Source organism: Cannabis sativa, unplaced genomic scaffold (assembly GCF_029168945.1).
Source record: "Cannabis sativa cultivar Pink pepper isolate KNU-18-1 unplaced genomic scaffold, ASM2916894v1 Contig3, whole genome shotgun sequence".
Classification (NCBI taxonomy): domain Eukaryota; kingdom Viridiplantae; phylum Streptophyta; class Magnoliopsida; order Rosales; family Cannabaceae; genus Cannabis; species Cannabis sativa.
The window spans coordinates 6,251,589-6,323,677 of record NW_026870039.1 but is presented as its reverse complement, the minus strand read 5'-3'; the positions used below and the strand labels follow the sequence as shown (position 1 = coordinate 6,323,677).

The following is a 72,089-nucleotide window of genomic DNA, read 5'->3' as shown; positions in this document are numbered from 1 at the left end:
TTTGTGTCTCAAGCCTTAGCATAGATTGAGAACTTGTGTGTAAATCTTGTTGGGTGGTTTGCATGAACTATTGTAGGGTATCCTCTAAAGATGGTTTTCTTTGTTGTTGAGGATATGGCATATAAGGTTGGACATGACTCTGATTGGGTGAGTTGTATTGGTGCCCCTGGTTCATTGGAGGTTGATTCTGTCTCTAAGAAAAATTTGGATGATTTCTCCAATTTGGATTGTAGGATTGAGAAAATGGGCTATCAGATGATTTCCCATAAGTTTGAAGAGCTTTTACTTCTTCAGAAAATGCCTCTTGGTATATAGGCAATGATGGACAGGACTGGGCACTATGACTTGTACTATAGCATAAGGAACAAATTTCATTCCTATGTATAGGAGTATTCATGGATTGACTTAATGACATAGCTTCAACTCTCCTAGTTAGATTTGCTAATGATGTTTTAATATCTACGTCATCTTTGACATCGTAAATTCCACCTCTCTTAGGTGTGTTGGAAGCTTTCGATCTAGGATCTTGGCAATTCCACTGTTGAGAATTTACAGAAAGATTCTCAAGAGACTCCCAAGCCTCATCCCCTCTAAATTGCAAAAATTTTCCAGTGTGCATTGATTGTACCATTTGTCGGTTTGAAGGAGATAATCCATCATAAAAGTATTTTACCAATCTCCATTTCTCAAAACCATGGTGTGGACATTTTAGCAATAAATCTTTAAATCTTTCCCAACATTCATAAAATTCTTCGTGATCTTTTTGATAAAATTCGGAGATTTCTCTCCTAATATTATCCGTTTTAGACATTGGAAAAAATTTGGACAAAAATTTATTAACTAATTCATCCCAAGTAGAAATAGATCGGGCTGAGAGTGAATTTGACCAGGCTTTAGACTTATCTTTTAATGAGAATGGAAAAAGTCTAAGCCTAACAGATTCATCAGAGAAATTTTGAAATCTAAATGTAGAGCAAATTTCTAAAAAATCTTTCACATGCATGTATGGATCCTCTTTACCTAACCCATAAAAAGATGGCAAAAGTTGAATTATGGAAGGTTTCAGCTCAAAATGTGTAGCATTTGTTTCAGGAAAAATAATGCATGATGGTAGATTAGCAGAAATGGGAGAAAAATGATCAATAAGAATTTTTTCTTCCACATTTACTTGATTTGGTTCCATGATGTCAGAATTTTCACTTTTAATTTCAACCCACAATAATTTTCTTTTTACCAAACAATTTTTAGAATTTCGTTCCCAGCGAATCATACACCAAGTATCACAAAAATTAAAATAACAGGAAAAGTTACAAGGCGGTGCCTACCATATAAGTGCGTAAAATAAAGACCGAATTTAAAATATAGCGAGAAATAAATAATATGTATATATAGTGGGAAATAAAAACTAAATTTAAAATATAACGAGAAATAAATAATATGCATATATTTGACAGAAATATAAATATTAATGTTAATTATAATTAATAATATATACTTTATTATATATAATTATAATAATAATATACTTTTCTTAACAGTTAAGTAATGTATATAATAATAAATAATATATAATAATATATTAATATTAAATATAATAATAATAACTTTATATATATTTTACTTCGTTACTAAGAAACGTAATATATAATATATATAATATAATAACTAGTAGAAGAATTATACCAACCTGAATTAAAGTAGTTTTTCTTCTTGCAGATCCCCGGCAACGGCGCCAAAAACTTGTTGTATACCAAAATAGTACGTTTTACATTTATCAACTCGCAAGCGCACGAATCTTTATTGTAGTATGGAGATTGTGAAGAACGAGGTCGAACCCATGGGAATTGCGTGAAATCGAAGAAAATACTAATTTAATCTAAGTTAATAAAACTCTAACCTAATTCCGAAAATGGTGAGGTTTTTGGTAACAAAATAAAATAAAGTGTTTAAATGATAAAAATGACAGTAACAGATATTTTCAGAAATATTTTGGGATATTATTAAGGGTTTAGAATCCACTTAAGTGTATATAAAAATATTTATGTTTATATTGATTCTCATAATTTAATCAGTAATCAAACTAATTATTTTCTAATAAAAAATAGATTTTCCTTCGCCTTAAAATTATAACTTTTAAGCATTAAATGTGAAACAATTTAATGTAAATACAAAAAATCAAAGAATATTATTTTTTAATAAAATATGGAACCAAGCATAAATAATTTTTAACTATCAAAAATACTTGATATTAAAGATGAAAGAAATTATTTTAAGAAGCGAAAATCATAAGCATATATTGTACTGAGAATCAAAATAAAAATAAATACTTAATTAAATACACTAGGTTTCATCGTCCTCCTTAATAATAAGGGAACTTAGAAACCCATCAGAAAATTAACTAAGAAAGCGGTAAACTAACACTGAGCGCTCTGAGCGTTTTCTCTGGATTTTTCTGTCTGAAACTGAAACTGTATCTGAATTCTAAAAACCTAAGCTTCTATTTATAGAAGGGTAAAAGGACTAATGCGCAATTAAACTTATTACAAATTGCATGTGGGTAAAAATATAAATTCAAAAAAGTTAATTCGGAGTGACACGTGGCACTGTCGGATTGGCTACCTTTGATGAGTCGGTGCCACGTGTCGGCTGCAGAATAAAGGAGAAAAATTGCATTTTGTGGCTGAAGGAGACGGACCGAACGATGCCCATTCGCGGCGCACACACGGCTAGGGTGAGGCCGTGTGCCTCACACGCGCGTGAAGAGGGAGAGAGGGCCAAATGGAGCTGCTGCTCCTGTTGCTTTTGCCGAGCCAATGGGCGATCGCCACGTGGCGCTGATGTCGGCAGGGGAAGAAGAAGAGGGCCAATAGGGCTTTTGTCCTTTTGTGCTCTCTTTTGGGCTTCAAAAATACCAATTTTATAGCTTTGGCCTTTATTTTTGTCATTTTTTTATTTCTTTTCTTTTCTTTTAATAATGCTATTTTTTTTTTCAATCAAACACAAACAACATTAAATCCAAACAAAATATTTTCAACATGAAATATATCATAATAATTTTAATGAAAATATTTATTTAAAATCTAATTAATTTGTATTTCTTTAAATAAAAACAATGCATTTTCTTAACTTTTTATTTCTTTTTCTCTATTATGCCATAAATACTAATTATTATTTATAAACAAAGATAAAATTAATCTTTAATAAATTATTTTCAATATAAAAATATATTGTATTAATTTCATGAAAATATTATAAAGAATTAATTTTATTTTGTATTTTTACACTATAAAATATGTAGTATTTTAGCATTTAACATCTAACGCCCCTCGCCGCTCGATACAGCGCACTAGTACCGAGACCCAACACCCACTATTCCAAACATCGTCATGATCCTCATCAGTTGGCTGCTGATGATCAGTCGGGGCGGAGACGAGCATTTCAGATAGGAGATTAGGGATAACTTGTGGGAGAGAGAGAAGAGACAACACACCTTCAAATCAAATACAATATAGCTAAAAGAAAATACAATTCAACAATAAAAGAAATTTCCATAAATACCCCTAACTATATACATAATTTCGTAAAAAAAAAAACTAAATTTTTATATTTTTTCACCCTACAAAATGGTGTAGTTTTAGGATTTAGAATAAGTTATATACAAGTATGTAACCTAAATAACCGGTACTTTTTTCTTTGTCTTACATGAGGTATGCCAAACCTCAAACCTCAAGTGAGGTTTTATATAAAATGTTATATTATTTTATAATAAGTGTAGATTAAAATGTAGTAATATATATTATTATGTGAATAATATGTGTTAAGTGTTTGGTAAATAAATTGTGTAATATATAATTTATTTAACCTAAAATTGTAACATACACTTTATAACATGGAGAGGAGTTACAAAATTAATTGCTTTTGTAACTTCTTTTGGTTGATCATAATATTGTGTAATAAAAGAGATGTTACACAGATTGATGATAGGATTCAAATATTATAAAATATAGTTGTTACAATTATATTAATGCTCATTATATGAGAGAAATGAGATGGTGAGTTTGAATTCTAAATGTGATCACCTAAACACTATATAAAAGAGTCTAATGTGCTCATTTGGAAGAGATGAAGTTTTCTATCAAGAAAGCACTTTGCTAGCAAACCCTAAAAGGCTTGATAATTCCCAAAGCTATTTCCTAGAGAGTTCCCTTAGTGCTTAGAGATAGGGAGAAATAAGCTTTTGGACAAAGGTGTAATACCTTGTTCAAGTCATGGTGATCCCCACTAATCTACACTCAAGGTTGTGAGTGAGTGTATATATATATTATTCTTTTGTTATATATATACATATTTTATATTACATGTGTTCTTATCTTCTTCTACATTTCTTATATATAATATATATGTATTATATATTATGTTATTGTAACATTTATTTAATCTCTTTGTTGGTCCTTGTATTGTATTACAATAGAGTTGTAATATCTTAATTTTCTTCCATTGTTATAAAATCTCTAACAATCAAAAGCTTATCCCTTTTCAATGGAAGAGGTGATAAATCAAGATTTTGAGAATACAAGGATAAGAGATTTTATGTGAAAACCATTCATGGGTGAGCATGGTGGTGTATAATGTAATTTACTATTCTATGTGATAGTAATATATATGATATATATAATATATATGTTACATATATATGTGATCATGAGTTTATATCATATAATATATAGTGATATATAATATGATATTTGAATTTATAACATGTTTGTATGTGTATATATATGAGATATATAATATATAACATGTATATGAGTTATGTGTATTACATATATGATGAGATATGACATAATATATATATATTGTGAGATTAAACATGTAAAAATACTTATTTTCTATGTATTTATATGAGACATGTATATATAATATATATCATGTATATTAAATTGTATATATTATGTTATATATGTGTGAGGTATGTAACATATATAGTTGTGTAATTAATGTATATATTATATACATATGATATATATATGTATATTATAGTATATATGTTATAAATATGAGATATGTAACATATGTATTTATTAATTTAATATTGATATTATGTGTATGTTACATATGAGATGTTAATTAGTAAAATACATATTATATTAATATATGAGTTATATATAGTATGATAATAATATTAATAGTAATAAAATAGTGTTTATTATTATTGTGAGAATTATTATCATTTATTTTGTGAATGAAGAATATTTTGAATTCTTATTAAATATGGTGGTGAACATCTCCCTTTATGAGATAATAAAAGATGGCTTTTGAGAAGTTACATCTTTTATTGGATTATAAGAGATAATCATCTCATATTATGAGATAAGAAAAGTGAACTATATGAGAGTTACACTTATGAGAATTGTCTTGTCATAGCAAGAACAAATGGATTAAAAGTGGATCCAAACTTGTGAAATGAGCCATAAATTGGAAGAGCAATTTTGGACTCAAAAGTAAATGAATCAATGTGGATTCAAAAAATAGTGAAGCAATTTTGAATCTTAAATAATCAAAGTTGTAAACAAAATTGATGAGAATTTTGTTAACTTTGGTATAATTTTGAGCTAATCTCAATGAGGAGATAACTTTAAAATCATGGTAAAAATAATCACATTATTTTATGAGTAGTAATGTGAGTTTGACATTTTAGTTTTGTTGAGAAAACTAAAAATGTCAAATGATATTTTTTAAGGTGACCTTAAAAAGTCATTTCAAGAGAAATACACACAAAAGTGATATTTTATATACACTTTATGCTAGAAATGTGGGGATGAGCCACAAATTTAATCAAAATGTGTTGAGACATTATTGATTAATTTATTTGATTTTGAATTCAAATTCTAAATCAAGTTTGGCTATGTGCATATGTAAAATTTTGACATATTTTGGTGTCAAATTTTGGTAAAAATAATTTCAAGAAAGAAATTAAATTTAAGAGAAATTATAGAGACAAGGTGGTCTTCTATATTTTAAAATTAAGTTATTGTCTTGATAATAAAATGTGAAAGTGTGGGGGTACATACTCCAATATGAGAAAGTTTAGACATACTTAGTGTCTAAAATTAAAATATGAGAATTTAGAAATGTTTGGTGTCTAAATTAATGTTTAATTTTGATATGTTTGGTATCAAAATTATTGAGAATTGAGTAAGTGTGAAAATTAATCTTTTATGATTAAGTTTTCAAAGCTTAAATATACTTAAGGACAAAAGTGACCATGTAATAATAGACACTAATTTTGGCTAGCATGATTCGCTTGGAATCGAAAAGTGTGTGGTTATAACAAATCGCTTAATCTACGTACAAGATTAAAGCATGAATTTTCGAGGGATGGGACCTAAACTCCCTTAGTGTTTTGCTCATTGATGGTAACCTATCTTAATACTAGTAAAAATCTAGTCTTAAGTTCAATAGGTAATAACAAGTCAATAGAGTGAATATGGTACTCAATTGTCCCATCTATGGATGAGTACATGTTGTGAAAATTGAGGGTTAAAATCGAAAGATTTTTTAATGGAGCTTAGGCTTAAGAAAACTCACTTAAGCTTAAGAAGTGTCTAAAGAGTGGTGAGACACTAAACTTCCACCTATATGGACTAGAGGTGGTTCCGCCTCTTAGAAGAATTGGGAGTATTCTCTAGAGAGTCAATGAATTGGAATTTTGCACATGGCCATTAACGGTGCAAGAGCGAGACATACGGTCTCAAGTGAGCATTAGCAAGGGTGTGTGTGTTATCACTGGTTTGTACTAAAGGAATAGTGGTTCAATGCTACGGCAACCAAAATTTCATCAAATTTTGTGGTAACTACACTAAGGTAAAATTCAAGTCGAAAGACATTTTACCTAATGCACCTAAGCAAGACTTCTTTGAAAGTGTGTATTTATTCAATCAAAGTGGGGGGGATGTTATATTTTGATATAATATTTTGATTGATTAAATAAATGTTACAAGTGTGTCACACATTTTAATCTAATGGGGGATTGTTATATTATTTTATAATATAATAAGTGTAGATTAAAATGTAGTAATATATATTATTATGTGAATAATATGTATTAAGTGTTTGGTAAATAAATCGTGTAACATATAATTTATTTAACCTAAAATTGTAACATACACTTTATAACATGGAGAGGAGTTACAAAGTTAATTGCTTTTGTAACTTCTTTTGGTTGATCATAATATTGTGTAATAAAAGAGATGTTACACAAATTGATGATAGGATTCAAATATTATAATGTTGCCCCTGATTTTGCCCAATATACGTGGACCAACCAGATAAGGACACGTGGATCAAGCAATTTACAATATTTTCTTGATCTTTATGCCATAATGTAGCGTCCAGGACGTAGCTCCCAGAGAAGGCATATGGAACCCCATATGCTCCCGGAAGCTCGAGTAACGCTAAGGCATCTCCGCGAGGTGTCAGGTTTCTCCTGAGCAATCAAGTCGCATTAAATGACGCATGGGAGGAAGCGTGTTGGGACTGCTACACGCAATAAATTCTGACGGCACAACCTCCAACCAACAGCTGCACAGTAATGATCATTTAAGTCTAGCGACGGCTACACTGTGAAGAGTCACATCAGTCAAAAGGCAATAAGGACATTCCACATAAAAACCCTACAACACCTAGGGATTTGACCATGCATTACCCATGGTATATTCATTGGGAATGCCCAACTTTATGGATACTTACAGATACACTTGTAAGGATAATTCTGGGGATCACCCCCCAAAAACACTATAAATACCCCCCTCAAAGCTCATTAAAGGGGATCGAGAATCTGGGGCTGCCTATGAGCAAGTAGAGAAAATACTCACCAAGAACATTCTCTGTATTTATAAGAGTGAAACACTCCCCAAATACATTCTCTGTATTAAAGACATCCATAAATAACAAAGACTCGTGGACTAAGGCTCATTAACGCCCCAACCACGTAAAAATCCTTCTCTCAATTTCTTACAGCTCACTAACTTTATAATATTTTATTAGTTGCCGAAAATCTCGGTCAACATTTTGGTGCTTTCATTGAGAGCTGAAGAAAGCTACTGTAAACGAACACTTGACTTCACAAACATGGTGGAGACTAGAAGTACTCGTCAGCCTCGCCCTCTAGAAGATGCTCAAGACCCGAATGAGGAAGATGTAGCCTCAAGAGCAGCAGAGGGTTTCGAGGAAGAAGAAGGAATTCCAGATGATGACTACGAGGGAAACCTCAATGAGTATGCCTACGACGAAGGTAGTTACTCGGAGTTGGTGCTTCTCAGACAAAAAGCTATCAATCACGAAGCCGAGATCGAAGCTCAGAAAGCGCAAAACCAGAAAATGCAAGAAGTGATGCTGGCCATGCAAAAAGCCATGGAGGCGGCTGGCATTCACGTGCACCCCAAGGCAATGACCGCTGGACTTCGCAAGGAACCAGCGACGTCCTCGCCTAGTTCCCAACAGCAGAAATCTAGGGAGCCTAGCCCTATAAGGTACCCTGCTGAAGGGAACCAAACGAAAAACCCTACTTCTACCCCAGGGCGAAAGAAAAAGGCGCAGGATTCGCGAAAGGTCCGCTCAGATTTCCCTAAAGGGAAAGGTCCGCAGAGGGGCAAGCCCCAAAAAGGGAGCTTTGGCCCTCAGGATCGAGAGGACCGAAAAAGCGTTTCCGTGCACCAAGAGCCCGGAGGTAGAGGGAGAAGAGGATACAGGTGTCCCCCCGTTGATCTGAGAAATCAAATCAATGGGAACCAAGGTGATCTCCGAGATCACCTTGACCAAAAAAGATACGGACCCGCGGTCTCCACGGGTACGTTAAATGAAGGAATTATGGCGGAACTCGCCATACTTCGAAAAGACATTGCCCGAGTCTCCCGGAGACAGAAAGGAAACGACTCCGACTCAGACAGCGAGGATCGGGAGCCATGTGCTAAGCACATCTTAGAGGCGGAACTCCCTAAGAACTTCAAGATGCCCGAAATGGCAGCTTATACCGAGAACTCCGATCCTAGCGACCACTTGTCACGGTTCAACCGTGTCATGACGGTCATGAGGGTCAGCAATGACGCCAAATGTCAGTGCTTCCCGCTTACTTTAAGTGGGTCCGCGGAGGAATGGTTCAAAAAATTGGAACCGGGATCCGTGGCCTGTTGGAACAAGCTACAGACCAACTTCCGGAGACAGTTTGTCGCCGCAAGAAAGGTCAACCTGGAGGTCAGTGCCTTAACTAATATCAAGCAACTGTCCACCGAGACCTTGAAGAATTATATAAAGAGGTTCCGAGAGGAAGCCTCGAAAACCAAGAAAGTTGACGACGGACAACAGCTTGCGCTACTCCAAACAGGCATCCGCACTAGGACTCCTTTCTGGAATGAATTACAGCAAGAAGGAGCCGCTAGCCTTCAGGACTTCCAGAAGAGAGTCCAAAAATATATCAACCTCGAAGAAGCCCAAATTGTGGCTTACGGAGGATACTATCCCACCAGGATAGCAGGGTATACGCCCGGAGTATCGCCCTCGGGTATTACCCCGACCGCAACTCCACAAGCAAGTGGCATACAATTCTCTGCTACCCCCGGATATAGTCAGGGCCAGGCCTTGGCACCAGCATCATCCCATTTCGGCAACCCGTCCGGAATAAATGGACAAACTCCTTCACACTCTGCTCCGGCTGCTAGCCTGGCAGGCCCTTCCCAGGGCTTGAGGAGTAAAAGGTCCTCCAAGGGTAGCACCCGGACGGGGGAGAAGCGCCAAAAAAGGGGGTACACCCCCCAGTATACTCAATACACGGAGCTGTCGGACTCCCAAGAGCGTGTGTACTTTGCTACTAGGCAAAATACACTCTACCGGAGGCCACAACCGCTGTACAAGGATAGCTCCCGGAGAGATCCGAGCAAAAGATGCGAGTACCACAACGACATCGGTCATAGCACCAATGAATGCAAGAATCTCAAGGACGAGATTGAAAACCTAATCCGGTTAGGCCACCTCTACGAGTGGATCAAAAATAGGTTGCCCCACCTCAATCCGGGCCAGGCGACTGTGGGTATGCCTCAGGGAACACCGGGGGGTACAGCAGGGGCATTAGCTCCAGCTGCTCCCACGGGCGACGCCCAGCACATCCTCGGTCTGCCGCCCAGGCCTAATGGGAGGGTAGCCATGATCTCCGGAGGTCCCCATATCGGAGGAACTACTCGCAAGGAGCTTAAACGATACGCAGGGGCCGTGAAACACAATGAGGTTTGGGAGGTTACTCAACTCCCAACTCAAAGGCCCCGGCTGATGGACCAACCCATCACGTTCACGGAAGAAGACGCCAAGACAGTGCGCTTCCCTCATCATGACCCATTGGTCATAGAGACCCCCATCGCGAATAAAGTGGTGGCCAGAGTCTTAATTGACAATGGAAGTTCCGTGAACCTACTCTTCAAGGAAGCCTTCACCGCAATAGGCTTGACGGACCGAGACCTCTCGTCCAGTGGGTCCCAACTCACAGGGTTTAACGGGACGACACTTATCCCAATGGGAAAAGTAAGACTCCCAGTCACCTTGTGCCCGGACACCCCACAGAGCACATTTAAATACTGCACTTTCGTAGTGGTGGACTGTCCGACTGCTTACAACGCGATCCTCGGCCGACCGGCCTTGGTAGACTTTGGCGCAGTCACATTGATTCGGCACCTGTACCTGAAGTTCCCCACCCGGGAAGCCAAGATCAGAACGGTGAGGGGAAACCAGGGGGAAGCAAGACAATGTTACAATGTCGCAACCCACCTGCCCGTACTAATGGTCCGGGAATCAGTTGAGCCAGAAGTGGCTGAAGAAGATGAGTTAGACCCCCGTGTGTGGTCCGAAAGAATTGTGGAATCGATGGAGGATGTCGAGGAATTATCAATGTGCGACCTCGACTCCACCAAAGTACTCCGGCTGGGGAAGAACCTAGATCCGGATGAAAAAGAAAAAATAATAAAAACACTGAAGAGCGCCATCGACATCTTTGCATGGCGCCAAGAAGACATGACTGGCATAAGCCCTCATGTCATCACCCACGTACTCAACGTCAATCCGGACATGCCCCCCGTCCAACAAAAGCGACGCCCGCTCGACTCGGTGAAAGCCGAGGCTCTGGAGAAAGAGGTGGACAAACTTTTGACTAACGGCATGATCCGCGACGTATACTATCCGGAGTGGCTAGCCAATCCGGTCCTGGTGCCCAAGCCGAACGGAACTTGGCGAGTTTGTATAGATTTCACTGATCTAAACAAAGCTTGTCCGAAGGACTGCTTCCCGCTGCCCAGGATCGACCAGATGGTAGACGCCACTTCTGGGTTCAAACTACTATCCTTCATGGACGCCTCTACTGGGTACAATCAAATAAAGATGCATACGGCAGACCAGGAGTGCACTAGCTTCAGGACCGATAAGGGGGTATACTGTTACTTAGTCATGCCCTTCGGACTGAAAAACGCCGGAGCAACCTACCAGAGAATGGTCAACCGGATGTTCAAAGGCCTCCTGGGGCGAAATATGGAGGTTTATGTAGATGACATGCTCGTGAAGTCCAAAGCATGCAATAGCCATGCAAGCGACTTAGAGGAATGCTTCGAAGTGGTCCGGAGATACGACATGAAGCTCAACCCAAAGAAATGCACCTTTGGGGTCAAGTCAGGAAAGTTTCTGGGCTTCATCGTCAGTCAAAGGGGGATTGAGGCAAATCCGGAAAAAATCCAGGCCCTCCTGAGCATGCCATCCCCCAAAAAGCATAAAGATGTGCAGAGCCTGACTGGAAAGGTAGCTGCCTTAAGCCGCTTCATCTCACGGTCCACGGACAAGTGCATACCCTTCTTCAACATATTGAAGAAGTGTCAAAAGTTTGAATGGTCGGACGAGTGCGAGGAGGCATTCAAAAAACTAAAAGAGCACATGGCCAAGCCTCCTATCCTATCAAAACCCGTTCTCGGAGAAGACCTATTTCTATATTTGGCTGTCTCCGAACACGCGGTCAGTGCTGCCCTAGTCCGGGAAGAAGAGAAAACTCAGCATCCTGTGTACTATGTCAGTAAGCGCATGATAGGAGCCGAAGCAAGGTACCCAATCATTGAAAAGCTGGTTTTTTGCCTCCTGATGGCATCAAGGAAATTGAGGCCATATTTCCAAGCACATCCGATCAAGATACTGACCAACCACCCACTCCGGCAAGTCCTCCAAAAACCTGAAGCATCCGGAAGGCTCCTCAAGTGGGCGATGGAGCTAAGTCAATTTGACTTGCACTACATACCCCGAATTTCTATAAAAGGCCAAGCCTTGGCGGACTTCATTACTGAATGCAACGAAGCCGAGGCGACCGCAAATATGCCGGTACCGCCAATCCCCACATGGAGAGTATTTGTGGACGGAGCCTCCAATGAAAATGGTTCCGGGGCCGGAGTGGCGATGATATCACCAACCGGACTGCGGCTCCAAGCGGCCCTACGGTTCAACTTCGCAGCTTCAAACAATGAGGCCGAATATGAAGCCCTAATAGCAGGGCTGAAATTAGCAAAAGCTGTAGGAGCCAAAAGAGTGGAAGTCTACAGTGATTCCCAACTGGTCGTAAACCAGATATCGGGAGAATACCAAACACGGGGCGAGCGAATGGCCGCGTACGTAACAATAGTCCGGGAGCTACTCCACGAGTTCACGGACTACAAAATAGAAAGAATCCCCCGGGAAAAGAACGCTCACGCGGACTGTCTGGCTAAGTTAACATCAGATAGCGAAATCGAAGAGTTGGGGGTAGTACCAGTGGAACGCTTGGCAGAGCCAAGCATCAAAATAAAAGAGACATCAATAACGGTTGGGCAACAACCCAGCTGGATGGTCCCCATCATAAAATACATAACAAAAGGTGAGTTGCCCCAAGAAAGGGCACTGTCTCGGAAGATACAGTATCAGGCTCATCGTTATGTAATGATGGATCAAATTCTCTACCGAAGAGGACTCAGCATGCCTTATTTAAGGTGTGTATCAGACCCTGAAGCTAGACAAATCATGCTAGAGGTCCACGAAGGGTTCTGTGGAGATCATACGGGAGGACCCAGTCTCTCAAAGAAAATATTGAGACAGGGGTACTTCTGGCCAACAATGAAAAAAGATTGCATAGACTACGTCCAAAAGTGTGATTCGTGTCAAAGGTTCGCGAACGTACCGAGAGCTCCTCCAAATGAAATCACCCTGATGACTAGTCCCTGGCCCTTCGCGGTATGGGGAATAGATCTTATTGGGTCCCTGCCAACAGGAAAAGGAGGAGTAAAGTATGCAATAGTAGCAGTAGACTACTTCACCAAATGGACGGAGGCTGAGCCCATGAAGACCATAACTGCTAAAAAAGCACTAGACTTTGTTATCAAAAACATAGTGTGTCGATATGGCTTGCCTCACAAAATAGTCTCTGACAATGGAAAGCAATTCGATTGCGAAGAATTTACTGACTTCTGCAACCAACACGGAGTAGTGAAAAGCTTCTCCGCGGTGGCCAGACCTCAAACAAACGGTCAAGCGGAAGCAGTCAACAAAATCCTAAAGGTCACCTTGAAGAAAAAGCTGCTGGCCTGCAAAAACAACTGGCCTGAAGAGTTGCCTAGAGTGTTATGGGCCTACCGGACGACCCCCAAAACCACGACCGGTCACTCGCCTTTTTCAATGGCGTACGGTTGTGAAGCGATGGTCTCGGTAGAAACATTATTCCCGTCCCACAAGAGAACGACTTACGATCCAGCCACGAATCAGGCTTTGCTTCAAGAAGCCTTGGATCAAGTTGAAGAACTCCGGGACGAGTCTCAAATACGGATGGCAGCTTATCAAAAGATGGTGACCAAGTATTTTAACTCTAAAGTTAAAAACATAAAATTTGCTATTGGGGATATGGTCTTAAGAAGAGTCTTCCCAGCCACCCAGGAACCCGGAGTGGGGGTACTTGGGCCAAATTGGGAAGGACCATATGAAATCGAGGACGAAATCGGCTCAGGCACTTACAAGCTAAAAAGAATGGATGGAACCATTGTGCCAAGAGCCTGGAATGCCGATCACCTCAGAAAATATTACCAATAGCCAAAAATGTAACTTAGACTTTGTTTAAAGAGTTGGTACCGTCTAAATGTATACATCTTCCACATGTTGAATAAAACTGAGTGCCTTAAAAACAAAGTTTTTATGCCACTCAGGGGGGTACTAGGGTATACCGCACAGACAGACAGAAAACAAACTAAGTAAAATATCCTGACCCAATGGGCAGGTCAAAAAAAAGTATGCACAAAAATAAAAAAAGCATAAGTATAAAAAGCCTGATCCAAAGGACAGGTCAAAAAGAGAAATATGTGCATAAAAAAAGATCATGTATAAATATCCTAGCCCTAAAGGGCAGGTCAAAATATATACAAATGGCCCAGGGACAGACCTTAGAAATTGTCTCCCCTCTAAATAAAAACAGCTATATAAATATTGTCTCAAAATAGATGTATATAAACAAATATATATAAAGGAAAAAAAAGAGAAGTGGGTGAAATCTTGGTTGTACTGGGTTAATCTCGAGCGGCCTAATCAATGCGCGGAGGGAGACGAGGTCCGATGCGTGCCTCCACCATGGCATCAAGCTTTTTCTTCTTCTCCCGAAATTTGGCGATCATCTCCTCAGGTTTGGGGTAGAAGGTAAGCTTGATATTCTGGTCATTGGTAGACCAAGCCATGAAGACGCCATCGTCAAAGCGCTTAGTGCACCGGCTGCAGGAAACGGGAGAAAGAAGCTCAACCCTTTTTGCCTTCTTTGAGGCTTGTTCCTTGAAGTCCCTGAGCTCCTTCAACTCCGCGGCCAGAGTGGCCCTGGATTCTAAGTTTGCCTGGTGAGTTTCCTCTAAGGATCTCACCTTGGCAGCCATCTCATCCAAGGCTTCCCTGGCCTCCCGAAGCTCCCGCCTGGCCTTTGCAGTGGCCTCGTCTTCCGCCCTCAGCTCCTCTTGGTGCCTGGCCTCCAGCCTGTCTCTCTGCAGGGCCTCCTCCTGGATCATCGCCTCCGCCTGGGCTTCCCTCCGCTTAGCCTCTTCCTCATTAGCTTTGGCAGCGGCCTCCCGGCGCTTAGCAGCCTCTTGGTAAAGCTGCCTCTCAGCAGTAAGATCCTGAAGAATCTTCCTGACTTCGTCCATGTCCCCAAAATCAGACAGGACGAAGCCATGGTTGATTATGTTCTTGGAGAGACAGCCGGCTTCAGCAGCAAGCTAAAAAACAATACAAGAATAAGAAAGAATCTCCAAAAAAAAGAAAACAATAAGGGGAAAAGCAAATTACAAAACACTTACCACAGTGAGGGAGTGGCTGAGATCCTGGACTTGGAAGATGGAGTTCAAGGATGCACAAGCAGCGAACCGCTTAGGTGCGCACCGGGTAAGCTGAGACGCAAACTCGCCAGTCATCTCCGCAGCAAAGGGAGCTAAGGTGGGCCCAAGGAAGCGACCGAACCAGCCCGACAGGGGGTCCAAATTTAGGTCCCACGGATTCTGGTATTCCGGGTTGTTGATGGTGTTTTGCATCTCAACCCGCAAAATCCTCCTAAGGGCTTCCACCTCAGCATACCCTCGGGAGTATTCATCCATGGCGTAGTTGTGTTTAGCTATCCGGAGCTCCTGTCTCGCCTCATCTCCAGGAACCGGAGTCAGCACAATGTTGGGAGGGGCAGTATGTTCTTCCATGGGAGAGACCCCACCATCAAGACCGTGGGCCGGAGTATCAGCCCTCCGAGGCCGCTTGGGCTCCTCCTGGGCAATCATTTTGCCTTTACGTTTGCGAATCAGAGCAATTTCTTGCTCTTCTTCACCTTCTTCAGCTTCCTCAGGAAGAGCCCGGAGCCCTCCTGCACCTTCTTCAACTTCCTCAGAAAAGCCCCATTGCTTTTCTTGACCTTCTCCCGGCAGCACCTCCTCGTCATCCACTAAATCAATAGTGTCTGGAGGAGCACTGGAAGAAATCTTTAAAGCGGGGGCCATCGGGGAAGAAGTAAAGGGAGGAGGAGCCTCAGGAGTGTGAACCCCGGCAAGTTCGGCCATAATGGCGTCCATAGAAGCACCTGCTACAACAAAAGAAAGCAAGTGTTAGAACATCCGTGGGAAACCACCAACACAAGATATGACAAGCAAGCTAGTCCTACCCTGACTCTCTAATTCGGCCCTAGCAAAGTTCCGAATTTTGATGCTGGCAGCATCATCTCCGAGATAGCTGTCCGAAGGCCGGAACCAGCTGGATGTAATGTAAGCTGAAGGGCCTAAGGGAACGGGCTCCGGAGGACCAGAACCCATCCGGGACCGACCTAGGAAATCTCCTAAGTTTGAAAAATAAAATTCCTTCAAATGGTCTCCCCACCGGGTCGAGGGCATCCTAAACCTATAAAGACGCTCGTCGAACCCTACGGGCCTAAGACTGGCATACTCGCCAACAGAAGGGACATAATGAACTACTAAAGGAGACTTACCGCCGGCGCCGGAAGTGCTGGCACCAGGAGCCCCAGTGTTCGGCTCTTGAGCTGAAGGCTGCGGCCTGGGAGCCCTTCTCTCCGCCGAGTCCCCAATATGACAGGGCTTCCCGGCGATCGCCTGACTTCTTCCCTCAACCGGGCTCCCCACGCGAAGTGACCTCCCGGAAGCCGCCTGGGCCTTAGAGTACGCCTTCTCCTGAGCCTTCCGGTAGAGATACTCCTGGTACTTCTTCTCTGCAGTGGCAATGATCTCGTCCCGGAAGGTCTTCTCCGCGACCGGCGCCCTCACGTTGGGACAGATAACCCGGGAAAGGTTAGAGTCCTCCACGGATTGGTGCGGAAGGATGAGTTTTGCCTTCCTGCAGTTCTCCGTAGTGACCAGGCCCCCGACGTCAAGATCAGCCCGGTCGTAAGAGGCAAAGGCCTGGGCTCTCCGAAGAAAGACCTGAGTAGGTGCAGTCCGTTCATAGGGAGGAATCCTGACCCACTCAGTAAGGAGCTCCGGATGGTCCACTGCCCGGAACCCGGAGGAGAAGAAAAAATGATGGCGATACTCCTTAACGTGAGTTTGCCTATTATACGGGACCACCCCTTCATTAGCAGGGTGGGCCCGGAACCCGTAAAAACCATCCTTAAGTTTGTCCCCCTTCTTGGGGACGGAAACAAGTTCGTAAAAATACAATATTTCCGCCGGGCGGGGAGATCCCCATCCCCGGGCGGAATAAAAAATAAATAAGCCTGAAAGCAGGCGGTATGCTTGGGGAATAAGTTGGTATGGCGCAAGGCCGACAAAAACTAAAAAATTAACAAAATAATCTTGAAGAGGAAGCATGGCCCCAGCCATCAGATGCGTCTGGCTCCAGGCCCCGAAGCCGCCGTAATTGTGATTGGGCGTCTCCGCGTCGCGAGGTGGCCGATGGTAGGTCCCTGATGTGGAAGGCTTGATTCCAGCTACCTTCACGATGTTCTCCAACTGATGGGGACAGGTCAGAGTGGAGTGAAGCTCGGCTGCCTCCCATCCGGTCGCCCGAGACTTGTACCCCTCCTGGGCAACGGGACCCAGGGAGACCTCCTCGACGGTAGCCAGGCGCTTGCCGCTCTTCTTCGATGATTTTGAACCAGAAGCAGACATTTTTTGATTCTGTAAAAAGAGTAAGATTCCAGCAGCAGCGGTCCCCTAACCGCTGGAAAGATGCCCCCTCCGGACACCTGTCATACAGGAAACCCTAGGAGGATTCCCTGGACAAGAGTCGGGTGCAATAAATTCACAGAAGACGGCCTTACACGCTAAAGAAAAAGAAAAGGTAGAAAACAGAAAGAAAAAAGTCTGTCCTGTGCCCTAAGCAACCATTATACGAAGAACGTATGGTCTTCTACAGAAAACAACAATAGATGCGTGACAATAGTAATCCTATCACTAGAGCAGTAAACTCAAACCGATTATATGAAGGATTTAAACACTTGCATGCCCAGAAACTTCAAATGCAAACCCAGAAAAGAACAAACAGATAAGTAACAGCATGTCATTCAATAATAAAGCAAAGGGTGCAAAGAACTTACGATGAAGTGTTGAAACTGGGGGTCCTGCTGTGAATCGAATAGAGACAAGAAGGGCTGATAGTAACAAACGAAGAGGAACTGGAGAAAATTGCAAAGTGTTTAAAGGCGTTGTTTTGGGTCTGAGAATTTTCTCTCTGGGAAATTTGAGCAAAGTTGGCAAGAAATGGGAAGTAACCGAAATGAAGAAAAGGTGGTGGCTTTTATAGGCAAAGCTGCATGAGGAACAGGCGTCATCACCTACCAATAAAACGGTGGGGGAAGAGCACGATTCGAATGCTCAAAGATCAACAGACCAGATTGATTTGCAATAAAGGCGGTGGAAACGTTTGAGTATCCGTCTGACACCATTAATGCGCCGTATCAATCAATGGGCGTTGCATTAAAAGCCATCATTAAATACACCCTCACGCGCTCAAAGCTCGTGCCAGGAAACTGAGGAGTCAACCGGAAGTACTTGAACAAGCCTTGTTTTATTTTTCAAATAAACAAGGCTTGAGGGGTAAATGTTGCCCCTGATTTTGCCCAATATACGTGGACCAACCAGATAAGGACACGTGGATCAAGCAATTTACAATATTTGCTTGATCTTTATGCCATAAGGTAGCGTCCAGGACGTAGCTCCCGGAGAAGGCATATGGAACCCCATATGCTCCCGGAAGCTCGAGTAACGCTAAGGCATCTCCGCGAGATGTCAGGTTTCTCCTGAGCAATCAAGTCGCATTAAATGACGCATGGGAGGAAGCGTGTTGGGACTGCTACACGCAATAAAGTCTGACGGCACAACCTCCAACCAACAGCTGCACAGTAATGATCATTTAAGTCTAGCGACGGCTACACTGTGAAGAGTCACATCAGTCAAAAGGCAATAAGGACATTCCACATAAAAACCCTACAACACCTAGGGATTTGACCATGCATTACCCATGGTATATTCATTGGGAATGCCCAACTTTATGGATACTTACAGATACACTTGTAAGGATAATTCTGGGGATCACCCCACCAAAAACACTATAAATACCCCCCTCAAAGCTCATTAAAGGGGATCGAGAATCTGGGGCTGCCTATGAGCAAGTAGAGAAAATACTCACCAAGAACATTCTCTGTATTTATAAGAGTGAAACACTCCCCAAATATATTCTCTGTATTAAAGACATCCATAAATAACAAAGACTCGTGGACTAAGGCTCATTAACGCCCCAACCACGTAAAAATCCTTCTCTCAATTTCTTACAGTTCACTAACTTTATAATATTTTATTAGTTGCCGAAAATCTCGGTCAACATATAAAATATAGTTGTTACAATTGTATTAATGCTCATTATATGAGAGAAATGAGATGGTGAGTTTGAATTCTAAATGTGATCACCTAAACACTATATAAAGGAGTCTAATGTGCTCATTTGGAAGAGATGAAGTTTTCTATCAAGAAAGCACTTTGCTAGAAAACCCTAAAAGGCTTGATAATTTCCAAAGCTATTTCCTAGAGAGTTCCCTTAGTGCTTAGAGATAGGGGGAAATAAGCTTTTGGACAAAGGGTAATACCTTGTTCAAGTCATGGTGATCCCCACTAATCTACACTCAAGGTTGTCAGTGAGTGTATATATATTATTCTCTTGTTATATATATACATATTTTATATTACATGTGTTCTTATCTTCTTCTACATTTCTTATATATAGTGTATATATATATTGTATATTATGTTGTTGTTACATTTATTTAATCTCTTTGTTGGTCCTTGTATTGTATTACAATAGAGTTGTAATATCTTGATTTTCTTCCATTGTTATAAATCTCTAACATAAAAGCCCAATATTTATTGGCTAATTATTTAATACTTCACTTTATTTTGTGGTGTGTGATTCCTCTATGTATTTTCAACCATTAATTATTTTTGAAAAAGCAAAAAGTTAGATCTAATGGTTGAGAATGTTTTAAGGGTAAGACTTTTGTATAAGATAGGCAACCTATTGAAAATTTTGGAGAATATGTACTTTTTTTTTTATTAAAATATTAAATAGTATTAATATTTGTCATTTTTAAGCATGGATTAATTGTTTAGACACAAATTTCTTCTGAATTTATATCTTCCTTTCTCATATATAATTTTACATAGTAGTAAATACTTAATAATTTGGTGATATTATTAAATAAAAAAATTGCTGTTTTTTTTTAGCAAAATAAACATAAATTAATATTAAAATAAATGTAATTAACTTTAATTAACCTTAACTTTTTATTAAAAAAAAAAACAGAAACTTTAATTTTATTTGTTTGTTGAATATTTAACTTTAATTTTGTAATGTGTTTGTTTTGTCTCACCTTGCTCATACTTGAGTAATTCATTGAATTTGTACCACACTCATAATTACTAAGCCCTAATTTTGTGATAGAATTTTGGCTTACGAGCAGTTGATTTCCTGCTTCATGACAATAACTTGAAGTCCTGCAGTCTTCTCGGCAAAGATCAATGCACCATGGCTATAAGGACCCCAAGTACTTTACATGGTAGCAAGTTCCAGTGCCCGAGGATGAAGAGGACCACGGCTACATCGCTTGCATCTATTATTTAAATAATGTAACCACTCGGGAAGTCACCGTGGTTGAAGAAGGGGCTCCCCGAGGTAATACTTCTTGCTTTTATGGATGGTCTCCTTGTTGGAAATATTTTATCAGGGTCTAGATTTACTAACATGCATGTTGATTAACACTCTAAATATGAATTCTCTAAAACAATAGAATTAAACACATTTAAAGTTAAGGAAACCTTACATTGGTTGTAGCGAAATAATATGTCTCCTTCCACTCAGATCTCTAACCCTTGTTCCAATCTGTCGTAGAGTATTATCAAGATCTGAGCTCGATTCTCCTTCAAATGTTGGATATTTCATAGTCTTACACACTATGATTGAGTACTTGAATTGCTATGGGTGGGCATGTACTCTTTCATTATAAGGCTCGAAAATAAAGAAGAAGGAGAGAGAGGGAGATTCGAATTCTATAGAAGGAGACTCTGAAGTCTCTAGTTGTCTCACAAAGTTAAAAAATTAGAATAATAGGTTGGATGAGAATGAGAGCCATCTTATTCCTTATATAGGATTTCTCATAGGGTTAGATTTAATTATATGGCATTAAAAAATGATAAAAATTGGCCAAAAATTCTCCTTAAGTGGTCGACCATATAATGGGCCCCACTAGTGAGAATTTTGCCATTTTGTTCAATAATTTATCGTTTCTTTCACAAATACCATATTTTCTAATTTCAATTTTTTAAATGTCAAAACTATTTATTTAATAATTAAAATTAATTATCAAATAAAATTTCTATTTAACTTATTTATTAATTAGACTTAATAAAGTCTTTTAATTAATAAATCATGGAGAGGCCTCGCGAATCCAGAATAAATTAAGGCCAAAGGATACACAGAGATTTACCTAGCCTCAGCATGCCATCCTACGCATGGAAGGCTTACCCCTACTCCAAGTTTTGGAGTGCCCATGATCGAATTTGGCCTAAAGTGATACCCAGAAGGTTACTCGAAAGGCCTATCACGGACGTTGATCGCCCAAAAGAGATGCGGACATCTACCTTGAGGATATACCCGAATCGCCGAGTGACGGTGATGCTTTTTCTGACACGGTCAGATCTTGTTCCCTGTGTCAGACCATGGTAGTGCGCACACCCCCTACACCTTTTTTAGACAGTTATTCCAGGAATTTATTTTTCAAGGTTAAATCTTTTGGCAACACGTGTCCTGTACGAATGGTGGTCCTCTATTGTCCAACTACTTTAATGCACGAGCATAATACCTTTTAAGGAACCCAATAGTCAGCTCTTTGCATATATTGGTTACTTATATTTAGTGAGTTACTTACAATGTCCATTGATATAATCAATACCAGTAGTTCGCCCTTCTTGTATTGGTTCATAATTGGAATTGGTCAAATCACTATTTCACCCTTCTAATTACCTCTTTATCATTTAGTACCATTAACTGACTAGTAAAATCTACTTTACGATCTAAATTTGTGCATAGCTTTTCAGTCCCAGAATTAACACTTAAAGATAACAAATCAAGTTCCTAGCCATCTACATTATTAGACTCCCAAAATAAAAGTTATGAATCTTGTCTCTGAAGGATTTTAACAAGTGAATCAAAAAATCTAATAACATGAACAAGAGTTCATGATTTCTGAGAATTTACGCTAACTTAAGTTGGTCCTTATAGTAAAGAGAGGCTAATTGCATGTTGGTCATGTTATATATAATCTTTCTTATATACAATACTTTTACCGAGATCCAAACTACATCAACAATCTAAATCAAAATTTCTTGCACCGAGTGACGTGCATCAGTAAAACGTATTAGCAACTGTTTATTATAGTTCCTGACCATTTTATTCACAACGTATTATCTTAGAAATCTTGTACCGTTACAATGTACGAATATGAATTTCAATCTTTTTTCAAATCTTGTTTATTGCTTTCATTTTTCAATTTTTGTTATTTCTTTGTTAGTTTAAAATCTAATTTTTGATTGCCAAATAGAAATAAGAATTTAATTAATTGGTACTTAGCTACAAATCTCGTGAAAACAATCACACTTTATTCGAGTTATTTGTAAAAATAATACGTGCACTTGCGTGTTATATCAATATTTTTCATATTGTTAGACAAATATTTAGGATATTTATAAATTTTCTTAAATTTCTGTTGATATTGAAAATACCTCTGATATATCCATGAAATTCTAGTACTAATATTTCCATATATTTTTCTCATTGCTTAATATTTTTTATTTATAAAATATTGATATGTGGGAACAATTTTAAACTATATATTGATATTGGCTTAATATTATTTTGAAGATATATTTTTATTGCTAATATTTATGTATTATAAATTTTAAAAATAAAAAATTTAGTAAGAAAAAGAATAATTACTTAAAAAATAAGAGCAATTACGAACTACAAAAATGGTTTCAAACTAAATCAATTTGTTTTTAAGTTGATTTAGTTTTATTTGAACATTTAATTGGTCTGGTTTGATTTTGAGATTTTTAAAATAGAATACTAGGTTCGAGAAAAATAAATATCCAACTAAACTAATTTGTGAACATATCCAATTATCAATTAAAAATTAAATTTCTTAGTCTCTTCAATTATGAGATATATATTGTTGCTTCAATATATCCGTAATATTAGATATCATTTTGTTTTCCTTCTTAGCAAAATATATTTATTTTTTATATATATCTTTATATATTAAAAGTGCCTATCTAACGGCATTTATTGGTTTAACAGAATATACTTTAAAAATAAAAGAATATTCTGTTAAATCTAACAAAAGATTAACATTTAAAGTTCACTTCTCTAATTTTATACGACCATCCTTCGGTAACCTTACGATTAGTTTCAAAAGCCCTAACCTAACTAGGATCTCTCACTCCCACTCTCACTCCCACTCCCACTCCCAATCGATTGTAAGCCCTCCACACCTGAAATTCAAGTTCGATTCGTTGGTGGATGCCCATGAAGCCAATCGTATTATCGAAGCCAATCCTAATATCATGACCCCAAATTCTAAGCAGCCTGGGCTCATCTCCATCAAATGTGGTATGACGATTCCCCAACACTAGAACCCACCTCCACCCTCTTTTGATTCTTGTGAGTCTACAAATTTGACTTTTTTTTTTTTAGGGTTAGGGTTAGGGAATTTTTGGATAGGTATGTATGTCTTGTTGTTGATCGATCAAATGTTTATTATTGAAAATTTGACCAACTTTTCTATTTTCTTTGTTTTCTAAATTTGCAGTTGGATTGGGTATACGTGTAAGTGTAACTATAAAGATGGAGTATCGGATCACACCTCCTGTAAGATCCGACTTCTTTTTTTTTTTTTTAATAGGTTATGAAGCTTTATTAGCCATAGTAACGATCGTGTACTTTGTTTGATTATTCTACTTTATTAACTTCACGATTAAACCCTGCGTATTTTGGGAGATAACAAACAACAACGAATTTTGCTTTACTGGGCGATAGTGAGCTTTTGTGATGTTATTTTTGTCCACAGTCGATATATTGTTGGAGTTACCAATTTGATTACTCATAATTTGGGAAAACAGTAATGAAGATTGTAATAGAAATACAAAATTCTTAGGAGCATAAATGTGTCTCCCTGTTATGTTTGGTGAAGAAATTCTACTTTTATAGTATTGGTTTCTTTGTCAAATACATGGTTGGTATATCTTTGCTTATTTTAGATCTGTGGTATTGCACTATTGCCTCAAAGGTATATGATCTATGTGATGGTTGCACCACTGACAATATGTTTATATATAATATACATCTTTTTGTGGTTTTAATTATGAAATTCGAGCTGGGTAACTGGATGTTTCATCTGTCATGTTACATCTATCAATGTAGCCCTTGTTCATGCTATTAGACATCTTCCTACCAGTGAATTTTTTTGGCTTTACAACTATGTCCATACTAGAACAAGATTAAAGAAACTTCAGATTAGAGTTCCACCATCACAGGAACATATGCATGGAGTTATGTTATAAAATTAGATTGTATAATTCATTTTTCATTAATAATTGATCCTCTAAAAGCTAGAAAGTTCTTATAATAAAAGTTTTTTCGCATTTCCCTTTTTGATAACATGTTTTTCTTAAAAAAATAGACCTTTCTATTTTGACCCCTCGATCTGGTTGTAGCACCCAGTTTAATAGTTGCACTCATTGAAGGCTCTGTTAGGACTAGAAGGCTCATTATTGCTTCTGTATGATATTTTATGAATTTTATTATTTTATATATTTGAGATAATTCCTTTTGCTCTTGTCCCACTTCTCAAGTTTACGGACAGCAAGACCATAATGGAATATATGTAAACTATGTTGGGGTCAACCTCAATTACTAAACACATGCTAAAACTTTTTAAATTATGTAACAATGTCATAGCTTTTATGTTCTTATACAAGTCATTGATCCATTTTATACAAATTATGTAACAATGTCATAGCTTTTGTGGAGATTCATGTGTTGTTAAACTTATGGAGTAAGCAAGTTAATCCACATTAGCTTTAATCTTCCAAATTTATTTTGTGATTAAATCTCTTCTGCTTAATACTGTTCTTTAGATGGGAAGCAAATATTTGTTAATGACTTCATAGTAAAGGTATTGAATTTTTCCTTTTTTTTTTTCGTTGTAACATGAATTTTTTTTCACATAGCTTGAAGCCAATTAATGCGTAAATGAGTTAAGTGATAATAAAACAAAACTAATGCTTGCTGGTTGACTCATGTTATCTTTCCACTACTAAACTATTGATAAACTATTTATTTGAATAACAAACAATGACATACTTGTACTTTGAGATTGAGGGTAAAACATTTTTGGTCAAAACTGATTCTCCTTTTATTTCAAGCATAATTTTTTTGAAATTGTACGCAGATCAGCTATGCTGCCTACAAGACCTTTTAATGTTTTGTTTTCTTTTTCATTGCTAGCTAAGTAATGAATTTTCAATGATAGATACTTTGGTATATGTATATCAAATATCTTTTTTTATTCTTCTGATTAACTCATTTTAACTATTGTTGCAGGCTAAGTGAGCCTTTCGTAATGTTCCTCAAAACCTTATAGTTCATGAACTGACAATGACAAATATATTCCGCCAAATAAGCATCCAATTACTTGAAAATGTACGCGTCCAATGTTGAGTTTCAACATAATCATATTCCTTCTTCTAGGTTTGATAATGTTGACTTTTAGGTTTCTTTTACACATCCAATGTTGTGCAAGCTCAAATAGATAGAAATGGCATGTACTTTACAAATTCTATTATTTTTATCTATAATACTTTATTGTTGAATCAATTTTTTTTTTCTCTTTTCCATCTTATAATATTCCTTATTATAAAGGGCAATAATAACATTTCAAAAAAATTAGACTTTATTGTACTAATTTGCTGTCCACTAAGAGCTTTATCATTGCTCTCTTCCTTGCCATTTTTTACTCATTATTGTCTTTTGGGTTACGGTTGAAAATACATTCCCTGAGTGACTCTACTGATATGACAACTATTTCTAATATTTGCGCTACATTTTTTTTTTTTGAATAATATTGTATATTATAATAATTAAAAGTTATAATAATAAAAAAAAATAAAAATGTAACTAAGTATACGTGCAATGCACGTAACTTCAATCTAGTATATATATATATATTTGCAATAGAAATTAATAATACAAATTTCTTTTTTCAAGATACATTTCTCCTTATTATCCATACAATTCTCCAAACAATAGAAAAAACGAAATTGGCAATTTTATCCCTCAAAATTAAATGTCATTTAAAAACAAAAAAAATAAATCAATATAAAAATAATTCATTTCTCAATATAACTATTGAAAACAGTCACCAAACTTATTATAAACGGTCAAAAATAAAAAATTAACGTGAAACTATAGTAAATAAAATTTGTCTTTATGTGAGGGATCTCACACTTCAAATGAAAAGTGAGGGATTACATAAATCCCCATGTTTATTATTATTATTATTATTATTTGTATAGATTGAAACGACGTCGTGAGAGAAGGATGACTGAATTCCAAAATTTGAGCCCTATTATGAGGCAATGTACTATGTAATCTTCTACGCTGCAAATGTAGAGTTGTGGACTGGTTTCCCTCTTCTTCTTAATATCTCTTCTTCTGTCTGTTTAAGCAGTGAGCGCAACCACCACCCGCCACCGCCATGAAAGAAGACCAAGGGGAGCATGCCCAACAAGATTCTTCTCCCATAGACAGCAGTACCAAGCGAAAGCTCGACGACAACATCCTCCTCGCCAAGCAGAAAGCTCAAGAAATCGCCGCCCGACTCGTCAGTAATGCTGAGTCAAAGCGCCCTCGACTCGACACAGATGATTCCAACTCCTCTGAACCTCTCCCATACTCTGACTCTCTATCCTCCAACCCTCCCTTTCCTGGTAATATATTTCTAGGGATTCTTTTTAAATCTCTTTTACTCTAATTTATTTGCACGTTAAAAATTTAGCCTTATATTAGATTGAGCTTCATATATTTTTCTTAATTACTTTAACTTTACCCGTTCATTCAAAATAATTTTTGTGGATTTTGTTTTTGGGTTCCATGTTTGGTCGTTTGAAATCATTTCACTCTGGGATTTACCACTAAATTATTGAAGTTTATGTATGCCAAATATGATTGAAGAATATCTTTAGGGGAAAAGACAAAAAAGAAAAAAAAAATATATAGATTTCATTCATATTTATTTTATAATTTAGGAAGGTAATACTGTTGAAGCAATAAAGCTTTTAATGATTTCAGTTTGTTAAACCGACCTAAGCTGACCTTTCACAACTTTGGTTCAGTTCCTTTTGTTGCTCAAACAGGACAATATCAGGCTTCTCAAGGACCGGGCAAGAAAATAAGTATTCCAAATGGCAAGGTAATTTGTCACCATCTAGTTGCTCTGCTAACTCATTATTATCATGATATTGCTTAGAGTTTGATTCTGTGGAATTCTGTTACGCAGGTGGGGCTCATTATTGGGAAAGGAGGAGAAACAATTAAATATCTGCAAAGTCAGTCAGGAGCAAAGATTCAGATTACTAGGGACTCGGAGGCTGATCCTTATTCTCTCTCAAGAGACGTGGAATTGACGGGGACATCCGAACAGATTAGTAGAGCAGAACAACTTATTAATGATGTGATATCACAGGTATAGTAATGCTTTCTGCATTGATGTTATTGTTTGATGATCAAAATGGTCTGCTCGCTACAATTTGGTTCGCAACATTGTTGGAACAGACAGATACAGGGAACTCTGCTCCATCAGCAAATCAGGGAGGGAACCCAGTTCAGCCTGGAGCAGGACAGTTTATCATGAAAGTTCCTAACAACAAGGTACAAAGAACCTCCCATGGCTTATAAGCTACTAATACTTTTTTTTTTTTCCGAAAGATAGTTCATCGCCATTTGTCACAGCACCATCTGCTAAAATCTGGTGTGTCTTTTATTGAAGAAGTTTAGAGTAGTAATCTTAAATTACATTGCTGATTGTTGTAGGTTGCGTTGCTCATTGGCAAGGGTGGCGAGACTATAAGGAATATGCAAAGCAAGTCAGGAGCTCGTATTCAGGTTTTGAAATTTTGAGGCAATAAACAATTGCATAGATTCTTAGACCTTTTAGCTTCATTTGTTGTTGTGGTTATTTTTTTCCGTTAAGATTGTCAGTTTTCTATGTTGAGAAAAAGTTAAGCAGTAGTTATGTCACTGGAATGCCTCAATATAGTTGGCGAAAGTGTCACTGTCAAAATGGATATGTTAATCACTTCAAATTCACTTTGTTGGCACTTATGCACACATTTTGGAAATTGAATTGTCTATTGGGGAAGGCTATGTGTGTCAATGTTTCTATATTACACAATGTGGTGGTTGTTGATCATTTGTAATCCTTTCAGATTGTACCATTGCATCTTCCTCCTGGGGATACCTCAACAGAGAGAAATGTGTATATAGATGGATCAGAAGAACAAATTGATTCAGCTAAAGAATTGGTCAATGAAGTAATTAGTGGGGTGAGTCCACAAATGATCCATTGGATACTTTTATGATATACAACACTATTTATTTCAAATAATATTTTATATTTCAGTCTTTTTCAGTATTCTGTGACATTGAGAAAAATTATTTGTGATATGGTTAAAGATTTATATGCTAATATCAGCAGATTATGTTACTCTTGGTTTAGCTGTTTTTAGTCAAATTGCTCAGCATATGGCAAGCGTTTCCATTTTTGTTTGCATTGATGGACGGAAAAGCATAAAATTAATATAAAAATTTCTTTTCACTAAAGCAAATTATATTTACTTATTATACCTACGCTATATATAGTTGATTTTGTATTATAATATTACTGTTTCCAATACAAATGAAAGAGTGCATGAAGCAGATACATCACACGCTCACAAAAAAAAAACCTTTAGATGCGCCATTAAGTTGGTTTCAATGTTTTTAATTACATATCTCACGTTAGTGATAATTCCTGCAGAAACGCTTGGTGAATCCTCCTGGAGCAAATAACTACATGCAGCCAGCTTACCCTGCTGGTGGAAATTGGGGTGCACCTCCAGTGCAGCAACAACCTCAGTATGGGTATGCACAGTCTGGAAGCTATGTACAACCTCCTGCACCTGCCTCGTACTACAGTAACTATGCTACCTCAGCGCCGGGTTGGGATCAGTCAAACCAGTCAACTCAACAACCTCAGCAGAGCAGTGGATATGACTATTATGGACAACAAGCTCAGGTTGGCTCTGCTCCATCAAATCCTAGTTACAGCTACAATCAGAATCCACACGGGAGCCATGGTTATGACCAGAGCTACTCACAGCAGCCGTCAAACTATGACCAAAATGTCTCAAGTCAGGTCCCGATTTCTGATCAGCCTAATCCATATGTGAGCTCAGCATATGGACCACCTCCTGTGGCATCAAACTATGATGGAACATCTTCTTCTCAAACTGCTCACCCAGGACCAACATATAATCCTCAGACTGGTTACTGGTCTTACCCAGGCAACACAAGCCAACAGCCAGTTTATGATCAAAGTTATTACCAGGCTTACGGAGGTCAGCTAGTTTCTGATGCTGGCCACCCAGGCTATGGCGAGGCAGGATATACTCAATTAGCCCCAACACAAGCAAGTTATGTGCAACCAACTAATTCCCCTGGTCAGGGAGGACAGAAACTTGAGCAACAATCCCAGGAACAGCTAGCAACAAATGGATTTGCACACTCATCAATCCATGGAGCTCAAAGAGAAGGTGATGGAAATTCAGATGGAGTTGGCTCAGCTCCTACTGCACAGGAAAGTACCGATGCTCAAACATAGTTGGTGGTGGTTAAGAATGTTCTCTAATGTAGTGCTTCATTTGTGATTTACTTTTGGTAATACTCTCATATACCTTGCGTAAATTGATTGCCTTGGCCATTATCCCAAATCAGGCAGAAGAGGTAATGGATGATTTTTAACCGATCAAACCATCTTTGGAGGTAGTACTCTGAAGATTGAATTTGATACTTCTTTTGAGCTTTCATCCACTTTTTCTCTTATTTTTAACAGATTATATTAGGTCTATGAAAACTTGAATGATGAATGCATCTTTAATGCAACTGGTACCTTTTTGTATGCCTAGACTTTCTTATTAGAAAAGCAAATGCTAATTTTCATTTAAGGCTGTTGGACTAGAAGCAGTGAAACTATGACTTTCAAAACTCTTGCGCATGCACACTAAATAAGAGATTGAACAAACAAGTAGTGCATTTTGAATTTTTTTTTTCATTCTAATCTTCATCACAAAAATTATTGTGGGCAATTGTTTCTCCCATAAAAGATTGCTCTATGCGTTGTTTTTTTTCTTCATATCATAATATTTTTCTGAAATTGGTAACTGGGAGGTAGACACAAAAAAAGAAAAACAATACCAAATACAGATTGCTGTTTAACTTATGATACATTTTTGAGTAACAGTAACACAATTTTAGGTTTACTTATGCCACAAGTAGAAGTGGGAAATAATAGAACACATAAATGCCCCATAGACGTGGCAGAACAGTGACTTAAAAAAATAGTAACAGCCTGTTACTAACAGGAGAAGCAGGTCAATAGAAAAAGAAACCGCAAGCAGAAAGACAGTTGGAAGGCAGGAGTCTCACTTAGCTCGACATTGCAAACCTAAGAATCCTTCAGTACAATGAAAGTACTGAAAACCTTTAAGCCTTTTCACATATCTGAAGACGAGACATATAAGATGCAGTAAAAATTTTAGGGGCAAGCGTTGGAAGCCTAGTTTTTCTCACAGTCACATTGCATAAACAATCTCTCCGCTGCTGTCGATGTCTAGTTCAGGATCTGTGTCCAAATCATCATCCATGTCGTCGTCAATGTCCAGACTACCAGTAAGGTACTGGTCGAGGCTGTTGGCACCAGCTGCGGGTAATGTGGCCTCAGAAATGATCTGCATTATTTCATCAATACTTTGCATTGGTTGATCGGCTTCATCGAACTGGTTGTTCGTATTCTCATCTATGAGATCTGCTGGAAGATTCTTCAGAAACCACTCGTGGTTTCTGATCTCAGGAATGGTTATCCTCTGTTGCAAAGTAACATCCAACGAAACTTGAATTAGAAGGACCATCTCCTATTTGAGAGTTAAAATAGAATAAGGAGAGCAACCTATTTCTCCTTTGAAATCAACCAATCTTTATCTTTCATTATTTTCTAAGAGAGGTGACAAAGATCAGTAAAAGAAATCCTACCATGCATTACCAGGAGTCATACCATTTCAAAATTCCAAGTGAATTTGGGAATACAGAAAGAAACCTAAGGAGACAAATAACCAATATTACTCGAGCAATATATAAACAACTAAACTACTACGCTGACCTTTGCAGGGTCAGCTACAAAAATCCTTGAGATCAGATGACGACACTCTGGAGATATATGAACATAGTCAGGTACTGAGTACTGAACATTCAAGATTCGCTGCACAAACATATCTCAGTTCAGGTGAAGGAAAGTTGTAAAGTTAAGAATTACATTTATAACTTTTGAGCACTTAAACTTACATGTATTGTCTTGCGGAAATTTTTAGGCTCCTCTGGGTCCTCAAAAGGGTATGCACCCACCAACATGACATATAAAGTCACCCCACAAGACCATACATCAGCAATCTGGTTGGGATGATGAAAACAAACAATGCCAAAACATTATAATCACCATTTAACGAAGGTCAAGTCCATAGTATTCAGAGAAACAGAGGGAGGCCTTTATAAGAGTAGAGTTATATAACACACCCTTTGGGGGCATAGCCATACTAATTGAATCATTTTATTCAGCAAATGAAAATTCCAATGCAGGAACTCCTACACCCATCAAATGTCCATTTTTCTAGGTTATCCAAACTAAAGTAGAAAAGAAAGCTGACTACTAGTTTAAAAAAATAAATAAATATCAGATTCAATCTGATTGTGTAGCCAGGAGCATGTGGGACAATCTTTTGAGGCCCGTTTTCTGAAGGTATCAACAAGAGCCAAGTGCTCGAGATCATGGCAAGAAAATGCACAAGAAACTTAGAAAGGATGAGTAATTTTAAAACTTACTCTAGTCTTCCAATCCAAATGCCTTAAAAAAAATAATACTCTTCAAATAGGGAATGCTTCCAACAGATCAAAAATAAAATTACCTTGCCATCATATTCTTTCTTAAGTAACACTTCAGGCGCAATGTACGCAGGGGTACCAACAGTTGATTTTGGTTGTGAATGCAGCACTGAGGACTGAGAAACCAAAATAGAATCTGATTAGATGTCATTGACTATTAGTACAAACCAACATTAACAGAGAATCACAATGTTAATGAACAAATATTACACGCAGAAAGAAGTAGGTAGTTCCATGAAATTGCTTCTAACCAGAAGGAAATAGCATCAACAAGAAAAATGTATTTCACCATGCATGAGCATAGTCACCCTTACCACCTTATAATGTTTTACTTGAAAATGTTCTTTCAAGCATAAACTGCAAAGACTTAAGTAAATACATAGCTCTAGTGAACATTACAGTAAAATATAATTAATTAATACCTTTGAGTATCCAAAGTCACAAATCTTCAAACGTGGAGCTGGGCTTCCATCCAACAAAGTGTTCTCCAATTTCAGATCACGATGGCATACTTGCTTAATTGTAAGAGCAACATAGGACAAGTCATCTTCTGGGTGGATTGATAACTCAAGAAAAAATTCCATTAAAAAAAGAAAAGAAAGACAGCTTTCAAATACCATTGCGTGACAGTAGCTAACTCCTGATATAAGCTGTTGGAAGAAGAAGCGTGCCTGCAGCCCAAGACAACATACATTAGAAAGAAGTCGTGGCTGCTGCTGGAAACAAAAACAATGAACTGGATAGGAACCTCATCCTCACTGAATCTCCCAGCGTTGCATATTCGCTCAAATAGCTCTCCGCCAGATGCATATTCCATTACAATGGCTAGATGAGTTGGTGTTAAGATGACCTACATACATATAGACAATTGTTAAAAGGAAACTTCCATAAAGAGGCTCATTTGTGATAACACATTTAATAAGCTTACCTCTTTGAACCGGACAATGTTGGGATGCCTCAATGACCTGTGATTTATGATTTCCCTCCGTACATTTTCATCAATCTGTTACACACAATTAACAAGTAGGTAAATAATTACGACTAAATGAAGAATGAATAGAATTACTGACTAAAAGCATTGAAGTCAGTCACTGGCCTACAACATAGAGACCGATGAGCATTCGGCAAGTAGTGTCCATTACATGCCATGTCAACATAATAGGAAACCATCAGGCCTCAGCTGTATTGACTGATCACATGACATAATGTCCTGCCTATATTGCTATATCACGAATAACTACAATTAATATAAACTTTGAAAGCTCTTCCAATTATGAGTCAAAAAATTGTCATTTCAATAGGATTGTGACCAGCAGAGTTATTAACAATTTTTGTATGTAGAGGAGCTTTCAAGTATAGAAAGCATATTTGTGTGGGATTGAAATCTATTAAAGAAAGGAAATGTGTATGGTGTGTTGTGTCCCACATTGCTCATGTGTGAGTGATTTGTAAGATTTATACTACACTCGTAGCTAGCAAGACTTACCCTTTGTTCGGCAAGAAGGACAGAATGAGTTAGTGATTGATTGTATATGAGGTGTAGAAAGATAAGAGAAGGGGATGGATTTGGTGTGTACCATAAATTTGTTTGATATGTTGGAAGGAAGGAAAGGAGTTCTAAATTATTGAAATAAAAACTATAAATATTTATTAGCATATTTATGGCCATTATAATTTAATTTTGGGGCTTTTTCTTTTTTACACTTCAAAACAGTTTTTTTTTTTTTGTATTTTTACGGAATTCTACATAAAAACCCTTATTGCAACTAGCGCTGCAACTTAAATTGCAACAAAAAATCGTACAGAAACCCCTATTGCAATTAGCGCTGCAACCACTTTAAAAACTCAAACCGTAAATTTGAAAAAAAAAAAAAAGTTAAAAAAAAATAGTATATAGAGTAATTCCCCTTTAATTTTTATAGCTTACTTTTAAGGTAAGAAGAGAGTTATAGAAAAAATTAACATCTTCATTACTCAATCCTTCATAGTTCCGAAGGATAGTTTTTTTTGGGCCCAAGTGGATTTGCAATCCACACCCTCTTCCCTTCCTTAACCCTATTTCCTCCCAACCAAACACATAAAAGCTAAGGATTGATCAACTCAATCCATAGACCTTAATCCATCATTCCTCTAATTCCTCCTACAAACAAAGTGTTGATCTCTAGGTAATTGGATAAATGATGAATGTGATTGAAATCTATCAGAATATATATATATTTATAGAAAGCATTGTGATGGTAAATACATATCATAGGCACTCCAAACTTTTGAGCGTGCATGTTATAAAAACAGTTTGACACATGTTCTTGCATTCCATTAAACTGAAAATCAAAGCTGCTCGAATTCAGATCAGTTAAGCACTTCCAGCTAGGGGTACCAAAAAATAACAGAACAGGGATTGCAGGGTTCAAGTTACACGACAGAATTGAAAACATAGATTACATAATAATCACTACGTTAAATCTCTCTCTTTTTAGCATAGTAATGATGGTTTTATTGTTTCGTATAAAAAGAGAAGTTGAAACATGAAAGAGAACAAAAGAGAAAAGAACATTACAAACTATTTATATCAATTACTCAAGGAAATACAGAAACTTGTGCTCAAATGATGCTAATTTTAACCCAAGAAAATCAAGTAGTGGTCAATTCATTAAAGTTAATGAGAAAAAGATGAATAAGTAAAAAAAAAATATCAATTCTTATTTTGTTCCCCCAGATTAACTATATTGAGTATCCTCCGTCCTCCTCTTTAATATCAACAATACGGGGAAAAGAAATAATTAGCAAAATCCAGTCATCCTCGAAGTAAAACTCAGTGTTGGAAAATAAAGAAAAAAAAAAAAAGCTAAGATTAAAATTAGAACCCATCAATCATTGAAAGCTTATAGTCCAAAAGACTATTCAATTCACGAACACGCGGCAAAAAGTACGAGTTTAACTAACAAAACCATATTTTCATACACTCGAATAAAGAGTAAAAACAGGGTTAGCCGAATTAACAACTAAACAAAGATCAAATTGGAGTTCAAACACAACAAAGCAGAAACCATTATTATTAATTCATAAAGACATGAACCCTGTACACCGAAAAGATCAGCAACCCATTGAATCTTTCAAATACAACATACTAAAAAGGCCAAGAAACGGAAAGAAGTACGAAGTAATTTAGAGACTGACCTTCTCACCTCTCTCGATGTACTTAACGGCTACAAGCTCGTCAGTCTGCCTGTCTCTCATCAACCTGGCCACCCCGAAATTTCCCGACCCAATATCGCGCACAAGCTCGTAGCGATCGCTATCGTGCATAATCGGTATGTCCATGCCTGGTCCAACTGTGATCATCGATCGATCCATCTTTCTTTTTCTAGTCTCTTTATAATAAGGGAAAAAGAAAAGAATAAGACCAACCACTCCTCTCTCTCTCTCTCTCTCTCTCTCTCTCACATTATAGAGATAGAAAGGCATATGGGCAAAGCACTATCCATGAGAGTGGTCGAGATCAAACCAGAAACCGGTAGCAAGTGTGAGGTGGCGTGATATGAGCCACTGGATTGGAAGTAGAAGCTGTGGGTGGGTGAAGAAAGAGACTCCAAAATGGGTTGAGGCCCGTGAAGCTTCCAGCCACCCTTGATTATAATCAAAACGAGTTCAGATTCTCTTCCTTTTTCTTCTCTATCTCTTTTTGGGGGGCAAATACTTGTACTTTGCAGTTGCAGAGGCGGTGCGTGAGACCAACCGAGCTCGTGAACCCTCTCACTCTCTACACTCAAAGCTAATGAGCTTTTCTTTTATTCGTACTCTCTGTGATTTTATCCAAAACTTTATGAGTAAAGTATCAGTACATACCAGCAAGAGAAAAAAGTTGCAGTACATACCAGTACACAGATATTTCTGTTAAAATTTAAAGAGGATAAACAATGATGAGGAGTTTCATCCATAAAAATAAAACAATCTTTGTTATTTGTTTACTAAACAAGAGACTAGCAATTTTATCATTAAAATTATTATTATGCATTATCTATTATGTATCAAGTCTTTTAAATTACATGCCACTCAATAATTAATTAGATCAATAATAGTATAATATGGAAAAAAGTGTAAGATACTCGTAATCCCTTTTAACAATTCTCTTATTTCAAACTTAACAAATCTATTTGTGAAATTGTGACAATTGTGAAGTGTTCACATGCACTGTTTAACTTCAAGCTTAGCACGTGTTTTCATCCATTGATTTATCGTCTAATATTCAATGTTTTGATTCCTCACTTAAACAGATTTGGTTAAGGGTATGATCATAGCCAAAATTTTAAATTTGTAAAGGGTATATGTTTAATATTATATTTTACAATACATGTACTCACGGCTAATAAAAATACTATTTGCGGCAAAACTATTATTTGTAATTGTTACACATATGACTCTAATAAAAGAAAATACGACAAAAGTACTATATTTTACGATTTTATTGCAGTTGTACATTTTTTTTAGTTATTAAGTGCTTACTAAGCCCGTTAGGTGCCAACTCAGAAACACGTAGCGATATACGTGATCTAATAATATATCTCCACATGTTTCTAAGTTGACACTTAATAGTCAAAAAAGGTACGCCCGCAACAAAATCGTAAAATAATGTACTTTTATCGCTACTTTTTGTAATTGAGATCATATATGTAACAATTATAAATGTTAAGGGATTTCATCGCAAATATCCCTTAGTAAAACTGTAATTTTCATTCAATTTCACCATTAGAGATTATATTAGTGGCTTAAACAGGAAAAATCTAAGAACTAGATTTTAATTTATTGGGTCTGGACAGAAACGTGTAATATTAGTTACTTTTGAGTCTTCTTTCAAAAAATTCAAAATTAAGTCTAGTTATAAATTTAAGACACTAACGAAGTCTGAACTAATAGAACTAGAAGAAAATAAGAATTTTACTAACATTAAGTACTTATACTACTAAAAAATTTATTATATATATCGTTTATAAACTCAAAATTTTAAATACTCATGATGCAAATATCCATTATTTATATATCATTCTTGGAACCCATTAATCAAAATGCCTAATTTAGATGCAATATGATAGCAACTCGTGTTAAATTATTACGATGTGTTTACTGAGAATTTTAGAAATTGATAAAGTGAGAGCTTAAGAAATTAAATAAGTAAATAAGTAATGGAGATTGAGATTTTTACGTGGTTCAGGTATTAATTAAACCTAGTCCACGAGTCTATGTATTTGGCCAAAAGGCTTTGATGTATTACAATGAGGTCTTACAAGTTAAAGAACCCTAGATTCTTGTTATAGTGCTCCCTCTTAGGTTTTCCTTAAAGAAGAAGAAATTCTAAAGAGAGTATGAATCCTTTGTCCCCCTTTGCATAAGATGCTTACCTTTCCAGATTTTATAAGATGTTTTAGAAGTACCTGGACGAATAAACACTCAGTTTATTGTATAGAAAGTTGTGTTTATAGCCTCTGCCCACAAATGTTTTGTCAGCTTCTTGCTATTTAACATCACTCTTGCCATCTCTTGCAAAGTTCGATTCTTCCTCTCAACAACTCCATTTTGTTGAGAAGTTTAAGAAGCTGAGAATTCATGAGTTATACCTGTAGACTTACAGAAATCATCATATATAGGGTTCTCAAACTCCTTACCATGATCACTCTGAATTCGAACAATTTTAATAATGTTACATCATTTTTCAACTCTTAATCTCAAATATTGTGTTTTAAAAGTATCAAATGTGTCAGATTTTTCTCTTAAAAAATCTACCCATGTAAAAGGAGAGTAATCATCAACACACACAAAAATATATCGCTTACCAATTAGACTTTTAACTTGAATTAGACCCATAAGATTCATGTGAAGTGATTCCAATACTTTCGTGGTATTGATAACTGATACACTTTTGTGAGTGATTTTTAATTGCTTACCAAGTTGACAAGGTTCATACTTACCAACACTTTCTTTACCCAGTTTGGGTAGACCATGAACAACATCTGTATCTGACAATTTTTTTAGAATTTTGTAATTAATATGTTCAAGTTTTGCATACCACAAATCAATGGTGTTGTTGATAGCTGAATGACAAGTGAACACAGGAGTTAGGGTATAATAATTATCATTAGATCGAAATACTTGTAAGATACATTGATTATCATCATTAAGTACATAACAATGATCACTGTCAAATGAGACAATAAACCCTTGGTCACAAATTTGACTAATGCTAAGTAAATTAGCCCTTAGCCCCTCAACCAACATCACATTTTTTAATATGGGCAACCCTTCAAAATTGAGAGTTCCCATTCCAATGACATTTCTAGCTACACCATTCCCAAATGTGACTTTGCCACACTATATTGGCCTGATGTTAATCGAAAAGTCCTTGTCACCTGTCATATATCTAGAGCAATCACTGTCAAAATACCACATTTGTAAAGCAAGACTTTTATTAGAAAAACCAGCTAGCCATTTTTCTTTTTCAAACCGTTTTTGTTTCATAATACTATGTTTCTTTTGAAATTTATTCAAATTACTAAAATAATTTGTTTTGTACATATTCTGCATGGTGAGATATTTCGGTCTAATATGTCCCTTTCTACCACAAAAATAAAAAATAGGGACAAATCTCCTTTCTTGAGATCTTACTCTTTTTCTAATTACTGGAGACTTTACTTCTGTAAATATTGCCTTTGCAGCTATAGACTTTGAATTTGTAGCAGCAAACTTTAAATTTGTAGTAACAGGAAAATTCATAGGAACACTAGATTTTACAAATTTTGTCATTCCAAAACTTTTAGTACCATCCAAGACCAGTGTAATATCCAGATTAAGAATAGTATTTAAAATTTATTGAAATGATCCGTTAAAATTAGCTAGAGGTAATATCTTATGAAGGTATCTTGAATACCAAAGGATAAGCAAAGCATCAACAAATCATAGGTTACCAAAGGAGAAGCTAAAAGCTTTAAACTCAAGGTCATCCATCTACTTTATGGAGGAGACAACGAAGTAAAATGTGCATAGTTTCGACAATTTTTTTCTAGAATGAAGACAAATAAAGATATAGACACAACTAACAATATGGTTACAACATCGATGAGAGACAACTGAATGGGTCACAACTACACAACTAAGAGATTGTGGATGTAACTTTGCAGTGGATGTACAACAAACAACTATAGAGAGTAGATCGCAAATTTAAAACTTTAGGAAGAGGGGAAATTTATATTCAAGGTGACATCTCTAGATTCCAATACTCATGGATACAACAACAACTGTGTGGAGCATCACTCAAGGAGAAGAGGTTAGGAAAGCCTCACGTAGGGACGAGAGACAAGTGAGACACAACTAAGACCAAAATGATGTACCTTAAAGAATTTCATGGCACAACAAGGATGATACATGTATTTGAGAAGTGTTGGGATTAGAAAATGCTCATGCAACATAAATGGATTCAAGATACGATGTAAGCAAAGGATACTACTATCAACTTATGATTTACTTTATGGATAATAGTATAAGTATGTCGAAGTATCGTCATAAGAAATGATTACGAGGAAAAAAAAAATTACAAAGAGTGTTGATTTTGGTCAAAAGAGCTGGTTTGACAATAGAATGAAAATAGACCTGTCAAAAGTAAAAGTCATCAAGAGTTGAGAATTTTTGACAAGTATTGAAAGTTTTCTTGACCCAAAGGGACTAGTAACAGAAATTTTTGGAAGGATTCTCTCAAGCCGACAGTAACCAACTTATTAGACACAAGTAAGTTTCGTCCAATTGAAAGTGGAGAAATTAGAAGAAAAGAACAAGATAGGTATTGATAGTTTGATTGCACTTGGATATAAAATAAAATTCTTAAAGGATGTATCGACTTGTGCTTAAAGGTAGTGTGGGAAGTAAGAGTCAAATACCCTTGACTAAGGAATTATAAATAGTGAGTCTCTAGTAGTAAATCAAATACAAGTAGGGGTATAGGAGAAATAATAGTGATGGACAGAGTAAGGTCTGTTCGGCATGGTTTGCCAATTATATATAGTATCCTTACCCCGATAACTTGGCTTATTAGTACATTTTAAGATTCGTATAGTTGACCTATTGTTAAAAGTCAACAGAAAGTAAATAGTTGAGCTACGATAACCCATGGTAAGGTTCAACTTATTTTAAAGGGAATATTAGTGCGCTTTCTATGTTTTAATACATATATGGTATAGTCTTAAGTAGATAATCGTCGCTGGAATATAAGTTTGTTCTAAAGATTTGGAGGTATTGGGAGGGCAATTTAGAAAGCGAGAATTTTTGCAATTTAAAGAGGCTTTCAATTATGTTTCAATTGAAGAGAATCAAGATACAATACACAAACATGGTTGGAGCAATCGATGGTATCATATGTATGAAATATTGTGTCACCTGGGAAGACTGGTATGAAGGAAGAGATACTCACTGCATACACTTCTATTAGTGCTACAGGAATAAGCTTGACCACTGGAACAACAAGTTGTCAATTCAAATGCACGGAAAAAAAATAATATTATGGAAAACAAGCTAGTGTCAAGGTTAAGCTTGATTGAAAGTAATAACAGAAGATTAGGCAACAAAGGTGAGATTAGCAATAAAGAGACAATAGAATGGTATAAGAATCAAGAGGCTGCACAAAGGAATCTAAGAAGTTATATCTCATGTTCATTGGTAGTATTAAAATTATATAAAGAAATTTAAAAGGGTCTGTGTTAATTTTTCTCGTATCATGGGAACAAGTATCTATAGATGATAGATTAACAACTACAAAGCTATAGGTGGCACCGTGACTCTATGGTGGGAATATATTTCTCTAGAAAATTAAGTTGTCTATATGTAGTAACATTCAAAGGAGGAATGAGAATAGTTAAAGAGAAGCTAACATAAGATCTTCTGCATGCCCTTTATTGGATGCTATTTTATGTAGTATATAGTGTTTCTGATGTGGCATGTAAGGATGTCTATAAGAGGAAAAAATATATAAGTATATATCTTTACTCTTAATGACATGTAAGGATGTTCATAAGAGAATGAAAAATTTTATAATATCATGAGCATGCAATTGCAAAACTTGTATATTTAAAGTGTATGTGTAAGTTATTATTATGATGTATGTTTTGTTATTAAGTAAAGTATAGTAGTATAATAATTCTAAAATTAAGTAGTATATATTAAATGTGTTATGATTTTACCGGTAAGACAAACGTTACATACATGACTTTTGGGTTCATGTGGTAGAAGAGGAGGTAATGTGGTGAGAGCAGACATAATACCCTAAGTGCATGGAAAGTTTAATTTCGAGGACGAAATTTCTTTTAAGGAGGGTAGAATGTAATATCCAGATTAAGAATAGTATTAAAAATTTATTGAAATGATAATTGTATAAAAATAATTGTCTTATTTTTTTTTTTAAATAGTGTAAGCAGAGATAATTATTAATTGTAGTGGCTATTTTTCTGAAAATAAGTATAAAGTTGCATTAGTTTCAAAAATAAACGATTTTGGTATTCTTATGAGTTAAGAAAATTATTTAGTTATGACCTGAAATATAACTTAAGGTCCATTAGCGGTGGAGTAAGTCGGAACTAGCCCGTTAGGCTGGAATTGAACCATTTAAATTGACTTAAGTTATATTTACGAGTCAGTTTAATTAGGCTTAAATTGGTGATGTTGTTCTGGTACATAGGCAAGGTTTCTTGGAGCTTATAATGATTATGTGAGTGGAATAAAAAGACTAAGTTTGATTCTAAAGTGGTTGGAGAAAAATTAGGATATCAACTTAAATATCTATGTCAATACGAATTATATTCGGAAGTGTATCTCAAGTGTTGGGCGTATTATAAGATTTATGATTATAATTATAATATATATTACCTTAATAATAAAGATAATACATAATTGTTAGTTAGAAATGATTATAAGAGTGAATCAGATATATATACATAATTAGTTTTATAAGATTTTATTTATAATTTTTGTGGAGGAACACGTGTAGATTAGTGCTAAGTCTTTATTGCTTTAGGTTTAGGTGTATTGACTAGTCAACATGTCAGTGATTTTAGTGGAGTTAGTTTAAATATTTTCAAATTCAAATAAAAGATATGGGAAGATATTTATATATATATATATGTTGTGGGATAAGTATTCTGTTCTTATTTTAAGAATTGGTGTGGAGCGCCGAACGAGAGAGTACATACTATGACTTTATATAGTATGAGTAAAAGTGTGAGGTTTAGTTATTAAAATTATCTAATTGTGGAGTGTGTGTTCAGTGACTTACAGAAAAGTAAGAGTGTGTGAGTAAAAGGTCTCTGCGACCATATAGAGACAAGCGTTGGACTATATCTTAGTGGAGGTTTATAGTGGTGATCGACTACCATATATTTAAGAGAGCTAAGGTAAGTTTAATTAAGATTTTCTTGTTAAGAATTAATTTTATTCAACCCATCTTCTAATTAGAATTTTCTTATCATGGTTTAAAATTAAGGAATAATAATTGCAGCAGTGTTGTTTCGGTTTAAGCATTCCAAAGGATTATAGTTGAAGTCATTCTAACTTTCGGATTCCAAGGTAAGGAAATTAGGTAGTTTTTTTTGATTGAACTGTACAATTTAAATTATTTGTGTATTAAAATAATATTTGAGATGTATTATTATGAATGTGAATATGATACTGAGAATGTGTGGTATGGACACAATTTGAGTTTGTGAATCAATGTACATTATGGTGTGTATGGATGTATTATGGTTGTCATGATTGTATGTATGGTATGTTGTATGTTAACGTCTCAGGTACAAATGAGGGGCCATGGTGGGGTATGATACGGGGTAAGGCCGTTGAATGTAGAGATACCTTACCCTGCATTTGTCTGATTCGTGTATGACATTGTTATAGGGAGGTATGATACAACGATGTTGCTGTTGAATGTAGAGATACCTTTCTCTATAGAAATGGTAGGGCTAAGGGTGCCCAGGTTATCGTAGGGCCAAGTTAGGCCCAGGTTATGTGTGTAATGGCTATGGCATGCCTATGTTATGGTAATGACATATTTTATAGTATTGATATGATTATGCGCTATGAGTATTATTGGAGTTATGAGTTCAATTTATGTGTTATGAATGGTTAGCGTGGACATATATGATAAAGGTCTCATGTGTGCAATTACCTAGTAAGGTTATAAACTAAGGTATATGATATTGTTAAAACTTAATTAGTATATTAATGATATATGTTATTGCGTGGTATTGTATGGTATTGGATGATAAACATTTCCTTACTGGGCTTTTTAGCTCACCCCCCTTATTTTCCCCTACAGGCAATAGACAGGGAACATTGAATGTAAGTTTGATGAGCTGGGTCAGTTCTGGCATGTATACTGCGAGGGGCTATGGACGAGCAGACGGTCTAGAACACCGGTGGAGCCTTGGTTTTGTTTTTTTTTTTTATATAGTAAAGTATTCTGAGCTCAGCGGGATGTTGTGAATTTATTTTAAAAGTGCATTCAACTACTTATTTTATTTAAATATGAATGATCATTCATCTCTTACATATTTATAGTAAAACCCGCTGTGTATTTCTAAACAGTTTTGAGTCTTTTCAATTTATGCATCAAAGTTAGTATTTTGTAAAATAAGGCAAAATATTGGGGCGTTACAACCAGCAAAGCCTCTTTAACCTGCATTCTGAACTTCCTCAAAAATAGGCGATCCAGGATTTTGCATTTGGACATTTTTCTTGAGATTTTCAAGTTCCTTCTTTAATAGAGAGATGTTTTCATCTTTAATGCAAAAATCAGTCTCATAATCTTTTATTTTTAATTCAAAAGTTTCAATTTGATGAGACAATTTTTTATTCATTTTAGACAAGACTTTATTTTCAGAAGTAACTTGTATCTATTTTTCATACATGACCTTGTAAGATTCAGCTAGAGACTCTTCACAGATTTCTGAATCATCAAAATCTGAATCTTCTTTTTTAATGGTATTATTCAAACATACTAATCTTTCTTCCAGTTATGAATCACATAACACACTAGAAATAACTGAGGTTAGAGCAACATTCTCAGAATTTTCTTCATCACTCTCAATTTCATCATCACTCCAAGTGACATTAAAACTTTTCTTATTCTTTTTCAGAGTGTTTGCACACTCAGATTGAATGTGCCCAAAGCCTTTACATTCCTTGCACTGAATTCCTTTTTATTATTAATAGAAGGTTTGAAAGATGTATTCCATTTTGAAAACTTCGAGTTATTCTTTTTATTACCCATCTTTTTCACCTATTTCTGAAAGTTCTTGGTTAATAAAGCAATTTCATCATCACATTCATTATTAGAACTTTCTTTTTTAGCAACTTTTAAAGCGATACTTTCACCTTTCTTAGTGATGGACTTGGGTTTGTCCTTTTGTTCGATTTGTTGATTCAATTCAAAAGTACGCAAAGAACCTATTAATTCTTACACATTCATTGTGCTAAAATCTTTAGCTTCCTCTATGGCCAAAAGTTTGGTATCAAACCTTTCTGGAAGAACTCTAACAATTTTTCTAACAAGAACAAATTCATCAAGCTTTTCACCAAGAGCAAAATATTCATTAGCTATATCACATAGCCTTTCATAAAACTCAGTCAAGGTTTCATTTTCAGACATCCTAAGATCATCAAATTTGTTTTGAAGCATAATAAATCTATAACGCTTAACATCAGATGTTGCTAAGCATCCTTAGCAGATTCACAAGAAGATATAAACTTAATATAACCTTCACCTACTCCATTAAATATAGCATGTAAGGCTTTGCTATTGTGAACAGAAAGTTTATCATCTTCAATAGACCATTCAAGTTTAGATTTTATTTTAGAATTACCTACAGAATCTACCACAACAAGAGCAGGCCAACCTGAAAGAACCATCCTCTATGCTTTCTCATCTTGAGATTTGATGAACACCCTCATTCTAACTTTTCAATAAGGATAATTAGAATCATTAAGCAATAGTGGTCAAGAAATGGAACTTCCTTCTGTAAAAAATGACATATTGCACAAAAACACACGAAATGTTAAAGGACCACACTAAGAGTTTAGTATCCCGCTCTGATACCAATTGAAAAAAACAATTTTTTTCTATTGCTAATAATTATTACAGAAAAACTTTAAAAAAAAGTTAATTGTCACAGTCTGTAGTAGCAGAATATAATTCTGTTACAGCAGAACACAGTTTTACAAAAACAAAGCGATACCAGAAAAATAAATTCAACAGAAATTAAAATTCCAGCAGAAAATAAAATCACTTGACACAAGAGATTTGTACGTGGTATCAGTGTTCTTTCGAACACTCCTAGTCCACGGGACCACGCCCAGAGAGAAATCAATTAGTAAAGTCTCAAAAAATTACAAAGATAATTGACTTATACAAGATTAGACTCCTTCTAAATCTTTGCCACAATCCTTTGTAATACACTTCACGAATTTGATTTCTGAACCACCATCAAACAACGAACTCCCTTCGTCTTTGAGGTGTGAGTGCTTACTTCCTCCCGAAGTAAGGTTTGAACAAGTCTTCTCCCAAAGACCTTTCTCTTGTTCAGTCAAGATATTCTAACCAATCCTAATTAAGACCAGTATAAGAACAAATATATAAACACTAAAACCTAGATGAACAACTAGGTTCTTACAAAAAGATCTCTCTCTTCACTAATGAAAATATGTAAAAAAAAAAAAAAAAAAGAAAGCTAGAAGAGTTGAACCGATTGGCTGCTCCCTAGATTCTATTTGTAGAACATAGGAACCCTAGAGACAACTACATAATTGATTCCACAGCTATTCAAACTTCCCTAAAAAAATCCTTGCAGCATTAGAATCAGGTTTCTGCAACAGCAAACCATACCAGAAAGGAAACTTGCCAAATAGGTGCTCGATCATGAACATGGACTTCATTCCTGCCAAAAACAGTGTGCTTGGTTTGATCTTATCAAGACACAATCGATCACAATAAAGAGGAAAAGAAATGGTCAAAGTTTCCAAATAAAACCAACTTTTCATAAAAGAATTTCTTCTCTTACAAGAAGTTTCCAAAACAAGAAAATAGACACTGAAAAATAATTCTTTCCTTTGATAGAAAAGAGCAATAAAGACACAATATCATGGAAATAAAATCAGTTTAATTGCACATAGAAATCACATAATAGATAAACAAATATTTTAACACCTAAATTGCCAAAAAAGATTTTACAATGCCAAACTTAATAATTTGGAGATTTACACCGAAACTTTTTTTTACTATTATCAAATTATAAATTTTTTAACATATCGGAGTAGTTCATAAATTTTATATATGTTGTAATCTTTTCACACATTAATAATGTAATATTATCTAATTGTTATAAATATTATTAATTATGTGGATGTCCAAATCTTTTATTTATTACCATTAATTGTAATTAACATTACTCTTTTCTTAGTTTCTTAATATCTCACTCTTGTATTTGTATAAATAGGGGTTCACCCCATTGGAATAAACAACTCAGAAATTCTCATTCACTTTCTCTTTCTCTTTTCATCTTCCTCTTCTTTCTTCTCATCTACTTTATATTATTTTATATTATTTTATAACACGTTATCAGCACGAGTCTCTGCCCAAGCTTCAAGCATGAGTCTCTTCCTAAGACCCAATGTAAGTATTTTGTTAAAATTCTTGAATTGTTTCAAAGTCACGATACACTAAATATATATTTATATATATACTTATCTGACTGAAACAATTTCAAGAATCCTTTGTTTTCTTTTTTCTTTTTATCTATATATATCTATATATTATATATGTATGTATATATTTTTATATATTTATTATTGATTCATATATATATACATATTATGTACTTATCATTCATAATATTTACAATATATGTTTGCCTATGATATGATAGAGAAAATCTATATAAATTATACATATATCCAGAAAGATTATGTATCATCGATAAAATATTGCATATATCTTGAAGATTATGCATCATCGATAAAATATTGCATATATCCTGAAGATTATGCATCATCGATAAAATATTGCATATATCCTGAAGATAATGCATCATCGATAAAATGTTGCATATATCCTGAAGATTATGCATCCTCGATAAAATATCGCATACATCCTGATGATTATGCGTCCTCAATAAAATCTTGCATATATCCTGAAGATTATGCAAATGTAATATTCATTATATAGTTGATGGATATATAATGAAAGAGATGAATACATATTTATATATATGTTCTTGTATTCATATGTTCTACTTGTTCAACGTCATTCTCCGAAGTGAATGTAATGATTTTAAATAATCAATGGCATTGTTTGCTACTCAAATATTTCCATAAGAAATTGGAAACAACCAAAAGATGAAATACCACACACAATCAAAGTGCATGAAATCTATATATCATGTGTGGAATTGAATAATAGTGGTCGCGTACCTGTAGTACGGACACACTTATAATCAAGATAAAAGTATACTTGATTATTTTATAGAATGTGAATTGTACAAACTTATTGTACATTTAGAATATTTAAATATCATTACCTAAAGAGAATGAATAGACATGAAATTCTATTTCAAAGAATATAGATTTCACATATATTGGTAATGCCAGAAGCAAATTAATATATACATATTTTATTATTTCTTGAAATCAATAGTTTCAAACTATTGTTGGCACATGATATGTATATATATAGTTACTATATAATTCAGTTTGCATATTCCCAAAAGTGGATATATAATTTACTAATATTTGTTAGTGATCCAATATAATCAAAGTGATAAAGAATCACAAAATGATTATTTGAAAAGCTTCCTGAAGAAGTCTTACATACAATTGCTACTTGGAGTAGTAAAATATATTTGTATGTACCTAGATGTATAAATTTTATCTAGTTATAAAAGTGATAAGAAATAACTTATTATATGTACTGGTTGTACATTTAAATATATAATATATCAAGTCATGATAATTAGACTGATGAATAGTCTATTAATAAATTAGACGACTTGTTAAAAAGATACCAGGAAAAATGAATGATATATTATGGTTATATCTATTTGACCATTACAATAACATGATGAAGTTGTCATGTATCTTTTAAATTATACACATCATTGAATTGATGATAGTGATTCCTGAAGAAATATAAAGTTTGATAAACATAATAGTGACTCCTGAAGAGTGTATATGTTTTGGAGAATAATATAATTATATTATTCGTGTATATAAAAATGAAACTTTTTATGATTACTTATATGTTGTAGTGATTTTACATTACCTTGTGAAAGTTTCATTGAAATACAAATTATAGTGAACCTGAAGTTCATGAATTGAATTATTTTGACATGATCAATCATATGCAATAAATTGTCAAAGAATTTGACTAAATTTTGTTGGAAGAAACGGCAGGAAGATTCTTCTCATTGTTAATTTATAAGGCTCGAAAAGAAGAATGTGCATATATTTGCACATAGAAAATATTTAAATTATATTTCCTTAACAATCTTGAGCTATTGTTAGATTTTTATTGCATAGTTTCTTATCGATGTGATAAGATTATATAATCATGCATTTACAAAATGTGTAAATTTATGTATTTCTAATTATACACGTATGACTCATTCTTAGAAATGAATTAAGTTCATAAGGATTGAACTTGAAACTAAAGTTTATTGAACCTAAAGTTCAATGTCATATAGTATATATGAGTTTAAACAAATATTGATTCATTGTGATATATTGAAATCCCTACAGGTGTATTAATATTATTAGATATCACAATTTTTAAAAAAATCTCTCGATCAGGGGGAGAGAAGCAGTTGGGATCGATGATAATTTTTGAAAAATGATCCTTGCACAAAGTATATAAGAACAATATAGTTCAAAATGATATATACCAACTGCAAATCAATATTTTTCAAAGTTGAGATAGAATGAGTTGAAAACGCCTGAAGCGTAAATGAACAATGTAAAAATTATTAATAAATGTTCATTTGATTTGCCCTGAAGTTGTTAAATCTAGAGGTACTCATGGAGATACCTTAATGTTATAAAGTATTAAAATGATAATCGTGATGAAAACGGTACTCGAAAAGACTCCCAAGAGAAGTTAGACATAACACATTTCATCATAATTGAATCCCTGAAGTGATTCGTTATAGGTACCTATAAATGATAAACATATTTAAAAAATATGTAATTTAAAGATATCTCTATAAGTTATGTCAATATGGGAGGAAATTATCATTTATTGAAATTTTTGTCGACAATAAATATTGAATGTTTGCATATGCAATAAACTAACATGAGATAGCAAGGATCATGGTATTAGATTTGTCGAGAATCATCGACTTACATTTTGATTTTTGGCCAAAATATTATGACGCAATCCAGACAAATTTACTCACATAAAGTGAAGTAAGACCTGTAGGGTGTGCAAATAAATATTTCTAATGAGAAATTTGCATATATGTATTTGTACATAATGAATTGTTGTACAAAGTTTGCATAGACATGAGATTGATTGAAGTAAGGCTTAAATATTGAGAAAATATAATCATTATTTGATTATAGCCTGGAATATATTTTATGAGGATTTATAAGCGTCACATAAATGTTGCAACAAAAGATTATTTATTTGGAGCTCCTAATATAGTGAGAATTTGAAATAAGCCTTATCTAAAAATTCTAGAAGAATTTAATACATGTCTTAAGTGATATAAATTCTAAGTCGCGCGCACTATATGACAAAGATCTTTGTATGAAATAAAGACATGTAAGTAAATTATTATTTGAAAAATACCTATGGTTGTCTATGCAATATAAATACGTAAATTATACGTTGTGATAGACTCTTGAAGAGTTTTTGATTAATTGCAAAATAAACTTTTATTTCTTTTGTATATCGAGAAATATTAAATGTATAAAGTTTGTCCATTAGTATTGAAGTCCTGAAGTACTTCATATGTATCAAGAATTATAGATATATGATCTTTTGATATGAAAATTAAGATCATACAACAAGATGGAACAAATATATGGTATTGGAGTACCATCATTGTCACAAATGAAATTTATATTATCATTAATGTGTTATGTTCATATCTACTTGAAATGTTAAATTTTAGTATGAACAAGATTGTATATACACATGAATGATACAATTAGTTGGATAAAGATTAATGTTCCACGAACCCGTCATCTATAATTTAGAAGTCCATACATACTCTGGAAGAGTTATAGAAAATATATGATCAAAGATTGTATATATTGTGATATTTTAAAAGTGATAACAATAATCTTATGAGATTTATTATCACCAAAGAATTATGGATCATATGTGCATGAGGGGGAGACATATTCATGTTGCACTCTTTTTCCCTTAGCTCAGGTTTTGTCTCACTGGGTTTTTCTGGCAAGGTTTTTAACGAGGCAACTTACAAATAGTTATGAATATGAAATATATATTGTACTCTTTTTCCCTTAGCTCAGATTTTGTCCCACTGGGTTTTTCTGGCAAGATTTTTAACGAGGCAACTATAAATCATGTTAACATACTTGCATTTTATGAAGCAAGTAGATAATGTGTGTGAGTGAGAACATTGACATAGCACATTTGGGAAACATATGGATTGCACTCAATAAAGAAGTATCAACCCAAACAGTTCTCTATGAAGATAATACTGCTTGCATCGCTCAACTAAAAGGAGGGTACATTGAAGGAGATAGAGTTAGAACACATTTCACCAAATTCTTCTTTATACGCTTCAAGAAAATGCATATTGGTGTTCAACATATTCAATCAAGTGTCAATCTTACAAACTTATTCACAAAGTTATTACCAACATCAACATTTGAGAAGATGGCAGACAAGATCGAAATTCGTCGATTAGAAGATCTCCACAAATGCCTAAATGAGGGGGAGTTAGTTTACACTATACTCTTTTTCCTTTGATCAAGTTTTCAACAAGATTTTTAATAAGGCAGTTATTATGGACATCCAAGGGGGAGTGTTATAAATATTATTAATTATGTGGATGTCCAAATCTTTTATTTATTAGGGTTCACCCCATTGGAATAAACAACTCAGAAATTCTCATTCACTTTCTCTTTCTCTTTTCATCTTCCTCTTCTTTCTTCTCATCTACTTTATATTATTTTATATTATTTTATATGGTTCATCATTTTGTTATAATTGTGCCCAAACTTATATGTATTTTTTAAACGGTCGTGCTAGTGTCGATTTGGTACAACACTACAGTCGGGTCCTGGCCCGTTCTTATTGACCTCTATCTCTAACTGTAGTCTGTGCTGTAAAACGACACGTAATAGAAAGAAATGTTAATAAGGCATAAACAAAACGACAGCCTCAATCTTAAAGCTTTGTTTTTGAGTAGCAAAGCAAAGACGAAGTGGCCTCACTCAAAGACATGCTTCTGCTGAGCAGCAGAGCTCCTCCTGAACCAGACTTCTCTACCTCCCTTCTCCTTCTCACCCTCCCTTCCTCTAACCCTAAAACTCTCCTCCCATCTCTTCCTATGCGCGCCTCCCATTTCTCCTCTCTCCTCTTCCTCCGCTCTCTTGCCCTCACCCACCGCCGCCATGCTTCCTGCTTCAGCCACCGCTTTGTTCGACCAATCTCCACTTCCCCACTCTTCTGCGTCACCATGCCCCGCCAATTCCCCTCGGTTTCTTCTTCCAGTACTTTTGTCGAACACTTGGAGAACGAACCAACGGAGGAAGAGGATGGTGGGGGTTTCGGTAGTTTCCCTGAAAGTGACCCATTTGACTCCGAAGAAAAGTTCTCATCGGTTGATATGAAGCACCTTTCGGCGCCCGTTCTGGAGATGAAGGAGCTCGATGAACTGCCGGAGCAGTGGCGAAGGTCGAAGCTGGCGTGGCTGTGTAAGGAGTTGCCGGCGCATAAGACGGGGACGTTGGTTCGGATACTGAATGCGCAGAAGAAGTGGCTGACTCAAGAAGACACAACTTACTTAGCGGTCCATTGTATGAGGATTCGAGAGAATGAAACTGGGTTCAAGGTATTACTTTGGTTGTCGTGAGTGTCCATTTCCATGCTCTCTTTCTGTCTTATCTTATGGTTAGTTAGGATTACCTTCTTCTTTTGGTTCTTAGCAGAAGCCAAATGTTAGTCCAGTGGATTCGGATTCAAGATAACCATGTGTGTGTTATACTGTTCCTTAGTTGCACTCGGATGGTAGGAAAGCGTGTGTGTGTGTGTTAGGTTGCAATTTATTCTATAATGGCATGAGTGTATAAAGAAGGGTGATTGCGTTTGTAGGGATCCTGGCTTTTTCTATTAATGTTTCAATGTTTAGGGAACTTCTGTTCTGAATTAATCATTATAACAGGTTAATCAATCTCTTTTGGTTCATCAAAATGATTTCCCTCTATCATGTGATCACAACCCGTTTTGTTTGCTTATCTTGGGTTAACAAGAATGACTACATTTCGAATTAATTGCTGTTTTGTAATTCAGTTTACTTTTTATAGGTGTACAAATGGATGATGCAACAACACTGGTATAGATTTGATTTTGCTCTTGCCACCAAACTAGCTGATTACATGGGCAAGGAACGGAAGTTCTCAAAATGTCGGGAGATATTTGATGATATAATCAAGCAGGGGCGAGTTCCTAGTGAGTCTACATTTCACATATTGGTTGTTGCTTATCTTAGTGCTCCCGTTCAAGGTTGCTTAGAAGAAGCATGTAGCATCTACAATCGAATGATTCAATTAGGAGGTTACCAGCCGCGACTTGGCTTACACAATTCTCTATTCAAATCTATTGTTAACAAACCTGGAAGCTCTGCAAAACATTATTTGAAGCAAGCTGAATTTATTTTTCACAATTTGGTAACAACTGGTTTTGAGGTACATAAGGATATATATGCTGGCTTAATTTGGCTACATAGTTATCAGGACACCATCGATAAAGAAAGGATAACAGCGTTAAGGAAAGAGATGCATCAAGCAGGTATTGAGGAGGGAAGAGAAGTGCTTGTGTCCATCTTGAGGGCTTGCTCAAAGGATGGGGATGTGGAGGAAGCAGAAAAGACTTGGTCCAAAGTTCTCAATCTTGGTGGTGCTATTCCGTCTCAGGCTTTTGTGTATATGATGGAAATTTATGGAAATATTGGAGATCCTACAGAATCATTGAATATATTCAGAGAGATGAAGGAGCATTTGGGTTCAAACAATGTCGCACCATATCATAAAATCATAGAGATCTTATGTAAAGCTCAAGAAATTGAACTTGCAGAATCCCTCATGACGGAGTTCATGGGCAGCGGTTTGAAGCCTGTTGTTCCATCTTTCATTTATATAATGAATATGTACTATAATTTAGGCTTCCATGACAAAGTAGAGTTAGCCTTCACGCAGTGCCTTGAGAGATGTCAACCTAGCTGTACTGTTTATAGTATATACCTGGATTCTTTGGTCAAAGTTGGTAACCTAGGCAAAGCTGAGGAAATCTTTTGTGAGATGCAGAATGATGTTGCTATTGGTGTTAACGCTCGGTCGTGCAACACCATATTATGCGGATACCTTTCATCCGGTGATCATGTGAAGGCAGAGAAGATATATGATTTGATGTGCCAAAAAAAATATGACATTGAATCATCGTTGATGGAAAAGATTGATTTTGTCCTCAGCTTGACCAGAAAAAATATTAAAAGACCAGTAAGCATAAAGCTAAGCAAAGAACAACGAGAGATCTTGGTGGGTCTGCTGCTAGGAGGGTTGCAAATTGATTCAGATGAAGATAGAAAGAATCACATAATCCGCTTTGAGTTCAGGGAGAATTCTGGCCCACATTATCTTTTGAAGAGGCATATTCATTACCTATATCACGAGTGGTTGCATCCTTCGTGCCAGACCAATAATGGTAATGAGGATGTACCATATAGATTTGTCACCATCTCACACTCTTACTTTGGTTTTTATGCGGACCAGTTTTGGCCAAAGGGGAGACGAACAATTCCAAACTTGATCCATCGGTGGCTGTCTCCATGTGTTCTTGCATACTGGTATATGTATGGGGGACATAGGACCTCATCGGGAGACATTGTGTTAAAGCTCAAGGGCAATGAGGATGGTGTTGAGAAGGTTATTAAAAGCTTGAAAGCAAGGTCCCTGGAGTGTCGAGTGAAGAGGAAGGGGAGTGTTTATTGGATTGGTTTCCTGGGAAGCAACTCAACCTGGTTCTGGAAACTAGTAGAACCGTATATTTTAGAAGACATGAAAGATTCTCTTAGACCAGGTGGTGAAATCTCAAGCAACACTACTACACTTCAAATTGAAGACATGAGCTTCCGGAGTTCATGTCATTCTGATGAAAATGGTTCTGATTTCAGTGATGGTGGGAACATTTAGTCTTCTGTTGGAAGCTTGGAAGTTGGAAGTAAATTTCAATGAATTCAAATTTGGTCTGTGTAGGATGATTATCAAAGTTCATATTAGCAGGTTCAGAAAGCTTGGCGCTTCTCTACTAATTATAATATCATTCTTCTAGGCAACTTCGAGAGGTGTACATATTAAATATACAGGGAGAAAATTTATAATAGCCTATTTTAAGCCTACATCTTGGAGATATCTTATTGCTCTTTCAGTTTTACTTGTGAGAGATGAGTCAATGTGTTATAATATAGTTCATTAGCATTTTTTAAAAATTGGAGATAATTAAATTTTGATTAATTTGCCTTTTATTATATATATTATTTAGTGTCTTCATAGATCTAATGGTGAAAATAATTAGTTCTATTGTTTTTTTTTTCCTATTCAGAATATAAAAATAGTAATGACATGTACACATAAATTACATGGAAACTTTGACATACACATAATACAATGTTTGATTATACCATTATAATGTTTGATTTATCATTTTAGCATTTAACTTTTGTAATAAAAATTCATTGAGTATTACACAACTTTTGTAAATTCTCATTACACATATATCTAATAAAAGAGGATTACAACTTCTTGACCCGTAAAGTTACCAAGTATATTTGGAGACCACATGATTAAATGGAGGAAAGATTTCAAAATATATTTAAGTAAAGGTGTATGGGCAAGAAAATGGAACGCCAACTAGCATGGTGAGACGACACACAAGGGGAAGAGCTAGCACGAGGAGGGGCCAAGGCATAGGTTGACCTCCTCGTGCCTTAGCTATCCGATCTTCTCCTCTCTCTCTCTCTCTCTCTCTCTCTCTCTCTCTCTCTCTCTCTCTCTCTCTCTCTCTCTTTGCTCCTCGTTCTTCGAAGGGAACTCCTAACTCTCTCTCTCTCTTACTTTTTGCAACCCAGACTTCTAAGGGAGCTCCCCGCTCCCTCTCTCACCCTTTGCTCCCCTTTCTTCCAAAGGAGCTCCTCTCTCCCTCTCTCACTTTTTGCTCCCCAAAATTCCAAGAGACCTCCCCGCTCCCTCTCTCACCCTTTGCTCCCCACTCCCATCACTCTCCACATGCGGCAAGGGATCTCCCCGCTCCCTTGGTCTCTCTTCAAGCTCATTTGCGACTTCTTTCTCTTAACAGTTAGCCAAAATACCAAGTGTAACTCCCTCTTCCAACACTTAGCCGAATTACCTAGTTTTGTCCCAACGATCTCTAGATGTATATATGTTAAATCAAAATATAAATTGCATGAAAGAAATAAATACCTCTTAAAGCCTATCAGGGTACTCTTGATTCTTTTCGTAAGTTGTATCCTTTCGGGTTGATTATATACCAACACCGTAATCTTTTAGATCGATCCACCACACACAAGGAATAGTGTGGGCTACTAGGATAAAGTGTATATGAAGTGTTTGTATAAATCTCAACACATGAGCCAGAACAATTTCTTATGTGATATATAGAAAAATGTTTTTGGTAAGAACCCTTTTTAGGCTTTCAAAAAAGATACGTACAAAATCTGTCTCTCAAACTTTGTTATATGGTATATTTAACTAAACTCAATAAAAATTTCATTTATTTAATTATTTAAATTAAAATCTATTTATTAAATCATATTTAATTATTTGAATAAATAATATAACCGAATTCAGTTATAGATATTTACATCTAATAACCGATTGAAAGAATCTTTCAACTACTTGAGATAACATCTCAACTACTTTTTAAATTTAAATATTTATCTATTGAATTAATTAACCCAAAAAGACAAAACAAATAGGACTCCCATAGCATGGGGTGCATGTTAGATAAATTAACATTAACCCAAGATCTATTTGTATATAACATAGAACACAATAATAAGATATAATAATTAGGTATGTGTACCTGATTGATCCATAGCAATTATCTCTGATTGATCCACAACAGTTACTCCAATTTGATAGTGCAATACTATCAACTAAGTCTTCCTCCCTAGATCTCTAAATCAGAAGCAGTTTATTTTATCTGATTATCAAAAGGTATACAATTGTGATGAGACAATATGTATTTATAGAGTTAGGGAGGGGACTTAGCTACAAAACCCTAGTTGGGCTGGGCCTGCTCATCAAAGGCTTCAGTCAACTAGAAAAGCCCACACTTCTGCTTCACCTAGACTTTACTCACAGATGCTAAGCCCATTAACAATTGATCACCAACAACATGGGCTAACACAGCAAAGAACTATCCAATCAACCCAAGTTTTAATAAAACCAATAAAATTTAATGTAAGCCCAAATAAAAGTCTAACATTCTCCCACTTGGGCTACATTGATTTTAATACATATATATTATATATCAAAATAATTTTATTTGAAAACGACTCATGGGTTGAACAACAAGAAAACATTTGTGGCCACTTTAAAAAATGATAGTTCTCTGATAGCATCTCAACATACCGGTCCAATTTAACCTTTGATAATGAACTATGACAGTCATATTGTTTTTAGCTCAACAAAAGACATTCATAATCACAAATACCAAAGTATTAAATCGACATGGTCAATAAGTCTAGTAGTGTGGTAAGGAATTATGTTCAACATGTGATCAATTTAAAATAACATAATATCCTTATCAGTCCTCAATTTCACTGATACCGTGATGCTTAATAAATAAGCCAGTGAAATTAAACATACACCACTTAAAATAAGTAAGTGTCACTAAACTTGCTTAAAGAATTAAGCCAACAACATATCATTGTCAATAAGCAAATAAATTTAAAAGACAATGATCACAACAATATGAACCACATGCTTTCAATTCAATCATTCTCGAGAATATAACAAAACATAATTGAAAACATATCCATTCAATAATAAAATATTGAAACATAAAATGTAGTTCATAACTTTATTCAGAAAATTATAAATAATAATTTCTAAAAACAAACAAAAAATAAAACTCCCACTAACCCAAAAGATCAAAAGATTCTAAAATGCCCATATTAACAACATGTTTATTAAACAGCACGGCACTTAACCCTTTGGTTAGAGGATCAGCTAACATCGACTCGGTCTTGCAATTTTCAATGACAATGTCTCCTTTCTTGACCAAGTCTCTCCGATAAAGGAGATACTTTATTTCCATATGTTTAGAAGCACTACTAATCTTGTTATTCTTTGAAAAGAAAACAGCAGCATTATTATCACAATAGATTAGCATAGGTGTGGAAATAGAATCAACCACTCGTATCTCCGAAATAAAATTCTTCAGCCACAAAGCTTGCAAAGATGCCCCATAACATGCAACAAACTCAGCATACATAGTAGATGACGTGATCAAAGTCTGTTTGACACTCTTCCAAGAAATAGCAGCACCTGCCAAGGTGAAAATATAGCCAGAAGTTGACTTTAAATCATCTACACAACCACCAAAATCTGAATCTGAATAACCAACAACTCGAAGATTGTCAACATGCTTATACACAAGCATAAAACTCTTCGTTCTTTGCAAATATCTCAAAACTTTCTTGGCTGCAACCCAATGATCAAGGCCAGGATCAGATAAATATCTCCCAAGAACATTTACTACGAAAGCTATGTCAGGTCGAGTGCAAACCTGAGCATACATCAAACTCCCTACTACACTTGCATAAGGGATGTTCTTCATTGCTCCTCTTTCCAAGTCGTTCTTAGGACATTGCTGCTTAGTGAACTTGTCCCCTTTCAGAATAGGAACAGAACCAGCTTTACACAAATCCATGTTGAACCTTTTGAGCACACGATTAATGTAAGCTTCTTGAGATAAGCCAAGAACTTTTCGATTCCTGTCACGATGGATCTCAATCCCCAAAACATAGGATGCCTCTCCAAGATCTTTCATATCAAAATTGGAAGACAGAAAATTTTTGGTCTCATTTAGTAGTGACAAATCACTGCTGGCAAGTAAAATGTCATCTACATAAAGAACAAGAAAAATATAACGACTCCCACTGATCTTCATATAAATACACTGATCAAACTTGTTCTCTACGAAACCAAACGATGTCACAACCTTGTCAAACTTCAAGTACCCTTTGGCGAGATGCTGTTTGAGACCATAAATGGATCGTTTCAACTTGCAAACTAAGTGTTCTTTTCCATTCTCCTTGTAGCCTTCAGGTTGAGACATATAGACTTCCTCATTCAATTCTCCATTCAGAAAAGCAGTTTTAACATCCATTTGATGCAACTCTAAATCAAAATGCGCAACTAAGGCCATAATAATTCTGAATGAATCTTTAGTGGAAACAGGTGAGAAAGTTTCAGTGTAATCAATACCTTCTCTTTGAGTAAAGCCTTTAGCCACTAAACGCGCTTTAAACCTTTCAATCTGTCCCTTTTTATCCCTTTTAGCCTTTAAAATCCACTTACAACCTATTGGTTTAAAACCATCAGGTAATAAAACTAGCTCCCATACACCATTTTTCTTCATGGAGTCGATCTCATCATCCGTAGCTGCTAACCATTTTGAAGATTGTGGACTATTAAGGGCTTCACTAAAAGTGACAGGATCCACAAAATGATCAATATCATATTCTCCTTCTCCAAGATAAACAAAATTATCATGACACTTTGTTGACTTCTTTTGTCTCTGAGATCTTCTTAGAGGAGGTACTTCTGGAATAACTTCTCTTTGTTGATCATTGTTTTGAATAACATCTTCCACAACTGGAATTTCTTCAATAACAGGATTCTCATTAACAATAGGAGCTTCATCATTAATAAGCCCTTCATCAATAATAGGTCCTTCATCATCTTCGATATCGGGAGCAATATATTCATCAACAATGGGAGCATTACCAACTGGAGTAGGATGGAGACTACTATTATCATCTCTTGAAAATGACATAGGAATACAAATTCCTTTAGATGACTCCCCCATTTCAAGAGATGTTGAAGGAATTTTTTCAGCAACATCAAATTCCAGAAATTTAGCGTGCGAGATTCAACAATTCGCGTACCACGAGTGGGACAGTAAAAGCGATAGCCTTTTGAGCGCATTGGATAACCAATGAAATAACAGCGATTTGTTCTCGGATCTAACTTTTTCAAATTAGGATCATAAATCTTTACTTCGAATTTGGACAACCCCATACTCGAAGATGATTAAGACTAGGCTTCCGCCAGTCCATAACTCAAAAGGGGTCTTGGGAGCAGATTTGCGGGAACACGATTTAAAATATAAGTTGCAGTCATAAGTGCTTCACCCCATAAAAACTCTGGAAGATTTGTTCTACTCATCATACTTCTAACCATATCCATGAGAGTGCGATTTCTCCTTTCAGCAACGCCATTTTGCTCTGGTGAACCAGGCATAGTGTATTGAGCAACTATACCATTTTCTTGTAAGTACTCTGCAAAAAGCCCCATGTGTTGTCCAGATTCTGTATAACGACTATAATATTCTCCTCCACGATCAGAATGAACAACTTTGATGACTCTTCCTAATTGTTTCTCAACCTCATTTCGAAAAATTTTGAGTTTATCAAGGGCGTCAGATTTTTCTTTAATTAAATAGGTGAATCCATAACGAGAAAAATCATCAATAAAAGTGATAAAATACTTATTTCTGCACAACGTGGTGGAATAAGGACCACTGATGTCTGTGTGGATAATTTCCAATAAAGATTGATTGCGGTTTGCGGTCTTCTTTCTTGTTTTAGTCAATTTTCCACGAGTACAATCAACACAAGTATCCCAATCGAAGCGTCAAGAGGAGGAAGTATTTGATTTAATTAAACGATCAACCCTTTCTCCGGAAATATGACCCAATCTTTTGTGCCATAACAATAAGGATGTTTCCTTAATATGAGGTCTTTTACCCACAGAATTCACAACATTAAAAGAGGAATCTAAAGGAGCCAATGACAACTTGTAAAGACCATCAGAATAAAAGCAATTTCCAATAATTCGAGAGTTAAGCATAATGTCAACATTATCATTTGCAAAATGAAAAGAATATCCTTGTTTAACCAAAAGCGGAAGCGAAACTAAATTCCTTTTAAAAGTAGGAACATAAAAAGTATTATTCAGAATAATCTTATCACGAGACTGTAATTCAAGAATAAATGTTCCAACATAGATAACGTCAACTCCAACATCATTGCCCACTTTAAGCTTGGACTCCCTCTCACTTGGCTTCCTGAGATCCCTTAGCCCCTGTAAGGAAGCAGAAACATGAACAGTAGCACCACTGTCTAACCACCAAGAATCAATAGGAACATCAACTAGATTAGATTCAAAACAAACACATGCCAATGGATTACCTGATTGTGCTTGCTTCTTTTCTAACCAAGTCTTAAATTTGTGACAGTCTGTTCTCCGATGCCCCAATTTTTCACAAAAGTAACACTTCACATTAGAGTATTTGGACTTTCCATTGTTATTCTTCTGTTTATTCTTATGCTCCTTACCATTACCATTCTGTTTAGTAGCACCATCATTTTTATTCTTGAATTTTCCTTTTCCTTTGTTGGGCTTGAGGTGAGAAACATAGTTAGCAGATTCATTCTTTTCCCTTTTAAGCTTGCTTTCTTCAGCTACACACTGAGAAATTAGGTCGCTGATAGTCCATGTTTGATTGTAAGTGTTGTAGGTCATTTTGTCTTGATAAAGTGAAAGAGGCAGGAAGAGCATGAAGAGCTCGATGAATAATGAAAGAGTCAGGAAGAGGAATATTATGATCTTTCAACTTGGACTGAACATTCACCAATTTCAGAATAAAATCTCACACTCCTTTTAATTCATCATACTTAATGGTTGTCATTTCATCCATAAGATGTCCAAAGGCTTCAAATAAGCGTTTTCACCGGTGTCGTATAATTTTTCTACAGCATTGAAAAACTCTTTGGCATTTGTAGTGTACGGCAAACCACTCAATAGATGTTCGGGAATGGATCTTTTCATAGTAAGAAGGCCGAGACGACTTGACTTTTCCCATTGTGCATGATGAGTTCTCTCGGCGAAATTTTGAGTCGATAAGATCGGCGGGTTTTTCTTCTCGTAGGCACAAGTCCATATCCATTATGCCTAAAGTAAATTCCACATCTCGTTTCCATGTCTTGTAGTTGGAAGCATTCAAAATATGGATGGAAGCATTATTGTTGTTCACAGAAAAGGAGACTGAAAAAATTCAAAAATTAAAACTTGAATAAGCAATATGAGCAATGTATTAGAAAATATTGTAGAATCAACTGGTCATTATAAACTCCCCTTTGGGGTGAGAATATAACACACACATGATTTACCTTCATGAAGTTAACAACAAAGAAAAAATACATATCATTTAAGAATTTTATTACCTTTGGGCAAATAAATTTCTTAAAAATATGTATTAATTCAAGCAAAAAATAATAATAAATTTATATATTTAAATTATTACCTTTGGGCAAATAATTAAAATATATACATTTAATATTAACTCACTTCATGGAATGTGAACTAATATATGTAAATACTACCTTTGGGCAAGTAATTACACATATAGTCAACCAAAAATATAATATTTTCTTCAACATGTGAAATTTGGTGATAAAACAATCATTGAAAATTAATAATTTTCAACCAAATTTCCAAAAGAGATATATAATTGCTTTTATTATATTGATAATAAAAAAAAATAAAGTGTCCACCATAACACATTATTTTTATATCAAATAATCAAGTTTTATAACTTTAGAACAACAATTAATGGAAAAATGTGAAATAAAAAATATTGGTGGAGATTACATAGTCAAGATAAATTAAATAAGAGAGTGACTATGTCTAATGGAACGAGAAGAATTCAAAAAATTTTCTATGATTTACGGATTTTGAAAAATCATCAAAAATTATTTTTAATAATTTTTTAACTGCATAATTATCATTAAAATAATAATAATTATTAAACGGAGTCAAAAAATTAATTAAAAATCATAGAAAAATCAGAAATTAAATTCTAATAACGCTGAAAAAAAAACGTCAAAAAACGACATCCGAGAGTGCCGGACGCGCCCCCACGCGCGGGCTGTGCGGGTGGGCTTCGCGGCTGGGCTTGATCTTCTTCCTCCAGCGGGTCTGAAACCGGGTCACGCGACCCGATTCCCTCCAGTCGGGTCTGCTTGCTTTTTCCGGCCAAAAATTGACGAAAAGATGGGGAAATTGCTGGATTTTGGTCGGGATGGAATTTCTAATCGATCTATGCTACTAATTTCGGGTATTAAAGACTAAAAAACAATAGATCTAAAGAAAAGCGATCCAAAAAATAAAGAGCATAAAAAAAAATTGATTTGGAATATCAATCTTAATTACAATACAAAATTAATCATTTAAGAACATTCATAAACAATTAATAATGAGATATCTATAATCAATTTTAGATTAAAAACCATAAAATCAAAATACACAATTATAATTTCACATTATAATCATATAAACCCTAAAACTTTAAAATTAAAATTCTCTTAATATAGACTATGAATTCAAACATATAATATATCAATTGAAAGAGAATTTAACGATCAATAAAATCCCTAAAGTTTTAAGATTTATAAACAAAAAATTACACATAAAATAATAACGAAATTAATATAAAATTATGGATAATTAATATATACAAATTAATTATACTAATTATAGGTTCTAAATCATATACAATAGGCAATCTGATACCACATGTTAGATAAATTAACATTAACCCAAGATCTATTTGTATATAACATAGAACACAATAATAAGATATAATAATTAGGTATGTGTACCTGAATGATCCATAGCAATTATCTCTGATTGATCCACAACAGTTACTCCAATTTGATAGTGCAATACTATCAACTAAGTCTTCCTCCCTAAATCTCTAAATCAGAAGCAGTTTATTTTATCTGATTATCAAAAAGTATACAACTGTGATGAGACAATATGTATTTATAGAGTTAGGGAGGGGACTTAGCTACAAAACCCTAGTTGGGCTGGGCCTGCTCATCAAAGGCTTCAGTCAACTAGAAAAGCCCACACTTCTGCTTCACCTAGACTTTACTCACAGATGCTAAGCCCATTAACAATTGATCACCAACAACATGGGCTAACACAGCAAAGAACTATCCAATCAACCCAAGTTTTAATAAAACCAATAAAATATAATGTAAGCCCAAATAAAAGTCTAACAGTGCATGCACTGTGTGTGGAGACAGTGCATGTGGCACATTCTTTGTCTCTTTTAAGACAAGGAATGTGCCTTTTGTCCTGAAAACTTTGTCTCGATAACTTTTATTTGTTTTCCTATGTAATTAATTTGAAAAATAAATTATTTATTACAAAAATAAATAATTACTATTTTGCTAATTCAAAATAGATTTTTCTGAACTTCCATATACAATATTTATCCCACCCATTGAAAGTGTTTCACGGTGGCGATTCGAGGACTATGGACCTATAATTCTAAGCTCCAATAAACTAGATTTATTTATTGAATCATATCAATCAGATAATTTTATTTATTAATTCCATGATTACTCTATTATACATATGGAATTAAACTTGTTATCCAAATTTCTACACAGGGTGACGTGGCATCTATCTGGGTGACACGTGGAACATATTCCATAACTTGGATGGGCAATCCCACTTATAAAGAGTCGCGTAGGGAGAATTGATACTTGAAATCATAAAATAGAAGTTGGGACATCCGAGCAGAGCATGCAAAGAATCTGCCCAGCTTCCATCAAGTAGGTGACTCGCATACACTGACCAAGGGGTGCGAGTTAGACAATTTCAGAGATATATCCAATATATCCCTGATAACTCTATGATTATAGAGTTATTTGGCTCTTTTTGTCCATTAAATTAGTTTTGTTCTCAAGTTTTTTAGCTTATTAAAATAATTTTTACTTAGTTTTATTTAGTTTTCCATAAATCTTAATTTTAATATTTTTTAGATTAATTTTGTAATATTTTATCAAATTAATTTAGTTTTCCATTTTATAAGTGTTAATCTCAATGTTGTGTATTTTTGTAGAATGTTTAAATGAACATTTTGGACTTGTCACATGGGTCAAAATTATAGAACTAATATTTCATCAAAGTGTTGTTGGAACCACTAAAGCCTAAATTGATTGATAATTATTTATAGTGGGCTAATAATTAACATATTGGGCTTTTAATTCATCAATTCATCAAAGTGTTACAAAGAAAAGAAAAGACAAATGAAAAAAAGGATGGGCTGATCATTTTGTTTCTTTTATAGTTGGGCCTTAACAATCATCACCCAAGAGAAGGAGACCTGATTGGTGAAAGAGAGGGCTAGTTGATAGATGCATATATGAGATGAACAAAAGGAAGGAAGCAGAGGAGGCGTGAAAGAATTGTGGAAAAAAGAGGGCGGCTGAGTTTTGGTCTGCAACAGCTACATCTACAGCAAGAAATGAAGAAAAAGAAGAAGAAAAAGAAGAAGAAAAAGAAAGAAAAAAAGAGAGAGAGAGTTTTATTTGAGTGTTAGTTTTTAGCATTTTTATTTAGAGATTGGTAAAAATTTAGAGGAAGAAGAAGAGAAATTTGGAAGAGGAACTTGGAGTATTGTGACAAGCTCCAAATGGGTTTTTATTTCTATATCTCTTTTCTTTTAAACTTTGTAATTTTTGCACAATTCTTTATGAGTTAATTTTTATTTTGCTAGAATTATTTTGTTGACTTAAATTGTGATTTGGTATTTTATTGCTATGTTTAGTGAATTGGTTTTGTTCATTCAAGAGTGTTTATTGTGCAATTGCTTACTTTTGCTTGATCACCATTAGTAGGTACTAGCTAATCTTAATTTTGGAAAAAATAGGGTTAGTGGAATTGCTTGAATGATGCATGAATATCAACTTGGAAAAGTGTGATTTGTAAATAGCATAGGAATATGTTATTTACCTTGTATGACTTGAAGGAATTGTGCTTAAATTGGTATTCTTAAAATTAATTGGGCATAGGAATATGTTAATTAATTAGAGAATCAAACCATAAATACTTTGAAAAAAGGATTATGACATTTTAGATTCCTAGTTGACATCATCAATTTACAACAATACTCATTTGCACCATTATATCAACTTTGCATTTTTTTTAGGTCAATTTAATAGTTCTAGCTTGTTTACTTCATAGTTTGCGTTTATTAATTTTTACATATTCTCAACAATTTATTTTATTTTTGTTTGAACCAATTTGTGAGTAATTAGTTTTATAAATTAATTTCCAATTTTCAATCCCTGTGGAGACGATACTCGATTTATCACTTTATTACTTGTTACGATTGCGTATACTTGCGTACACAATTTTTTACAACAAATGACAAAATTTGTAAAATCTAGTGTTCCTACGAATTTTCCTGTTACTACAAATTTAAAGTTTGCTGCTACAAATTTTCCATCAAGTAGGTGACTCGCATACACCGACCAAGGGGTGCGAGTTAGACAATTTCAGAGATATATCCAATATATCCCCAAGCTTGCAAGTCACAGAACCTATCCCTAAATTCACGAGATAGATTCGTAGAATTGAAGAAGAAAGGAATCCTACCTAGTTTCCTACTCTGCTTATTGTAATTATATAAAGTCAACAATTTTTCTATTTTATTCCTTATTAATTTTGGGAAACTAATTTGATGTAATTAATCCCTATAAATAGTGGACTCATCTCACTATAGAGGGAAACAAAATTCATTCAGAGAGAAAACTCAAGAGAGAAATCTAGATTTAAGAGTAAAATACTCAGAGATCATTGTAAGAGCTTTAGAGAGAGATCGATATTTTCTTGTTCATCTACTCACAAGTTAATACAATTAAAAGAGAGTAGGCTATTACCATCATCAAGGGGCTAACCTCTATAATGCCGGTGTTTTCTTTACTATATATTATTTATATTTGTTATTTTAATTATACTTAAATCGCTTTAATTTGAGTCACTGTCGTTGGCTAAAAGTGAGGTCAACATTTCGGTACTTTCATTGAGAGCAAAGAAACACAAGTCTTCATTTTAAGTCTTTTTTCAGGACACAAGATGGCTGTATCAACACGAAAGGGAAATTAGACTGAAACTATGGATCCAATGGCCATGGATCCAAACATGCAGACACCTACAAACCCTAAAGTGTTGGGTTTTGTGCCCTAAATAAAACCCATTTCAATATAATCAGATTTACTAATTAATAAAGATCAGAAATCATTTTTATGTTGCATGGTTCACATGATTTATTTCATGATTATGTTTAATGTATAAATTCTATTAAGTCCAGAACATATATAAATATGTATATATTTGTTCATGATTATAGTATCGTCAGCACAGTGGAATATAATCATGATTATATGTTCAAAAATTTAATTCCCATGATTTGTCAATTCACTGGATTTAGACTGGCATGATAATCAGCGATAAGGTATACTTACACATTGGATAAGTGTTATGTCCTTTTCAAGGCATTGGCAAAGTTTACCAATATCAGATGTATGGAGTATACATTGGAAGGGACCGATATTGATTTTAGATAAGATATCATAAACTCACCGTTATATCTTTCTAAGTCAATATCAATGGTTGATCTTAGGTCTATGGATCTTAATCCTGATATGGTTAGGTTCAACTTGGTTGTATTATTTATGTTCTTCAATTTGTTCGTTAAAGCCGACCAATTGGATCTTCTCTTGACATACTGATTAAGGACATGGTAGTTCAATTGAGTGGGAGTGCTAAACATAAATATGGAATCTATAACTTCTATAAGTATTTAGAAGTTAAACGATGATTTCCTTCGAGCTTGGTTGAATAGAGATAAATGACTGAGGCCTCATTTTAGTAATTACATTAGTTTACTGAAGTGTCATTTATAAGTAGCTAAGTGTTTTAAGGATAAAATACATTGAAGGGTAGAACGGTAAATTTATCCCTATTCAGTGTAGATCATCCATAAAGGATCCTTGACTGTTAGGATTGTAACAATGGATAATCATACCATATCTATATCGTGGTACATATAGAGCGTTCTATATAATTGAGAGTGCTATTCAATTCCAAATCTATAGTGGCGCAAGGCGGAATTAATAAGTTGAGAATTTACTTGGTAAATTCTAGATCTACTTATTGAAAGCTCGGTTATATAGGCCCATGGTCCCGTCATTAGTTGAGATAATACTGCTTGCAGACACAGTTAATAAATTTTAATTAATCAATTATAATTCTAAAAATTAGACTGTCTCATTTATGAATTTTCACTAAACAAGGGCTTAATTGTGAAGAAAAAAGGTTTTTGGGTCAATTTGTTAATTAAGACACTTTGTATGGTCTAATTAATACATTACATAAATAATAATTTTATTTGATAATTAATTATAATTATTAAATAAATAGTTTTAGCATTTATATGATTAAATTGGAAAATATGGCATTATTGAAAAGAAGAATAAGTGGTTGAAATAAAGTAGCAAAATTGTAACTAGAGATTGGTCTTATTAAGTATACGGTCAAGAAGTGAATTTTGCCCAATATTTTATTCTGTTTTAATCCATACAATTCAGCCATAAACGCTAGTTGAAACGTTTGGTTGTATCCCAATTTTTACCATTCCTATAAACTTGTTATGTAATGACCGTGAAGTTTAACTGGTGTTTATTAATTCTAAGAACGCTTTTCTTTAAAAAAAAAAATATAGGTTAAAGTAGATTATAAATACTATAAATTGAAAATTAAAAATAAACTGAGCAAGTTTTGAACATGCAACATTGGGCAAATATAAAAGACCTCTAACCATTTTTACCGCTTTTTGTACATGACTAAATAATAATTAGTAATATAAATATATTAATACTACTGTTTTTTCTTTTTTTTTGAGAGAGAGAGAGGGAGCCCGCTAAAGAGAAAGAAAATCCACTAGATTGCAGGGGTCATCGCCTATCCAGATTGCAACTTCGTCTAACCCTGAAGCCCAGTGCGCCAATTTATCAGCCAAAGAATTAGCATTACGATTGATGTGAGATATCCGAGCTGTTGGGAAAAGAGACAAAGTTTCCTTAATTTGCATTATGAGATCTCCGAAAACTGAAAAATCTTCCTTGTGATGGTAAAGGGCATCAGTAATGGCTTTGCAGTCTGTTTCTATGTCCTGAACTAGGAAATGCTCATCAATGCACCAACGCAGCATAGAAAGGAGAGACTTTGCTTCTAAGGTGGCAACTGGACCTCCTCCATAGTAAGGCTGAGCGAGAGCTGCGATTACCAAGCCTTCACTGTTCCTGATTACTCCACCGAAACCCGCTTTTCCACTATTCTTAGGGATTGCTGCGTCTACATTGAGTTTGAGAACACCGGGGGCAGGAGGAGCCCGAATTGTGGGAGCTAGAGCAAGGCTGAGGCGGCCAAGAGAATTTTAAGCTGACGAAGATGTGTTGTAATCTGCCAAGAAACTCTGAGTCAGGCTGATAATTGCGTGGGCCTGATCGCAAGATTGTCCTTTGAGAGCTTTGTTCCTGTTAAACCAAATAAACCAAGCAATACACAGAAAAAGTTCTACATCTTCTTTGGGAAAAGATGTGTGAATCACGTGAGCTAAATCATGAAACATAATCTCTGAAGAGCAGGAAAGAGTATAAGGGTAAAATTGAGTACCTTTCCAGACTCTTCGGACACTCTGACAGTAGAACAGCGCATGAGACACCGATTCTTCCTGGTTTCTACAACGGTTACAACCCGGAGATAGAATTATTTTCCTAAAGGCTAGGTTTTGGGCAGTGGGGAGGGTTAAGTTTGTGGCTCGGAAAGTAAAGTGTTTCACCTTGGCGGGGATGAAAAGATGCCAAAGGGTTTTCCACCAAGGCGAGGGAGAGGAAGAAGAGGGGATGTTAGGTGGGGTAGTAGTGGAAAAACTGAGGTGGTAACCTGATCTAACTGTGTAAACCCCAGAGTTTGAGGGTTCCCAAATCAGATCATCCTGGGAAGGGGTGAGGGGAAGGGGAATGGAAAGGATATTCTGAGCCACGTGGGCCGGGTAGCAACTCTGAATCTTAGCTATGTCCCAAGACATAGTGGATGTGATAAAAGAGGCGACCTTGTCAGGGACAGGGGATAAGGGAGTAACTTGACGAAAACCCGGGATCCAATGATCCATGGTAGTGGATGTGTTCTGTCCATTGCCAATTTTTGAGATAAGACCTTTGCGCAGCAACTCTTTCCCCCAGCAAATGCTACGCCAGACGAAAGAAGGAGAATGCCCCGTTGAGCTACTAAGGAAGGAAGACTGAGGATAATATCGGGCAGATAAAATTCTGCACACCGTTGAGTTTGGTTGCTTTAAGATGCGCCAGGCTTGTTTTGCAAGCATAGCTTGATTAAAATGGACCAGAGAACGGAAACCAAGCCCGCCATCCTTTTTGGATTTGCAGAGCTTTTTCCAGCTTTGCCAATGGGTTTTGGGGCGATTGTTGTCATTAATTCCCCACCAGAAGTTTGCCATGGTAGATTCAAGAGAGCGGCAAGTGGCCACCGGGATGCGAAAGCAAGCCATGCTATAAGTAGGAATGGCTTGAATGACCGATTTTAGAAGAGTCTCTTTGCCCCCTTTTGAAAAGACTTTGTTTCGCCAATTGTGAAGGTGGCCCCAGACTTTGTCATGAAGGTAATGAAACAATTGTTTTTTCGTTCGGCCAATGTGTTGAGGGAGACCCAGGTATTTTTCAAAGGAGGGACGAACAGGGATCCTCATGAAATCAGAGATTAGAGTTTGGTCCCTTAACTCCACATTAGGGGAAAAATACAACGAGGAATTTGGAAATTAACTTTTTGTCCTGTGGCCCTTTCGTACACATCGAGAACCTCTTTGATGACGTTACAAGAGTTAATAGACGCCTGACAGAAAAGAAAACTATCGTCCATAAAGAGCAGGTGAGAGATAGCAGGGGCCCGCCTGGCGACTTTGATACCCGAAAGAGACTTGTTTCTTTCTTTCTGGCGCAGGAGAGAGGAGAAACCTTCCGCGCAAAGGAGAAAGAGGTAGGGTGAAAGAGGATCACCCTGGCGGATACCTCTAGACGGGGTAACACTACCAGAAACTCTACCGTTTAGATTGAATTGAAAGGTAGTCGTGGAGATGCAGGAAAACACCAGATGGACAAACCGGGGTGGGAATTGGAATTTCCGAAGAATAGCATCAATGAAGGTCCACTCCACTCTGTCGAAAGCTTTAGCCATATCGAGCTTGACCGCCATCCATCCTTTTTTGCCCCTTGTTTTAAGTTTGATGGAGTGCGCTACTTCCTGGGCAATGATAATGTTGTCCGAGATGAGTCTATCAGGAAGGAAAGCACTTTGGTTGGGAGAGATCAAATTGTTGAGAACGAGTTTAAGCCGATTTGCTATAGCCTTGGAGATAATTTTGTAGATGATATTGCAAAGGCTGATGGGTCGGAATTCGGAAAGGGAAGTAGGTTGTTTGACCTTGGGAACAAGAGTGATGAGAGTGGTATTTAGAGGAGTAATGTCCCCATTTCCATTGAGGAAGCTGGCAGCCGCTTTGAGAACATCGTTCCTGACAGAGGTCTAGTTTGCTTTGTAGAAATTAGAGTTGAACCCATCAGGACCAGGGGCTTTGTCCGAGGGGAGTTGGAAAAAAGCTTTTTCTATTTAATCCAAGGAAAACTCCTCAGCTAGGAGGGATTTATCTAACTCAGAGAGAGAGAGCACGTAATGCCCTCCAAGGCCTTAATCACGTCCTCCTCGGAAGGGTTCGTGGACGTGAAAAGTTGGTTAAAGTGGGATTCCATTTCTCGGGTAATGCCCTCCTCATCGGAGACAATACCGCCGTTGGCCAAGTGAAGCTTTTGGATTTTGTTTATTTTCTTTCTGTGGGAGGCGTAACGGTGAAAGACTTTTGTGTTCTTATCTCCCTGGGCCAACCATTGGGTTCTCGCTCGCTGTTTCCAATAAGTTTCTTCTTTGTACAGAAGAGAGTCAAGCCTAGATTGGAGCTCTTTAATTCTCCGTATAGTATGATCATCCCAAACAGGAGCAGAACGGGCAATCTCCAGGTCCTTCTCGATCTTGCTAATGTGCTTTTTAAAATTGAAATCCTTTTTATGGTTCCAATTATTGAGGCTTTTAGCACAAGAAGCTTGGGTAGCCACTAGATTGAGGATGGGCTCATGCTGGATCGGGTGGCTAGTCCAGGACTGGTCAAAAATACGATTCCAATTTGGGTCCTTTAACCAAACATTCTCAAAGTGAAAACGTTTACTATTATTATT

At 35.7% G+C, this 72,089-nt stretch overlaps 4 protein-coding genes and 1 non-coding gene across 7 annotated transcripts; 3 read left to right on the top strand and 2 right to left on the bottom strand.

The window, feature by feature from the left end:
* Window positions 1–193: 193 nt before the first annotated feature.
* LOC133033143 (uncharacterized) lies at window positions 194–1,183 on the bottom strand. Its single transcript, XM_061107755.1, has one exon. It carries the CDS (start codon window positions 1,181–1,183, stop codon window positions 194–196), a length of 990 nt encoding a protein of 329 aa, XP_060963738.1.
* On the top strand, window positions 690–796 carry LOC133033317 (small nucleolar RNA R71). Its single transcript, XR_009685573.1, has one exon. It is a non-coding gene; the product is annotated as a small nucleolar RNA R71 (small nucleolar RNA).
* A 25,496-nt stretch (window positions 1,184–26,679) lies between the features above and the next one.
* LOC115703233 (uncharacterized) lies at window positions 26,680–30,319 on the top strand. Its single transcript, XM_030630748.2, has 7 exons — window positions 26,680–27,092; window positions 27,498–27,574; window positions 27,662–27,847; window positions 27,937–28,032; window positions 28,195–28,266; window positions 28,590–28,706; window positions 29,180–30,319. Exons 1-7 carry the CDS (start codon window positions 26,861–26,863, stop codon window positions 30,020–30,022), a joined length of 1,623 nt encoding a protein of 540 aa, XP_030486608.1. The 5' UTR covers window positions 26,680–26,860; the 3' UTR covers window positions 30,023–30,319.
* Window positions 30,320–30,603: 284 nt separating this feature from the next.
* LOC115703234 (serine/threonine-protein kinase SRK2E) lies at window positions 30,604–36,358 on the bottom strand. Of its 3 annotated transcripts, XM_061107848.1 has the most exons (10): window positions 35,538–35,679; window positions 33,449–33,574; window positions 33,281–33,355; window positions 33,101–33,202; window positions 32,970–33,023; window positions 32,775–32,867; window positions 32,376–32,468; window positions 31,759–31,863; window positions 31,577–31,675; window positions 30,604–31,283 (listed from the first exon to the last, which is right to left on the bottom strand). In XM_061107848.1, the coding sequence occupies exons 4-10, from the start codon at window positions 33,167–33,169 to the stop codon at window positions 30,993–30,995; spliced, it is 804 nt and encodes a 267-aa protein (XP_060963831.1). In that variant the 5' UTR covers window positions 33,170–33,202; window positions 33,281–33,355; window positions 33,449–33,574; window positions 35,538–35,679; the 3' UTR covers window positions 30,604–30,992. The 3 variants fall into 3 exon arrangements, with proteins under 3 accessions (XP_060963831.1, XP_030486609.2, XP_030486610.2); XM_030630749.2 differs by lacking the exon at window positions 33,449–33,574 and having other exon boundaries at window positions 35,530–36,358; XM_030630750.2 differs by lacking the exon at window positions 33,449–33,574 and having other exon boundaries at window positions 35,538–35,678.
* Window positions 36,359–51,785: 15,427 nt separating this feature from the next.
* LOC133033315 (pentatricopeptide repeat-containing protein At2g15820, chloroplastic-like) lies at window positions 51,786–55,160 on the top strand. Its single transcript, XM_061108042.1, has 2 exons — window positions 51,786–52,451; window positions 52,924–55,160. The coding sequence occupies exons 1-2, from the start codon at window positions 51,840–51,842 to the stop codon at window positions 54,805–54,807; spliced, it is 2,496 nt and encodes an 831-aa protein (XP_060964025.1). The 5' UTR covers window positions 51,786–51,839; the 3' UTR covers window positions 54,808–55,160.
* The last annotated feature ends 16,929 nt before the right edge of the window (window positions 55,161–72,089 follow it).

Coding starts and splice junctions, on each gene's coding strand:
- LOC115703234 (XM_030630749.2), bottom strand. CDS start 35,817: ATGCCTTTCTATCTCTATAATGTGAGAGAGAGAGAGAGAGAGAGAGAG. Junction 33,356..35,529: donor ACATCGAGAGAGGTGAGAAG/GTCAGTCTCTAA, acceptor TGTGTGTAACAG/ATTGATGAAAATGTACGGAG. Junction 33,024..33,100: donor GGAGATTCAGTGAGGATGAG/GTTCCTATCCAG, acceptor CTTGGGCTGCAG/GCACGCTTCTTCTTCCAACA.
- LOC115703233 (XM_030630748.2), top strand. CDS start 26,861: ATGAAAGAAGACCAAGGGGAGCATGCCCAACAAGATTCTTCTCCCATA. Junction 27,575..27,661: donor TAAGTATTCCAAATGGCAAG/GTAATTTGTCAC, acceptor TCTGTTACGCAG/GTGGGGCTCATTATTGGGAA. Junction 28,267..28,589: donor AGTCAGGAGCTCGTATTCAG/GTTTTGAAATTT, acceptor TAATCCTTTCAG/ATTGTACCATTGCATCTTCC.
- LOC133033143 (XM_061107755.1), bottom strand. CDS start 1,183: ATGGAACCAAATCAAGTAAATGTGGAAGAAAAAATTCTTATTGATCAT.
- LOC133033315 (XM_061108042.1), top strand. CDS start 51,840: ATGCTTCTGCTGAGCAGCAGAGCTCCTCCTGAACCAGACTTCTCTACC. Junction 52,452..52,923: donor AGAATGAAACTGGGTTCAAG/GTATTACTTTGG, acceptor TACTTTTTATAG/GTGTACAAATGGATGATGCA.